Below are 72089 nucleotides of genomic sequence, written 5' to 3' on the forward strand. Positions count from 1 at the left end.
AGATGTTGAACCTGGTGCTGTTAGAGGCTTTTTTCAGCCTTAACGATGCCTTGATTTTATATGAAACCAAATTTAATTTGGGTGTCTCACGGGGTGGGGAATACCCACTTCGCGCTTTGAACCAGGAGACGGGCACTCTCTGTCCATACAGCATCGGGTGTGGTTCACACGAGATTGTTTTACAGTACACTCTACGCTTTATTGGAGCAGTAAATTCAACTTCTGGCGGTATCCGTCACTGAAGAAAAAAATAAAATAAGTAAATCCAAAACAAGTGGAGCTGCGCGAGGGGCGTGTTTCTGGACTACGGCCCTCGGACTACACCTCCCGGCCTGCACCGCGCCCTCCCAGGAACAAAGGACTCCACGATTGGCGGAGAGCCACATTCGGCCTGCGCCAATCGCGCTGCGCGGTGTTGTGCGGTGCCGGGTCAGAGCGCGCTCCGGTGGGTGGTGCGGGCGCTCTCGTCCCTGTTCTCATCCCGCGGTTCTTCCCGAGCCTCTTCCCGTGCTGCTCCCGACGCTCTCCGCAGGCCGTGCCGCCCCGCGGGACATGGGGGCGCGGGGCTGAGCTGCTGGTCCGCCCAGAGACGGCTTCCGCGACGGTATGGCCCTGCCGGGGAGGGAAACAGGCCGCGCCGGGAAGGGCCGTGAGGGGGCGGAGTGTGCGGCCGAGAGCCCCCCTGCTTCCCAAACACATCCCGGAGCTCCTGTTGCCCGGTGGCTGCGGGGCTGAGTCTCCGCCGACGGCGGGGCCTGGGAGCTGAGTCCCGGGCCCTGGTCCCAGCAGGGCTGAGGCCTCGGCCGCCGAGGGAGGGCTGGCAGCGAGGCTTTTCTCTCTAGGGCCGCTCCGGCGAGAGCACAGAGAGGGAGAGCGACAGAGAGACAGGGCTGCGGCTTTGATCTCAAAGCTACGAAGAGGAGACAGGAGCAGGCACCTAGCTCGCTGCTCTGCGAGACTCCTGAGTTCTAGATATCTTATTATAACTTTTAAGACCACCTGATGTTTTTAATTAAAAAAACTCCGGGAAGAGGGGGAGGCGCGAGTTTTGATGGAATTGATTGTTGCAGGTCATGGAGAAGGGTGAGGATTTCAGAGTTGTCTCCGGATCACTTAACGGTTTGGGTTGGAAGGGACCTTGAAGAACATCTAGTTCTAACCTCCCCTTCTCTGAGCAGGGACACCTGCTCAGGGGACACTCGACCAGGTTGCTCAGAGCTCCATCCAAGCTGTCTTTAAACACTTCTAGGGATGGGGCATCCACAGCATCTCTGGGCAACCTGTTCCAATGCATCACCATCCTTACAGCAATTTCTTCCAATATCTAATGCAAACCTGCCCCCGTTTCAGGTTAAAGACATCACGCCTTGTCACATCACTGTATGCCTTTGTAAAATGCCCCTCTCCATCTTTCACATAGCTCCCTTCAGATGAGTGTAGCCTAATGGAATGGGGGTAAAACTTGGTTTTGTGGGTGGGTTTTTTTCAGAGGATTAGAAGGGAAAAGGCAAAAGGTGATCAAGAGGGAGAAGGTTGTAGGAATGATCTGGTGGTTGGGACACAGACCTGCAAGTCGGAGACTTTGATTAGCATCAGCTCTACACCTGACTTGATTTTTAAGTCTTGAATAATAAGTTTCTTATGTGCTATGGAATACAGAGTTGCTTTGGCTTTGTTTGTTTGGTGGTTTTGTTTGCTGATTTTTTTTTTTTTTTAATTTAGAGTTTTTTCCTTTGGAAAAAACAAACTTGTAATTGGTTGAGCTGCTATATCTCCCAGTTGATACCTTTTTGATTTCTGATAGTCAAGAGAAATCATCTGGAGACTAATCATTGGCCCATACTTCTCACTCTAGCACTGTCTTTGCTGAAGTAAGAAGCATTGACTTGGAGGTTAACAGCATTTTTTCTATGTGAAAATGTCAGAAATTAGCATAATACAAATGCATGTTTGTGGTTCATTGTTTTTGATGAGTGTGATAAATTTATATTCCTGAGAGGCCAACCTTCAGTAAGGAAAAACTTAAGTAATGTTGGCAAATGATGTTAAAAGAATGCAATCACTTAAAAATTGTATTTGTTCTTTATCTGGGAGAAAATGAGTGATTTAACAAATTAACAATATGTATTCATTCCCACTTTGTACTTTAAGTTACTTGGTTGAGTTGGTATTGGCCACAGCCAGGACTAGTTCACATTTAGTAATTTCAGAAACAGAAAGAAACTGGGTTTTTTTACACCAAGATTTTAGCATTTTCTCTGAGCAAACCTATGCTTTTGTTGCCTGCTAAGCAGTTATTATTAAACAACTTTGCAATCTGATACTCTCAAGCTAACACGTGTCTCCTTTGAAATTGATCTGGTGGCTTGGACTTCGACTGGAGCAAGGCGTGACCTGCTTGCTCTCTTTTTATCGCGGGATACTTGTGAAAAGGACAAAAAGCAACTCAAACCCAGCCTCTGAAGCCCCTTCTGCCTTTGAATGTATGGCATGACACTCATTATTTGATGTATAGATGAACTAGAAAGCTTATTGTTCACTGTTCTTGATGCACTATTAATATTTTGTTGACTTTTGTGGTTAATTTTTCTGTAATTTTTTTTGATTGCCAAAGCTACTCTGAAAATACTTTGACTTTGCACCTTTACACAGAAGGATGTTTATGGACTTCTAGGGTGCCGTGTGAGAAAACTGGATTTATTCAAAACATTTGTCACTAGTGTAAGGAAAAAAAAACAACACACAGTACTCCCATAAAGATTGACTGGTCAATCAGGAAACAAATAAAAACCTTATTAGCCAAATATATCTGCTCTCTGCGTAGGAAGTTTGCATTTCCAGTTTATAAATTTCAGGACTCACATCCTTATCAATTCCATCCACATTCCATGAATTCTAGTTCTTGGTTTTTTATACTTGTCTAGAACAAATCATTGCCTTCATGCTTTTTTTCTGTCTGTTTTAATTGACGATAAATGTTGTGATAGTAGTAATAAATCTTTTTTTCAGCAGGTATTTTGTGTGAATGGTGCAGAAAAGATGAATTCTGCTATGAGTGAGGAGCCTGATGCACTATCTGTAGTTAACCAACTCCGAGATCTAGCAGCTGATCCATTGAACAGACGGGCCATTGTTCAGGATCAGGGATGCCTGCCAGGCCTTATTCTGTTTTTGGACCATCCCAACCCTCAGGTTGTTCATTCAGCTTTACTCGTAAGTATTCTGGAGATATTTCTGTGTTGGTAGGGCATTTATAAACTTTGTTAAACAAGCTGTTTAAACGAGCAGTTTACAAACAAAGCTGTTTAAACAAGTAAAAATGTGAAAAATAATGGCTGGTTATGTTGCTATTCATTACATGCGTTTTTTTTTTTTTTAAACCACGTATTTCAAAAATGACACATTGTTATGGGGGATTTTATAAAATATATTAATTTACCTTGCATTTTTTCCCTAATACAGCTATTTGACTTTTTGTGTGGAGGGAGGTTAGGACCCTTAAATCTCTTTCTTAAGATGAAGTCATAGAGGTTGCTAAATATGGACACTGATTTGATATTCAAGTTATAAAAATCAAAATCCAATCACAGGATATCTTAGGTTAGAAGCAACCTCCCGAGTGATGTAGTCCAATCCCATGCCCAAATTAGGTACACTCAGATCACAGCTCATGGTTGTGTCTGTTTGATCTTGAGCTCTTTGAAGGGTGAAGATTCCATGACCTCTGGCACACTGTTCCAGCATTTGACCAGCCTCATGGTATGAAAAACAAACAAAACCCTCTCAAAACCGAAAGACCCAACCAACCCAGAATCTATCAATGTCTAATACACTGAAGTCCCGATTTCTTATTCTGAATTGTAATATTGGCTTTAAAAATGTATTTCGTGCTTAGAAATGGGAGAAATGAAAGTCAGAATTTAGTCATTGCAAGAGTTAAGTTAAACTTCTAAGATTTTAAGTTACTGATATTTATGTGATGTTGTCTTAATTTATGTCATTAATGAATTGTAAAGAATGTAAAAGAACAAAGAGATCTGGCTTTTACATGCAAGTGTACATTATTCTTTATATCACTGAGACCTACCTGTACCACAATTCTTTGTTTTTCATTTGTGTTGCTTTCATAGTGGATATTAGTGGACTTCATAAAATTACTTAAGTGACTGATATCTTTTGAGTTTGGGGAGGGAGGTGCCACAAGCCAGGAAACCTGTGATCCTGCTAATTGTCTTTTAGGTTAGCCTTGCCATAGCATTTGGAGTTGAATTTACTCTTCTTGGGAGTGTGTTGCATTGGTTTTCTTCCCAGTGTAGTTTCCATAGGTTGAGATGTTAAAAGAAGCTCTTGTTTGGATGTCCCACTGTCTTTTTCCTTCTTTTGTTGGGCTGTGTATTCTCACTGCCTGCATGAGATTCACAAATCAGTCTCTGATAATATTATAGAAATTATGTTTACATAAAAGGACTGGCTCTGTCAAGAGTGGTGAGGACTAATCCAGTTTGCAGTGTGGATCCACAGCCCCTGATAGTACTCAGGTTGTGGTGAAAGGAAATCTCCTTGGCTGAGGACAGGAGGTACATGGCTTGTTCATGCAGTGATAACCTGCAGTTAGAGTGGATTAAGAATCAGGATTTAGAGGAGACCAGGATGTGGCTGCAATGAAAAATTGATCAGTTTACTGTGAAAACATGTTCTGGTCTGCTACTCAGGCTCCTTGTGTTCATAGGTTCTTGAACTGCTTAGGTTCTGAAGGTTTAAATGTCTTCAGTGGCAACTTTTCAGACTTCATGCTTTATATTTTTCCATCCTGAAAAGTCATTTTGTCTTTGTCTTCCTGTTGATCAAAAAGTGCTTCAATTTGAATGGGGAACATTAAATGTAATGATCTTCCATTAAATGTGTGCCTAATAAAGGGATGTGTAGCACTGACTTCAAATTTCTTCTTGTACTACTCAGCAATTCCTGTACCTGAAATTGTAATAATCTGTATAAATTGTAATACTTCCATATTTAACTTCTTGGATGTCTTACAGAACTTTTTCAGGGAGGGTGTTTTTCTCTCTATGGCAGTTTCAGCTCGTTTCTTTGTATCTCACGAAGAAGTGCTATATATTTTCTATATGTTTCTGGTTTTCTCTAGTCTTGATGTCAGAAATTCTTTATGATATACTTCAAATGTTAGAAGTTTTGAATGATTTAAATTTAAAAAATCATCAGTAACACAGACAATACTACCTTTTTTTTTTCCCTCTTAAATTTGGACTAAAATTTTATTTAATAGGAACCTGAAGTTAAAGAACTACTTTAAAAATTTTAAATAAAAACAATCTGGCAGCAGCGTATTTTATTTTCAGGTATGCAGGTAGTCCTCTTCATTGTGATGAACTTACCTATGTGAGCCTTAAAGCTAACACAAGTAAGTGTTTAGCTGAACAGAAGCTGAGCCAAAATTCATAACAATAACTTTCCCTGTGCTTTCAGTACAGTGAATTTAGTAAGTGATCTCACTTCTTTGAAGGTTCAGACCTTTGTATCTCCCATGGGAGGCAGGAGGAGTGGGAACTTTCTAGTGTTGAAAAGTTGGGTCAGTTAAGTTGGTCTCATAACTTTGGTTTTAACTGAGCAGTGACTCAAAAAATTAGCTGTGGAGAGAATAGGTTTTTCTTTGTCCAGCTGAGTTGCACCCTTACTAAATTGCCAGAATAAAAATGAGAAACTTGTTACACCAGCAAGGATACATTTCATAGAATGTAAGTTAGTTGAGAGCTATCGTTTAGTGATTTCCCTATAGTTGAAAAGTAAGATAATAGATAGATATACAACATTTATAAGCTGCAACTATTGATACTGGTCCACAGTAGGAAATAACAAAAATCACATCTCAAGTTCTTACCATGCCAGACAGCAGACAGAGTTTCTTAATAGGTAATAAAACAGTCTGTGAATTTTCCCTGATGTGTGCTGAAGATGACTTGGAAGAAACAAACCCCAGTGATTAGTTCTCTTCCTGGAGGGATTAAGGAGCATGTTATTTTTAAAGCAGTTACTGTGCAGTGTAGCTATTACATGACTATATATAAAGATTTGGTGCACTTCTAAACCTCGTGTCACAAAGCCCATTTTATAAATCATTGTATTTGTGTATTGCAGGATTTTTCAAGTGCAGTTCTTGTACCTACATCAGTAAAACACCTTTGGAGGCTCCTTCTAAGCAACCTTTCTCAGCACAAACAATAGAGAGTTGTCTTGTGAAAAGAAGGACTGACATTTTAATTGGGAGAGTGTTATGTTAGGAGGATCATATGAATATACAGCTACCAGCTGGGGTCAACAGTGTAAAATTGTGCAAAGAATCTACCTTGAAAGTCAAGTAAACAAAACTTTGGGCAACAAATAAGTGTAATTTCCCGGTTTAGGTCACAGTAAGCTAAGAAGCTTGCTGCTGCTTGTATTCTTATTCCTGCATGGAATGATGAAATTGCAATTAGTCTTCAAAAGCTTTAAACATGTGTTAGACCTTTTTTTGTGGACGGTAGGAACTTGGTAGTGGTGAGGTTTCTAGTACTGGGGGAACCCACAGGATTGATGGACATTATACTGGAAGCATCATGTATAAAAATTACTTCAGATCTCAGATCACATAACTGTTTATTGGAAGGGACTTCTGGAAGTCATTCACTTCAGTTTCCTGTTTGAATTGGGACTGTCACCAGCACTCAATCAGGTCAGTTGTAGCTTTGTCTCGTTCATTCTGCAGTTCCACTAGGTCATCTGTTCCAGTGTTGTACTACCTTCAGAGGAAAAAAGCTTTTTATAATAACTGATTTGAACTTCCCAAGCTACAATTTGTGGCTGTTCCCCCTTGTTTGCTGCTGTAGAGGAAAGCTGGGCTTGACTGTGTTTGTAAAGGCTTCTTGCATAGCTATAGGCAGCTGTTAAATTGTCCCTTAGGCTCTCAGCTGGTATAAGCAAACCAGTCTCTCAGCCTGTTCTCATAGATTAGATAGTCTGTGCTTTCTGTGTATTTATAAAAATAAAATAATTTTTTAATGTTTGTAGTAGGTGATAAATTCTTTCTCTTCCTGCTAGAACTACCTCTGTGACTGTTTTAGTTTAGTGCAGATGTGCACTAACAGAAATGACTGATGATGTACTGGATGTGTTGCTGATCTGCTGTGGTCCTTTTTCTTTTAGGCTCTCCGATATTTGGCCGAGTGCCGTGTCAACAGAGAAAAGATGAAAAGTGAATTGGGTATGATGCTCAGCTTACAGAATGTAATACAAAAGTAAGTTTACAATGGGATGTTGGATCCAAACAGTGTAAACATAGAATTGTGAGACAAAGTAAAACTTGGACTGAGTATGTATATGGAGTTTCTAATATTTCCTTGTTGGAAATCATGTGACTGCAAGCAATTAATGATTTTAATTTTACGGTATTTTGAAGTAGTCAGACCATAGCTTACAAGAAACATTAATTTGCAGGTCATTTGCCAAACCACTTTTCTTTGCCTTGTTACAAGATGAGTAATTTTGTCCCTTTCCTTCAGGTTCTCTTATAATCCTTCTCATCATTATATAAGGTTGCCTTGCAGTAGTGTATTTAAAGAAATTGCTTGGCATCTGCCACATTTATTCTTTGAACCTCACCTTTGGGTAGGGAATTTGTTTCAGTGTGTTTTTGGAAGTATCTGCAGTTCTGTGTTGAGAAAACATCTTGCAGATAGAGTAGAAATTAATGCGGTTTGTAGTGGTCTCTGATATCTTTGTACCAGGTGTCAGATGGTTTATGTCTCTTAAAATTCACAATTGTTGGGTTTTCCCAAGATTTCTAACTGCTCAATGTTGAATACTGAAAGGTCTCTGTGTACATGCACACTGGAGATGATGCACATGTGCACTTTAATCAGCAGAAATTTATGTGATGAACCAAGGTGAATCACTATTCACAAGAAACCCCAACAGCCTCCTTTAAAGATTAGTCTGTCATAGCGAAAATGAACTTGCCATCAAACTGCCTGAAGGTGATTATTTCACACACAATTTGGTGGTGTTCTGTTGGAACTCTGGACTTTGGAGATACAAGGAATATGAGGGAGGAGAAAAGTCATGTTGCTGCATTGAGATGTCTCATGTTTAAATATTTAAAACAATTATTTAGAATAGGATGAAACACAAGTGAAACTATATTAAATATTCAAGTAGAAAGGTTTTGAATATTTTAATATGTTAGTTGAACCTCTGTGACTTGTGCTGTAGATATACAAGTTTCTTTTAGAAAAAACACAAAGCTAGACTCTGCTAGTTCCTTCGTCCCACAGCCCCACCAGTCCTGGTCAGTGTGTCCTGTTGTCACAGAATGTTAAGGGGTTGGAATGGGCCTTAAGGATCATCTAGTCCCTACCTACTAGACCAGGTTGTTCCAGGTCTTGTTCTACCTGGATATGAACACTGCCAGGGTTGGGGCACCCAGAGCCTCCCAGGGCAACACGTTCCACTGCCTAACCACCCTCAACAGTAAGGAATTTCCGCCTAATATCTAACCTCTTTAAATTTGTATGTATTGCTCTGGTTCCTGATGAAGAGTCCCTCTCTGGCTTTCCAGTAGGCTTCTTCAAAAACAGAAAGGTTACAATGACGCTTCTACCCAACCTTCTCTTCTCCAAGCTGAACAGCCCCAGCTTCCTCAGCCTGTCTTTGTAAGGGCAGTGTTCCAGTGCTCTGATCAACTTTGTGGCTCTCCTCTGGGCTTGCACCAACAGTTCCGTGTCCTTATGTTGGGGGCACTGGAGCTGTGCTCAGCAGTTCAGCTGGGGTCTCACAAGAGCAGAGGGGGAGAATCACCTCCTTCAACTTGCTGGCCATGCTGCTTTTGATGCAGCCCAGGATTCAGGATTATTATTGGATATTACAGGATTCTTGTTGTATTTCCCTCTGTCTGACACTCCTTATCTATACGTGTGAACCTGAAGGAGGGGAAATTATGGTCTGGACTCAAGTTGTGTGTGATCTAGGAAATATTACTACTGTTTGCCTTTAAGTACTTCATTAATTTGCTAAAGCTAAAGACAATTATGTATTGGCACGGAATTCAGCATTGTGCCTGAATATCGTCTTGTGATTCACCAGTTATGCAAAACACCGGGATTTAAAACATATGTCTTAAAAAGAAAAATGAATGAACATACTAAAATTTAGAAGAGATGTGTCAATTTTTTAAAAATAATGTAGTAATTGTAACTGTTGAAGTGATGGGTGTTCTAATATGGTATATGGAGAGAAAAATGGATTTAAGTCTTATGATATTTACCTTTTCTAAAAACAAGCATAATTAAGTGAAATATACAGAAGTCTTTGCTACTTTTGTAGTAACAATAAGACCTGAAACATTTAGGTAATAACAGAAGCATGTGTTTCAAGAGAACTTACTTTTAATGTAGATTGTATGTCTATTTAGAGTGCAGAGACATACTGAAAAAGTTGTTGAGGGGGGAATGGTAGTTCATTATCAGTCTCTGTAGCTTGCAAATATTACTTGGGAAACCTTAAAGAATTTTATGGAAACCTCTTCAGCGACATTTTTTTCTAGGTTTCTATTTCAAGGGCCAAAAGAGCGAAGTTCAGATATGTGCAGAAAATGAGAGATAAGTCAGTGAAAACTGGAAATCTTGTAGGTGTTGGGTTTTTTTTTTGTTTGTTTTAATTCTAGAAAGCTCTTTGGCAACAGTCAGAACATACGTTTGATTTGTATGCTTGTAACATTTGGAAAGTGTGATATCATGAAAATTTAAATACATAGCATCTTCAACCACAAGACTTTGTCATGTGCTTGTCAGGATTTTAGGTTTTAATGTTGACAGGAAATACTGAAGTTAAGTTTTCTACTGCCTGCATAAATATGAGGAAAGATGGTAGAAAAGGGCCGAGAAGATAAATGTAGACTTATTTTTATCACAATTGGTTTTTGGGTTGTGGGTTTTTTTGTTAGAGAGTGTGTAGGGCAGAAAATAAGGTCTCTACTGTCTTTGATTTGCTTTACAAAATGCAGGTTATATCTTCTAATTGACTTCAGTTTACCAGAAGATATTGTAGTCAGTTGAACTGAAACTAGACATTAATGGATGCTTTGGTCTAAATGACTTCATACTCTCTTTTCCCATGTATTTTCCAGAATCTGCATAACTCATTGCTCTAAAATATTTTTTTTGATAACGTGTTACAAAAATGCAAACAAATTATACAAAAAAGATAGGAACTTCTGTCAGAATTCTGCCTTTCTATTTTTTGTTTCTTTCTTTCAAGCGAGACAGAACCAGCATCTTCTGGACCAGAAGTTGTAGTCACTGGCTTTTTACTCCTGACAGATGAAGCACGTCCTGTCACCTGAATAGTTCCTTTTCACCAAGGATTTTTCAACTCTGTCCATTTCCTCACTTAACTAAATAATATTCAGTGGCTTTCCCTGTTCAGTTCTGATTTATGACAAGCTATTCTGCCACTGATAAAGCTGTGGTACGTATTCTGAAGCAATGAAATGGAGTGCAGGCAAATCACAAACTGAGTATTTGTCATATTTCAAACTTAAGTTTATGTTCAGCAGTGCTGAACTGACACTGTGCTAGGAAGTTGAGGTTTTTTAGCATTTTAGTTCTCCTTTGCTTTCAGTTACGCAAATCCTGAAGTTTGAGGCCTTTTCTTTTCATGTGTCTTTTTATAAGCCTTGAAGGTTTCTGTGTTAAGTGACCTCAAGTTGAGATACGGAATTTCTTCTCATAACCTAAGAACAGCTAACAAGTCTAACAGATCTTTAAATGATCAATGCCATCAACTGGAAAATAGTTGGGATTGGTTTTCTACTGATGGCTTCTTATAGTAGGACATGGAGCCTCAGGCACAAGCCCCAACCCTTTCATTGCCAGTAATACACAACCAATGGAAAACGTGTATACCACCTACTTACACTCAATATCATTATGGCAAAGTACTATTTCTTCATGAAGTCTACTGAGGGTGAGAGTTGAAATTGAGTGCCACCTGTGTATCCAGTCATAGAATGGCCTGGGTTTGAAGGGACCTTAAAGATCATTGAGTTCCAGCCCCCTGCGTTGGGCAGGGACACCTTCCACTTGACTAGGTTGCTCAGAGCTCCATCCAAGCTGGCCTTGAACACTTCTAGGGATGGGGCATCCACAGCTTCTCTGGGCAGCCTGTTCCAGTGTCTCACCACCCTCACAGGAAAGAAGTTCTCCTGTGCTAGGGACCTCAGTGATAAGGAGTAAATTGCAGTGCATCATGAAAAATGGGTAGGAAATATTTGACACATCTGAGTTTGACCATTCTTTGAGGTACCTTCATGTCTCCTTCCGTGGCTTCTCAGTCCTCTGATATTATCTGATCAACTTTTTTTTGTGTTTTGCTCATTCTAAGTGTTAAAGCTCAGTTGTGAAAATCATACTGCTGCTCAAAACTGATGTCTGGCTGGCTCCTTAGTTGATGCTACACTTAAGGAACAAAGGATAGGTTTCAGGTTCACTGTGACTGATTTTCAAGGTGTATGAACACTAGATTTTGCTAATGGAAGAGTAACAAATTTCAAATGTAGATCCTGGAACTTACAGGTTCTACAAGAGAAGTATGGAATGTCAGCTCTGAGGACTACAGAATGAAAATTTGATGGCAGCTAGATATTTTTATCTTTAAGATTTGTTTTCGGACTGAACTTGATTTGGAACACATGACTTTCTAAGCTTCTTCATGTGAAAGACTTTATAGACTTCCTCATTTTCTAGGACAGATGAAGAGCTGTTTCAGCTTTCATGGAATACTTCACAACATTTTTCAAGCATAAAAATTTCTGATTCCCTGTTCTTTATTTGTTGCTTTTTTTCCTTAGCAAGGGAGATTTTTTTTTTCTTTTGTTCCCCTACTTCTGGTTATTTTTAAGTGAAACTTGATGCATTTTTCCATGTTATAAGTTAGGAGTAAGCAACTGTGTTGGAGAGATGTCAGACCTTTAAAATCTCTACTTGGAGGTTTCCAAATGTCTCTTTTTTTTTTTGTATGGCTGATATTACAAGAACGTTACATGCTTGTCACATGCATGTGTAAATGTGTTTGCATAAATAGATAAAAAAGAGAGAAGAGATTGAAGCTCTTTGAATACTGGTGTTTCATTGTATTCCAGCAGTCATCAGCAGTTATTTAATATTGAAAACTGGTTTAGTTGCTGGCTTTATGAATTGTGTAGGAGACTTAATGTGTCCATATGGACTTTCTAAAATGCTATTAGCAGCTTTTAGAATTAAAATTAATTAGGATTTATTGCCTACAAGAAAATACACTAATTTGGGTTCAGAGTGAAAGTGTCTTTTGATGGACAGTAAAGGTCAAAGTTCATAATTTTTCATAATCTTTATGAGCAGCATAATGGTACTGTTTCAGTATAGCTAGTATGTATTTAAAAAAAAAAAAAAACCACTGATGAAGAGTCAATGTACTAAATAGCTCTTATTATGGAATGGCAAATTACTGAGAGTAAAATTCCAATTACTTAGCTAAAAGAGCTTTTCAAGATAGTCTTCCTTTGCCAGGTTGTCAGATTTAACAAGCTGAACTAAATCCAGTGCATTAATCAGCTCTTCCAATTTATTACTTGCCTAAGAAGATTAGGGCAATTAATATGTGTTTAATTAGAGTCCCTTGCAGATCTGGTAAAATACATGCAGTCTATAATTGCTGACTTCTTACTCAATTTTAATTTTTGGTAGTCTTAATTACCTGCACTTTTTGAAAATTTAATTATTCATTGAAACCAGCAAAGTTTAAATTTATGATGTCTGACAAAAAAAAAAAAGGTAAAAGCCAAGTATTTCACATCATATTTGTTGAAATTAAAACAGTAGGGATGTAGCATCACAATAGTTTTATCATTTTGTTGTTGTGTGGCCTGCTATTTTTTCTTCTTTATGAGAGGATGAATGGTTGGGGAAAGACAGGGCAAAGGCCATATATTAATTAGGAAGCAGGCAAACTATCTTAAAGGGATATCTGATGATGAAAGGGAAGTTGCCAAATAGCTAGCTTCAAGATAATACTTTGTGGGAAATTATAGTTAAAAAACCGTGAACTTCTTATATTTAATGCATTTATGTTGTTAATTGGAATACTAAAATTCTGATCTGAAAAGGAGAAGGAAACAGCTTTTTATAGACTGCAGAGATTTTATTTTTTTTCTACCTGAATCACTTAGTAATGCTGTTTTTGTAATCCTTGGCATGTGAGGTTTCTTTGGCATGTCAAATTTGAGAAATAGTTGAGATTGGGTAATGGGAAACGTGATTGTGTTGCATGATTATTTTTGAACTCCACAGTGCTTGTGATTCTGGACTGAGGAGTTTTTGGAGAAAAATACGATTATCCTAAGCCTTGAATTTTGTGTGAGGAGTAGGTTCCAAAACCGTTGGTTTTTAGTCACTATTTCCAAATTGTAGTGTATCAGCTGAAGGAGGAATAATGCACACATCTCTCTCTGTTCCATGATAACTTTCCTGCCCTTTCCTTTCCTGTTATTTTTCCCAGTAAAATGACACCCTTGGTTGCTGATGCATCTCTGGGCTGTGGCACTCCAGTGTATTTATTGCTGGAGCAGTGTGTTTGTTAATAATAGAAGGTCACAGCAGGAAGACGCCTGCAGGCTGTTCTGTTCAGCATTGTTAAGCAAAGTAGCTAATATCCCCATCTCCTAGATACTCTGAGTTTTTTTAAAGAATGTTTTTATTGTATGTTTTCTAAATGTTACAAGTTTTGGAAATGGATTGTTTCTTGAAGTTATTTTTGAGAAAGCATCCTTTGTCCCCTTCCCCCCTAAAACAAAACAATTGAATATTACAAAATGTAGAAGACATTAGTATATCCTCTTTAAAAATACCACATTACTTGTTCAGAATAACTGAAAGCTCCTTTTGTCAGTCAAAGGCTTTCTGATACTTGAAGGAGGTTGTATCTAGGGGAGAGGCATGTTCTAGAGTATGGCATGTTCTCAGTACAAGTTCCTGCTCTTTTTGTTTGTGGATCATGGCAAACTAACAAAACTTCAGACTTTGGTTCAGCAGTCTTTGGTTCCTCTAGTGTATTTCAATGTTACTAACCACATAGGAAGTTATGATCTCAACACAGGGGAGCAGGCACAGGGACAAATGATAAATAAAACACAAAAAGCATTAGTTCAAATCCTACTATTATAATATTGCTATTAACCTAGACTTTAGTCATAATGTAATGGGCTTTCTGGGAGGATCTTATGGCTGCTGTGAGGTAAAGAAATAAGGCTTAAAGTCTTGGAAAGATGGATGTCATTTGTAAGCCTAGTGAAAGACTGGATCATCAGCAACTCAAATATAACTAGCAATTTATATGTTGAAATACTTGAGTTTATATTTTGCATGGGTGAAAGGTTTGTTTTGAGAAGTACAGTTTAGGATAAGCTTACTGTTTGTGTGTGTAGGGTTGATCACAAAAAATACACAAGCATGACCCAAGGGAAGGGTCTCCTATGTGCTCTTACACAATGTCCTTTTGATATTAGTGGGGTTATTTTTGGACTTTTTGTTATCTCAGGGCCTCTCTGCAGTCAGAGACAGTCATAACTTGGACTTACATGCAGCTTGCTTAGTGAGTTCTATATGATCACTACTGGTTTTGTACTCGATGGTTTAGGTGTTTATTAATCCTTAGTTTTGAATTTTATGTTTTCTATCTCTTTCATTTTGTCATGTGTGTAATTCCTATTACAATATTCTCGACTGCAGTCAGAAATCGAGTTTCATTTTGTTCTTTGTTCTCCAAGTTACTTCTTTTACCTCACAATGCTTCACATGGTGTTTGGCATTTCTGTCAGGACTGTTGGTTGTGCAGCTTTACAGTGCCTGATATCTGTCTCAGTGTGATCCAGGTACTGTGCTTCCATGGACTTTTCATAGTACCCGTTCAGTATATGGTGGTTCAATAGAGCAGCTTTTACTGTGCCACGTCAAAGCGTGTGCACGCTCCATGAAACAGCAGAACTTTTGTTACTGGTTTCTGTGCAGCACTTGCAGTTGATGCAAAACTTTCTCTAACACGACAGTGCTTGCATTTCAACAGCTTCTTTTGCCTCTTTATGATAGTAATGTTCCATTTTCTTCACATTTTGAGCATTTCGTGTTAACTAATTGACAAATAGCAAGATAAGAAAGTAAGTAGTTGATAATACAGTGTTTTTCTAAAGAGTACCTGCAAGTTCTTCAAAATCATTGCCTTTGGCTGGTCTATAGTGACTGGCTTAAGAATATGATAACAAGCAATAAAAGTAGTTACCTATCCATTGAGGTGCCTGAGTTTACAGTGGTGATTTATGTACACTTACCGAATCGTAGATTCCTAAACCTGGAAAAGAATTTTCAGTGCCTGTTACTGAGTAAATGGGCATTATCCTTGCTTTTCTGGCAGAGGCAGGGCCACAGTCATAATTGCTTTGAGTGCTTTCAGTTTAAATTGGGAAAAAAAAAAAATCAGCTGGGAGTTAAAAATGAGCTAGTTGCTTTTCACTGTAGGCAAGAAATATTGTGATGAATATTGCAGAATTAAAAAAATAGAGAACTTTGAGACTCTGAGAAGAGGTTATTAAGTATAAAATAACTTTAATAAAAACACATCTGTTTAAAAGCCTTTTGTGCTCAATGTCTTAGCAAGTTTCTTCTTTATTTAGAAATTGGCTGAAACAGGGAGTTAAATATTTTAGAAAGTCATTTAAGCTTAATATGTTTTTACTTCATTTTTTTTTGCAGACTTTATATTAAAACAAATAGGGAACTAAGAAATGTGGATTATAAAAAAATTGAAATGGTTTACAGAGTGAGACACAATATTATGATATATTAAAAAATAATAGAATCCAAATTGGTATTTTAATAACTGTTGACTGTAGAATAGGAAACAAATACTGTAATGCTGAACTTAGTGCCTCAAGATCTGGCTGACATGGTGTGCCAAAAGGCAACTTCTTTTCTTTTTGTGGTGCAGTTCTGTACCTATGTGGAAGGGTAGAGATTTAAGTGGATTGGCAGAAGAGTCAGGATTAGTAATGACAACTCAGGATGCCTTTAATGCTCGATAAACCTTGTCATCAGCTGGTGGTGAAAGCATTTCAGGAATACAGTGACCTTCTCTGGTTACTATTGAGTTTACAAGAAAAAGTGCTGAGGTTGGTTCTTCAATATGCTGACTTTTACTGATGCTTACTAAAATTAAGAGCTAAGAAGGTTTAAGATGCTTTAAAATCAAAGTTACAAATTGTGTGGTGAAGTATTTAGTCCCAGTGCAGGTGTGGATTGACGGTATTGTAGGCTCGAGTCATTATCTATGAAGAGGGGGTTGGTATGTGCTTAACACAGTGAGGTTTCTCATCTTCCCCTGCCAGTATCAAATGTCTACATTTGGTTTACAGTGACCTTGTCCACAGGTGGTATTTGTCTATGGTTTTTTGACCTTCACAGTAATCATCCCCAAAAAATTGCAGATCTTTCTTCTTTTTTTCTATGAAACCATAAGTGGATTACCCTTTTATTTTTCTTTTTTCCCGAGTGTTGCTTGATAAATAAACATAATAAGGTGCTGGTATGTGATTAGAATTTATATAGTTTCAGATGGGTATTTCAGGCAATAAATCCTACAAAGGGAAATGCCTGAGAAGATACTAATGATGATACAGCCTTCATTAGTAGTTTCTGGATGGAGTTGTTAATTTCAGAAGAAAGCGAATTTTATTCTGGAACAATTAATGTTAAAGTATGTGATTCTCCAACGCATGTGGTTCTATCCAGGAATGTGTTTTGATACTTTGTTGCTTTGCAGTACTTGCTATGATATCTTTCCCCAGGATTTCCATTGAATTTTGCAGTAGAAAGTCCTATCTAATAACTTGAAACAAATTAAAATTGTTAGCACATGCTGTATTTATACAGTACATCATCGAGTTCCCACAACCCTTTTTTTAAACTCAGTTGTATGCTTCAACCTATTTAGAATGGGGACTGCAGTCCCTTTGACTAGAAATGAAGCTGCTTAAAAAAAAAAAAAAAGGTCAGTTCCTTGCAAATAAATAAGTAGTTTAAGAGCAGGAAAACAAGATGTTTCAATAGTTACCTAATTTGAGTCTCTGCAGAATTGATATTAACTATATTTGCAAATTAATCAAGTACAAAGCTTAGACATAGATTAAACCTGCGGGTTTTTTTCCTCTGGGACAGGTTGCTGCTGTAGTTTAATTCTTATTATTCATACAGATTTTGTTTAGGGAAGCTTGTATCACCCTTTTTTTTTTTTTTTTTTCTTTTTTTTCTTTTTTAGCTTTCTCCAGTAAATTTCAGGGAAATAATCAGATGAACCTTACTTTTAAAAACTGAAATAGACCGTGGGGATTTTAAGATAAAAATGGATTTTCCAGATAATTATAGACTCTAATCAACTATTTTTATATTATATACTTAGTGCTGTTAGCACGCTGATAACACAAGAAAGTGGTGTTTGGCTTTCTTCAAGATGTTTTTAAAATACTTCTGTGCTGAGCCTGATTTTAGCACCACCAGTACTTCTATGTGGTCACCACAGCATCGTTCCCAGGAGGAACTGGCTTTTTAATGTGAACATTTTATGTCTTTCATTGTAAAGGACCAAAGACAGCTGTTGCCCTTAAGAATTTTTATTTTATTTTATTTTTCAGCCCTGATGCAATTTGTTGAAACTCTAGAATAAACATGATTTTTGCCGTCCATAAAATGATTACTGTTGATTAGCAGGCAAGATGTTGGAATTAGCTACTGTGAAATTCAACGTGGAGTGTGTTATGTGGACTCGTGGCTAGCAAATGCTGCTATGGAGCCTTTTGAGTTTAGTTGAGTTAACATGCCCTGCATTGTTTTTTGGTTTTTCGTTTTTTTTTATGTAGAGTATGTCCATATGGTAGATACCAAGCTGTGGGAGATCAAAAGTTGATTTTCCATTTAGTGTATAAATAGCAAGAGTTAAACAAAATGGGATGAATAGCTGGGTTAAGCATATGGCATATATTCAATTCCATTGTTCCATTCTTGAAAGTTCATTCTGTTCTTGAGAGGACAATAGAATGAGTCAGGAAAATGTTCAAAGTATGGGTAATTAATCCATTTGCTAAATGTTTAAATTATATCACAGTTGCTAATTTTACGGCAGTTAATGGGATTGTACTGTGATTTTACTCTTATTTACAACTCATTTAATATTTAGAAATTTTTGTTTGTTTTCAACAGTCCAGAACATCCCAGCATTTAGATGGGGTTTCTGTACATTTTCAGGGACACTAGATACATGAACTGAGCTGGAAGTGGTGTTGGGAAATCCAATCTTCGCTCCTGATTTCAGTGGGTTATGTCTTGTTAAGTAAAAAATCAACCTTAAGACATCAGATTTCCTTGTTCATTGCAAGCCTTTTAGTTTAGTGTTTCCTGGTCAAATCGTCACAGCTATCAGCACGAGTAGTGTCTGGAAGGCTTGCCAAGTGACAGGCATCTTGAAATTCTAGGAAGCATTCTAGGGAAATCTGTGTGACCTTGCCTTGTTTCCATGGTGCAACCGCCTTGGAGCATCTGGTTGATACACTGGAGTGTAGGCACATAGCACTGCTCTGCTCAGGCTGTGCAGAGGTTCATTGAGCAGTCTACCTGCTTGGTTTTGGGGTTTGAAGATCCATAGTGCTGCTGCTTATTCTGTCACTTAAAGCTTGTCCAGGCTACAGGTTCTCTTTCCTGTTGTTGACCTATTACTATGTTTACTAAAATGTTATTGACCATCATAAGGATCCTGCAGTCTGTATTTTTCAGCGTTTTGACTTCCTTCTCTTCAGAAAGCAGGTGGTAATCATTTTGTCAGCTGCTCTGTAATATTATCTGGCCTTTGTTGTGTTTTGGGGCTGTGGTGTAGCATGGTAGTAGCACCATACTGGGACTCTGAGAAGGTGTGTGCTGAAGTAATGCTGCTCTTCAAGTTGTTTTCAAATAACATGCCTGCTGCCTCAAACAAGTCAGGAGAGCAGTCGCGTGCTTATGAGTGAGCCCACTGTAACACCGGATGCACTAAAAGCTTACAAGAAAGAGCAGCATTCTTGGAGATAAGAAAGAATCCTGACCTGGCACTGGAGCAGAACAAGCAGAAAAGCAGCTAGATCAGATAACTGTCTTGAAACAGATTGCTTTTTCTCTAATACCATGCTCTTTCTTTAGACTTGTCATTCATGCTCAAAGTTTTCATCTAAACCATGCCAATCACTGTGTCTCACTTCTAAAATCAAGGATTAGTGATTTCCCACCCCCCTTCCGCCTTACAGAATGTAGCAGCTCTTTGGAGCTTACTGCTCCCTTTAGTTGCTGGAAACAATTTCTGTCTTTAAGTATAGGAAGAATGTATTCCAAAAGAAATGGTTCAGCTGGAAACAAATACATCAGTGTTCTTAATGCATAGTGATATGCATTAAGGATATGTTGATTAGCCATTTGTTCCTCATAACTAAATGATAAATCCCTACTTTGTATATACTTTAAACTTTGATATGCATGCACCCCACAATGATAAAACAGAATGATGGAATTCATGTCAATCCATGAAATTCTTACTTGTGCTTTTTGTGTCATATGGGCTACTATATGCATTGCAATGAGTGAAGTTTGTTATGAAAATAAAATGATGGTTGAAAATATCACAACTTAGGATCCTAGAGAAAAATATAGGGACAGTACTTGCATGTATGTAGAAGATTAGGATCAAATGAAAATATCTGCTCCTGTGTGATGATAGGTTTTCCCTAACTTTTTGTTAGGTGCTTGTGTCACTCTGTAAATGAGGTCTCCCAAACTAGTGTTTAGATTACGCATTTGGTCCTTTGTTACGTTCAGTGATTCTTTTCTAAGTTAAGTCAGAGAGTTGTTTTTACTTTTAATTACATGTATGCCATTTAGGATGTTATTTGCTGAGGTCTTGCCGAATACTGGAGCCTTGACTTGGATAATGAAGATATTTTTCTTCTTCAAACTCTTCATATTTGTTAGACTTGAATTGTGTAGTGGATTCTTTTTACAGATCTGTGCTTTAAGGTACTACTTCCCATTACTATGTAAAGTCCTTCAGATGGCAATACAGGGAATTTTACTTGAGCTAACTTTAAAATGTCAAGATCTGTTTCCTTAGTTTTGTGTTTAGAGTTTCTTTCCTTCAGCACTGTTAACTACTTTTCTTTTTGCCTTTACAGAGTTGTTCTTTTCTTTGTTTTCCCAAGTATTAGTGAGCAAGAGCATAGTGATGAACCATACAGTGCACATCCACCTTTTCTGTTTGGCTCTACCACAGCCTTTGTCTGTGATTGTGCTCCCATGCTTATGGGGCCATGCCAACGGAAAATGTATATAGCGCAGACACTGTCTATGTGAAGTGTTGTTGTGTAAGTGGTATATCTTTCTCCTGTATCATTTTCCTTGCTTGGACCTTTAACAGAGTTCTAGGGCATGAGTTCTATGATAGAGTCTACCTCTAGTTGCCCTCTTCTCACAGAAATTTCTCAGTTTAGACAAATGAGCTGTAGCTCTTCTCCATGAGGAGGGGAATGAGCTGTAGCTCTTCTCCATGTATCCTGAGAATTGTAAAATATCCTGAGTTGGAGGGCATCCACAAGGCCCATCAAGTTCAGCTCCTGGCTCTGCACAGGATAGTCCCACACGTCAGCCTTGAGATGCAAGTGATGCCCAATTCTAAATCTAGAAGCTGACAGTGGTCTCTGTCTGTCTTTGGTTCTCTTGCTCATGAGCAGCCCTGGGGAAAAAAGGCTCATCAGTGCAAGGCTGAGATTGGTCTGTAGATTACAAATTGCGTACTCTTGAACTACATCAGATTCAGATAAGAGAGTAACAGTGTGAACTACTGAGTGAGCTTATATACACTGACTCTTTGGTCTATGTTGTGAAGTTACTTGAGATCAACATATTTCTTTAGTTTGCCTGTGTGATCTTATCTTTGGCTTTATACTCTTTATACTCTATTTACTGAATGCAGTTATTGTGCTAAGTAGAATTACAAAGAAAGTATATCTTTTGAGTAAGAAACCTGGGAGCAATGTTCTTGTAAAATCAGTGTCATGTTTGAACCAGTGAACTATTGGATTTTTAAGTTTTGTATTAAAAAGTTTCTAAATTGTTATTATAAAGTGTAATAATCTCAATAGTTTTTCCCAGATGACTGTGTGTAATAACACCTTGTTATGAGCTAAGGTGGAACAGATTGCCTAGGGAAGCTGTGGATGTACCATACCTGAAGGTGTTCAGGGCCAGGTTGGATGCAACACTGAGCAACCTGGTCTAGTTGAAGATGTTGCTGCCTATGGCAGGAGGGTTGGAACTAGATGATCTTCAGGGTCCTCTTCCGACCTTAACCATTCAAGGATGATTCTGTGAAGGTGAAAACATCAGCAGTACCAACTGACAAGTTCTAATGACTTTGAGAATGATGCCTTTCTTTTTACATCTAGTCTTGCCTTTAGTTCATGATGCCTTAAGACAAAATAATTTAGGACTGAGCAGTGAAGTGTAAGTCTAAATATAAGAGCAGGAAGTTTCTAAAATCAGTCTATCTAATTATCAGATGCATTAGAATTATGTAAGCTGTCATGCAGAACTCTTTGGAAGAAAATGTGTAAGGAAAATAGTTGGCAGGAAAATGAAATAAAATTTTGCTTTACTTACATAAAAGCCTGTTTTCTGGAGTATTCTTAACCTGAAAGATTAGAGATCCACAAGCAGGGAAAAATGGATGTACTCCATGTATATTGCTGTTTGAATTTACTTAATGACTTTTCGATATGTGTTCACAGAGTCACAGGGTGATTGAGGATTCAAAGGACCTCTGCAGATCGTGGGTCCAGCTCCTGTATGCTCAGGCATAGACACCTAAACCACATTGCTCAGAACCATGTCCAGGCAGCTTTTGAGTATCTCTGAGGATGGAGACTGCAACCTGTCCGGACAGCTTCTGCCAGTGCTCAGTCACCTTTGCAGTGGAAAAGAGTTTTCTGATTTAGCAGTTTATGTCTATTGCCTCCGGTCCTGGCACTGGGCACCACTGAAAAGAGCCTGGCTTTGTCCCCTTTGCACCCCCTTCAAATATTTATGTACATTGATAAGCTTCCCCTGAGCCTTCTCTAGACTTAGCCATCCCAGATATCTCACCCTTCAGCCCTGTAATCATCTTCCTGACCCTTTTCTGGACTCTGCAGCATGTTCATACATCTTGTGCACTGGGGAGCCCAGACCTGGACACAGCACTCCAGGTGAGGCTTCCCCGCTGCTGATGAAAGGGGCAGGATCACCTCCCTGTACCTGCTGGCAGCACTCCTTCTGATGCAGCCCAGGAAAACCTGTAACCTTTGCTGCAAGGGCACACTGCTGGCTGATGGTGATTTTCATATCCAGCAGGTTCTTTGCAAAGCTGCTTTCCAGCTGCTCATTCTGGGGTTGTGCCTGGCCTGAGTGGTGACTGGGGCTGTTCTTCCCCTGATGCAGGTGTTTGTATCTTTGACTTGATGGGGTGCCTCTCAGCCCATTTCTCCAGCCTGCAGTCTCTCTGGCACAGCTGTCTGATTTATCTGTCTCTCCTTCCAGTTTTGTGTCATCTGCAGGCTTGTTAAGGGTCCATTGTGTCCCAGACTGTTAATGAAGATACTGAAGAGAATGGGTCCTGGTGTTGATCCCTGATGTACACTGCTGGATACTGACCTCCAGCTGGGTTTCATGGCCTCAATCACCACCTTCTGGGCCTGGCCATCTAGTCAGTTTTCAGTCCACATCGCAATCTTTTCACCCAGTCCATTCTCCATCAGCTTCTCTGTGGGGATTGTGTTAAGGGGCCAATGTCAACAGACAGTACCCATTTGCTCTCCCATCCCAGTGAAGCCAGTAGTTTCATTGTAGAAGCCTGGGGTGCTTTTCTGGCATGACTTTCTCTTAGTAATCTTGGCTCACCTTTCCTGGGCATCTTCAGATTTGTTCCATCACCTTCCCAGGGGTTCAGAGATTATCAGAGACTTGAAATGTCATGAATGGGTGATTAATTTTGTCATATTATTGTGGGTAGTGGACAAACAGAGTGAGTACATCCAAAAGCAGAATTACTACAGAAGTGAAACTTTCTTTTGGAATTAAATGACATAAATCGCCTTTTGATAGAATCTGGGATGTAAAGAAAAAATCCCCTCTTTTGTTTGGAAGCCTCCTGGGTCAAGGTTATAAACTCTGTAGAAACATGGTAATGAAATACTGTTGTAGTTTGTTTGTTACAAGTTTGGCTAATGAGTCGTTGGAGCAGAATGGGTTCTACTAAGGAAAGGCAAGTAATAGTTCCTGTGCTTGTGCGCAGGGTGTTCTCTACTTTGAGCAGGGTTACAGTTTCATGTTTCCTCTGATGCAGGAGTTTGTATGTAATTTATAGGTATGTACACATGTTTATTTTTAAAAACATGCATAAAATATAGCTTTAAAAAGGATGCGATTATCTTTTACACACTCACGCCCCCATGTATCTATTTATAAACTTATTTATGTCTCGCTCCTTCTCTAAAAGGGGAAAATCACTATATTAGTGATTTGTCAGTCTTTCTGATTCTTCTCAAGGAAGAAAGTAAGTCTCTTGTTACCTGTGCATCAGATGAAGCTATGCTAGAAGGTTGTCATGCCCTTCTGTTATCATTTCTGATGCTGTGTGTGTACTTCAGTCACATGCTAGTTGTACAGCTTTAATGCTGTACACTGCTTGCACATTCTTCCCAAGCATCCATACTCCGCCCACATCACATACACCTTTGGAGTTGTAGCCATTAGTTTTCATGTCCTTCAAGGTTAGCTAAAACTTTAAAAAATGTCTTGCTCTGCTAATAAAACATCTGCATCACTTGGATCATTTTTAAAAAAGTTATTTTTAATAATGTTAGAAATGAGAACTATTTCTTGTATCCTCTTCTGACAGATACAGCATGTGTAACTTGGATTCTGTGTTCATATTTCTTATGCAGCCAGCCTTGGGTGAGCATGATGGAAGGACAGGCAGCAATCTAGGATGACAGGAATTCAGGAAGACAGTGAAAACTAAAGGGTTGAGTTTCTGACAGGCATCTTCTGAATCTTGCTGAAGTAATGTAAGATGTTACTGCCTCTGAAAGAGATGGTAACCAACTTCTGCCAACTGTTACTCTGCACTAAGTAGGTGCTACCATTTCCTTAGCAGGGTAGCAGAGCACTTGTCATAGAATCAGCACAGCCCAGCTTGGAAGGGAGCTCAGAAGATGATCTGGTCCAACCTTTCCTGGGAAAGGGGACCTAGATGAGACCATCTTGTGCCCTGTCCAACTGTATTTGAAAATCTCCAGCAGTGGGGGCTGTGCCGTGTCCCTTGGTGAGGTTGTTCCAATGATCAGTTGTTCTCAAACAAGCTCTAGCTGCAGTGACTTTATAGTATGCACCTGCACCTTCAGTGGTGACTAAACTGCTGTACTGGAGTGGGAGAGGGAGACAGAGCACAGAGCAAGAGTTCCCTTGTGCTGCTGTGGTGGTGGCAGGAGTCTAAGTCAGACAGCTGTGGGCAGTGTTATCTGAAGCTACTGACACACACACACAGGTGCTGGGAGGGCTGGTGTCAGTGCCCTCAGAACTCTTCTCCTAAAGGCTTCTCATTTTAGGCAGCAAAACTACAGCCCATGAGTTACAGTAGTTTTTTTTAAAAAAAAAACAAAAAACTTACACTCTTCTGTTGTTTAATTTCATGTGCATTATATTTTTTATTAGCAATATAGTACATAAGGAAACAGACTCAGCATTGAATATCACCTTGGTTTTGTCACCAAGAGGGCTTATTATACTTGTTTCCAGATAGTTTTTTGGTTTTTTTTTCTTTAAAGATGATAGAAATGTAGAATTGGAAGGGACCTTTAAAGGTCCTCTAGTCCAAAGCCCCTGCAATGAACAGGGATATCTGTAACTGAATTGTCCAGTTTGACATTGAAAGGTTCCAGGGGTAGAACATCTACTGTTTCTGTGGGTAATCTGTGCCAGTGTTTCACCACGTTCATCATAAAAAATTTCCTTTAATCTGATATTAAGATAAAAAGGTTTCTATAATTTTTACAACTGTTGCAGAAATTGCTTTAATGAAAGAATAACAGGTTGCTGAAAACTTGTATTCACTCATTTTGCCAACATATTTAAAATTGTAGGTGGTTTTATCAGGAATTTTGGGCATCTTTGTTTAAATGAGTTGCTGGAAGTGTAGTATTGTTTCTGCAGAATAAAACTGGTATATACTTTCACTAGGGATTGTTTTGCAATCTGATATTTCTAGGTGGCAGCCATTGTCCTTGCCTCTGTAGTGTCGTGTCTGAATTTCTTGCTGCTTTTTATTACACAGTCAGTTGCTTATTAGTGGTTCTCTTTAAATAAGATTAAAATCTTGCATTTGTTGGGTTTTCTTTTTGTTTCATTTTTTAAAGGTAATAGGGGTAACTTAGTGGTAGGTAGTGGTAATCCTCTGTTTGGAAAAATAAAGGAATTGTTTGAGTATCTTGTTTGAGTGTGTGTGTTTATGTGTGTTCTGAATATCTTGTTTCAGTGTGTATGTGTATATGCATAAAATTTATCAGTATAGATTTGGTTTAGGGAGGCCTTGGAATAACTGTGTCAAATAAGACCCAATTTATTTTTGTGTTTTAAAGTCAACAGGTTTTAGTTGTGCAGTTTATAGCAGGTCATTAGTTTTCAAGAACTGTGCCAACTGTAATGTTGGGCAAATAAAGCATATGTGAAAATCACTGTTGATTTTTTGCTTTTAGGCACTTGAATATTTTATATTTGCTGATATAGTGACAGCTTTAAATTCTTTCTTTTGTGTAGTTATGTATATATACACACATATATTAAGGCAAATATTAAGGATGCTTTATTTCTCATTTGTCTTTCTGACTTTTTTTAACTCTGTTCTCCAATAGTACAATTGTTTTGAAGCAAAACCCCTTACCAACTGGATAGTGGGTGCTGTAGGTGGAATAGTGACATTTTCAGTAGTTTGCTTAGTGAGCTGTATTTAAACTTACCAAAAATTAAAACTCCTCTCTTGTAAATCACTCAACATGGACAGCATTGTTGTTGAAAGAAATCGGCAAAACGAATACATGAGTTAATTCCTTAATCTCTTGATAAGCTATCACTTAAGCAAAAGCTGATTTATTACTACCTCAAGACATCCTGTTGCATGGCTTTATCATCAGTTCTATTACTTTATCTAGTAAATTATGGAAGGATGAAGTTGAAATCTGTCTGAGTTCCCAGCACTTGTTTCTTTGACTGAACATAAGTGATTTTTCAGTATAGGAAAGCAGAACATAAGCATGTATTTAAAACAGAACATATGTTGCATATGTTGGTATGCTTTCCCTTTCTAGGTCTTGGTTATTTACTTATTACAATTTTTTTTTTTTTTTTCCCCTTTGAATGTTGTTAATCTACTGAATTATCACAGGAACTGACATTTTCTTTTCCAAATGGGTGCTGTTCAAAGCAAGGTGCAGAAAAGTTAAAAAAAAAAGAAAAAAAAGGCTATCTGGGGCCCCCACAAGCCAAGAACTCCTAGTGTGCCTTAGTGTTCTGTCTTGTCCATATGGTAGGATGGAAAATGTGTTTAATGTCTGTTAACTAAGGAAGTCAAATGGGAAAAAAAAAGATCTAAAGGTACTTGTTACTTACTTAGTGTTTGTTAAACAAAGCTGTCATTCACCATTTTAAGATTAATTGCAAGTTGATGAAGTAATAATTTTGTTTCTACACACAGCTTTAAATCACTGGTATAATTAAAACAAGGCTGAATTTGGACAACAGATTTATATCAGTACCTTATTAAAATGAATTTAAATTAATCATAAGAATTCAATATATATTGAGTCTATCTACTTTTTTATCTAAAAAAATGCTATCTTATAATTTATACCATAAATTTTAGTCTAATCCGGAATAAACTTTGGATTCTTCAAGAAAAGTTGTGTTTCTTCTGTGCTGCTGATGCTCAGTAACTTTGGGGAGGAAAACATAGGGAAAGATGCCACTTCTGCAGAGAAATTCCTTTTATTATGTAGCAGGGAAAGTGGGAAACAAAACATGTCACAAGGCAATTGGAGAAGTTTTGTTATAAAAAAAATAAAGCTCAACACAGAGTAACTCTGGAGCACTGACCATGTTACTACCATGTTTGGCTTGTAGTTGTCAAACTGATGTAAACTGTGTTCATGTTCTTTGAGAACAGACCTATTTATAATGAGCATGAAATCAACATAAAAATTGGAATTGGGAAGAAAATTCTGCTGTCCCCACGTAACATTTTTGCCATGTCTTGACTATACCCCATGGAATATTCAAGTTGCAAGGATGTAATCAATAGCTTTTTGCAGTGCTAATGTGAAAACAAATGCTTGGAAAATCTTAGTCCTTTTTTTTCTTTAAGGACCACTACACCAGGAGAGACTAAACTTCTGGCTTCTGAAGTCTATGATATCCTTCAGTCTTCCAACATGTCAGACATGGACAATGTGAATGAGATGAATTATCGTCGGCGGAAAGCACAGTTTTTCCTCGGCAGCACAAATAAGCGTGCCAAGACAGTGGTTTTGCACATAGATGGCCTCGATGATTCGGTAAGGAAACCTTCAGAGCTTGTGTAAATAAGGCATGCTGTACTGAGCTTTATTTTAACCCCAGAAACCCAGTCAGGCTCTTTGTGTGACATCATCAATTGTCAGCAGTTTCTGTGAATTGTATTTGGAACCATGAGGTATGTAGGAAATCTTGCATAAGTTGAGCTTACTCAGAACACCTAAAAAGATGTTTTAAGGCAGTTTTCTTGATGGTTTTTCAAGAAAGAATAGAGTAAACAAGGTGCCCTTCAGCATTTTTCACTTAAGGGTCTCTTGTGGTTGGATAAGTGTGTTTATCTAAAAAAAGTTTCCTTTTAGTTATGAGAGATTTCAGACACTACGGTGTTTTTTGTTGGGTTTCTTTTTTTTTTCTTAATTAAAAACGCTGTATTTTCTTTGAGTTGGTTTTGTCGCATCTTTTTACTGTCTGTGAGATCTTTTCTACTGTAGTGACCAGAATGGCGTTTGAATTAATGAGGTCTCACTGAGTCTTTATGTAATGTCAGAATAACTTCTACAGATTTATCTACCGTACCCCTGTAGATAACACCCCAGGGCCATGTTTGCCTTTTTACGGCTGCCAAACAGCATGTAGGCTGTTTAAGCACGTTATCCACAAGTGCCCTCCGGACCCTGTATCTTTCAGTTTTGTACCCATTTTAAATGATCAAACCTGATCCTTTGCTTTGTTGCTTTACATTCTGCCAAGTAAGCATGTCCACGGGCCCAGTTTACCAACAGCCTACCCGCTGTTCTGTTTTCATAAGACCATAGTTAATTCCTTTAGAAATAACATGCTGCTCTAGCTCACTTTATACAAATATTTTTTACAGTTTTGGCCTTCCAGCACTTGCTCTAACTAGAAAGGCAGTGCTTTGTCAACATCATTGGCATTTCTACTCTGTGGAATTTTTTTAAATTCAGTCCCATAGGTTGTTGTTTTTAAGCTTGTAGTTGATTTGTTTGTTCACAGGTATCTCCAAGCAAGAAATTTCATCCACTTCTACTTCGTGAGTTTAGGTATTTTGCCTGTAGTCCAATTCTATCTTAAAAGCATGTCTTTGTTTTCTTCAACAAACGGAACCTAGCAATATTTTTGGAGTTTTCTCTCTGCAATGCTGAGGTAAAGGTATAGTGAAAAAGCATAGAGTATTTAGATACTCATCTCTGGAGAGCAAAACTGCAGGTAGATCATACCAGCATATTTTCCTAGCTTGTTGTTAAAAGAAAATCTGGCTGTGCAGGGGCCAAGATGACTGGTGTATGTAGCTCTGTAGTTCATCAGATGATGAAAGTAATGTTAAGAGGTGTTCACCAGAAGTGAAACATCCCCGTAATGCTGTTTGAAATGTTATGCTAAGTTGGGACTGGGAGGGTGATAAAGCTTGTGAGCAACAAAAACCATTTAATTTCATTGAATAGTTTATTCCTGACTTAAGTAGCAGAGAATATTAGGTTGCAGGTATGAGTTCGAAAAGGCATAGTGAGTAAACACACAGCTTTAGACGTGGTGTTCTCAGTCACTGACATTTGTAAATGGAAGCTGCTGTTAGGAATGGTTGCAGATCCTACAAATGCTTGTGGATTTCGAAACCTCAAATAGTAGATATTGATTGTTTTAGGAAGAGAGGGGAAAGGTCATTTGTTGTTTAATGTGGTGTCAGGTGTTTTAATTTTAAGATCTAATAATCAAATTTGGTGATAAAGGTAAAAAAAAAGGCAGTAACTGAGAAGTTTGTGGCCTGCCTCTCAGTCAGTTTTCTAGTCTGTACATTTTAGTAGTATTTGTGAGGGATGTGGTAATCAGGGTTTGGTGTATAAGGAAATAACCTAAATTTTGCCTGTGCTTCAGGAGTACCATTCAGAAGGATGTTTAGTTGTGTATTGCTGGGGTTTGTGGTTACCTGCCAGTCAAATGTCTTTTGCAAAGTATGTCTGTGCAGCAAAGCTGGGCTGCCAGCTTTTTAAGGAGTTTGTGTGTACCTTAATAAGTTTTGTCTTTTAAGAAATGATTCACCAGTTGTCTGATCACTGAAAGCCTCATTTTGAATTAAACTGAGGTGCCTGTGATTTACCTGGGGTCTTAAGAGTAAAAAGCTGAATTCTGTCACAGAATTGCTACGCACCCATGTATGAATATATTTTTTTAGGCTAAAAAGCTATGGAAGTGTTGCTTCCTGTGTCCCGAAGTAGGTTTCAACTTTCACTTGTGTAAGGCAGCCTATCATCTTTGCATCAAAAATTTCCTTTATAGAGTAAAGGTAGCCTATCTGACAAAGTTATTTTTTGGAAAATGCAAAAATGTTACTATTTCAATACATAAACTTACACAAATGAATTGTTTCAATATATATGCTAAATTGCCAAAAAAAACCAACCCAAAACCCAAACTGCTTCAGTTCATTCTTCCAGAGATTAAAAGAATTTAATTTGCTTGTTATGCATACAGTGAATACTGACTAGTGATTATTTGGTAACTAATGCAAATATGCTTTGAAATAACTGATTACTTAAAAAGGTTTTAAAAAGAAAAAAAAAAGTTGAGTATAGTGTTATTTTAAGCCTGTGTTAAGGCTGTCATTTTATTTCTGATATAGTCCATTGTTTTTTTAATCCCCTTTGTGCTAGCAGTTGCTCCAAGTAGACTTTAATTAATTTGGTGCAACCATCTTGTGTAAGTATTAAAAGGGGGGGAAAAAAATAGAACATTCTAAGGTAATGTAGTACATGCAACTAGTACGGGTCAATGTAATGTTACAGCACAGTAGGTGATGTCACTTGCTTTAAACATAACACTGTGGGTTATCAACCAAATATTTTCCCTTTAAAATAAGATTTAAACCTATGCTGTGCTGTGATGTCTGTGAGCTGCCACAGATGAAGCAGCAGAAAGATAGAACAGCTGCTTTGTTGCATTCTGTCAGTATGGAGCCAAGGTGTCTGATAAATAGCAACTTAAACAGTAACTGCTCATCAGTGAGCACTTCAGTCAATCAGAACTTAACCAGAGGGGACTGTTTAGCTGATCACACGGAGAAAAATATTCCTTGCTTTTCAGCACTTTTCTCTAATTATTTACAGTTGATTCCATCCTTCTTTGACTTCTAAAGTGTAAGCAATTTTTTTTTTCGTGGCAAGAGTCTAATATTTGTGCACTAAAGTGTAAGTCTTAGTTTTTCTGTTACTCAACCACACTTTTGTAACCATGTGCTTTGATACATACAGGAACACCTTAACAATTAATTGTGAGCATTTTCACACCGTATTGTGTTTTAGTCGTTGGACTTCTGTTTGTTTTTCAGTCTCGAAGGAATCTTTGTGAAGAAGCCTTGTTGAAAATTAAAGGTGTTATTAGTTTTACCTTTCAAATGGCTGTTCAAAGGTGCGTGGTCCGAATTCGCTCAGATTTAAAAGCAGAGGTAAGTGCTTTGTAACCCTCTAGATCCTCACATTATTGCATTCTGTTGCACTGAGCTCTTGCATTTTTTTTCTGTGTATTGGTAGGCGCTGGCAACGGCAATAGCATCAACCAAAGTGATGAAGGCACAGCAAGTTGTGAAAAGTGAAAGTGGTGAGGAGGTAGGATCTGTATCTTTCTAAATACCAATTGTTACAGCTCAGCTGTTACCTTAAATACCAGTACCTCTGTGCCCATAACATCTTATAGTAGGCAAATTTTTTTAAACGTGTGTGCTACGCATCCAGTACAAGGAGACTTAAGGATATCCTATGTCAGGATGTGAATTCGCAGAACAGTTATATAGAAATTATTGGTCAGAAGAAGGACAAAAGTACTGTGATTAATTATCTCCATAATGATATGAAAAGGGTCACAAGGAACGTGGTGGGTTTCCTTGGTTGGAGTTCCCGATGTGCTTTTGTTTCACAGCTGCTCTAAAAGGTCACCCTGAACATGTATATATTATAACTTTGATTTGTTCTTTTAAGTTACAACATTTGACATAATTTTAATCTGTTGTGTTTTACCAGATGCTAGTTCCGTTCCAAGATACTCCAGTGGAAGTGGAGCAGAACACAGATCTACCTGAGTATTTGCCAGAAGATGAGAGCCCTACCAAGGAGCAGGACAAAGCAGTGTCTCGTGTTGGGTCTCACCCAGAAGGTGCAGCAAGCTGGCTCAGCACAGCAGCAAACTTTCTATCAAGATCTTTCTACTGGTGACTTGTATTTGGTGTTGAAAGACTGTGTGAATGAACCAACAAGGGGGCCAGTTTTCCATTGGTGTGGTGAACTGCCAAGTGCAATTTGCAATAAATCATCACAGAAATTTTAGATTAAGCAAATGTATGCTGCATTTTACATTTTATTGGACATTTAGCCTGACAGGACAGGGGTCAAAGGACAGAGGCCTCCAATCAAATTGTTCCTTCATTAGTTTTCCATGTAGGTTTTATTGCTTCACTTTTTAAAAATGGGTCCACTGTTATATACCAAATGTTTATGCTATACCTGTAGAGCTTTAAGTTCAACTTCACGTGAAACACATGATAGAGAGAATCCATTCAACTCGTCTCAGGGCCTCTGTGAAAGAAAATTCTTGATAGCCCCAGTTGTACATTGAATGAAATGCCCTTTTCGTTTCTATATCCCTCTGGACTAACATTGTTTTGTTCAATTTTCTAGATTTTGACTCCAGAGAAAAATACAGTCTGCCTCTTTTTTTTTTTTTTGCCTTTGTTTTTGCCAGCTGTGTCCACAGCATGAGCACGAGGATCCCCTTTTGCTGTTAAACTAGAATCACTACAGACTTGAAACATGTAACCCTTTTATATATATTGATTTTTTTCCCAGCCTGCCCTTAACCATTGGAGTGCTTAAGAAAAGAAAAAAGGGACTGAAAAAACCACAAATATGTATACATACATTGTACAGTAAATAAACTAGAACATATTTGTAATGATGGGTGTGACTGACTGATATAAATATATATATACATATATATAACTAATAAATACCACTGACTGCTGTTTAGGCTAGCTGGGAAGACTAGCAGAAAAAGCTGTGGTCTAATGTAGTGATGACCCATTGCAGCTCTGCCTGCAGAGAATAGAGGAATGTAGACTATATTTGATTAAGAAATGTTGTTTACTGTTAGGAAATACTTAATGGTAACTAAAACTTTAAACTTGAACTATGAAGCAGGACAGAATGCCTCTTTTGCCACAGTGCCACACTCGTAAATTTTGACTCTTTATTTTGTTTGTTTTCCCCTAACAATCCTGATATGCAATTACTGTTTCCTCCCAATGTCTTTCATGAGACTCCCATGAAAATACATCAGCTTGGCTTAAAAACATATGCAAACAATTGGCTTTGCCCTGTAACTTACAGACAGTATAAGTTTAAAGATGTCTTAGTAATTCCTATGAGCAGAAGTAATAATAGAAGCAAAACTTCTGTAGGTAGAGAATAACATATGTCTGAGCTGTTAGTAAACACTGTGTATGAGAGGATTCAGTACACAGTGCTTGAAAGCTGCAGTGCTCCTGCTTTGTAGCATTGGAGAAATACAGCTGAGAACTTTGAAACATATTATAAACATCATTATACAGTGCTTTTTTGTGGTAATGTATTTGCTATAATATGAATCATATTTACCACTTGGAGACTCAGAAAAGAAATTTAATGCATCAGAGTTATTCTCCTGTGCCTGTGCACAAGGAATAAATAAAAAAACCCCACAGGCTGTCATAGTAATTCAGAAATGCTGAGGATATGATAATGTAAAATAATAATAATAATAATGCAGGTCAGAGTTCACCCACCCAGTTTAATTTTCATTCTAAGAAAAAAAAAAACAAACAAAACAACAAAATCTTGTTGGCAGACTAGATGTCTCATGTTTTTTAATATATCTAGTTTATTTTTGATTCAGGTTTACACGCACAGATTGAAAATACAGGCTTTTCAGGGCATGTATTGCTTTAAATATGTAATGCTATTCATATTGCTGTCTAGAATGTTACAGTACCAAATGTGTTTGAAAAGTCCTCTGTTCTATAGCCATGAATGCAGAGTTTTGTTTTTCTGCATTAACATCTGTTTGCATTTGCATTACTGCACATCTATTTACTAAGAGACTACACCCTTTGGATATTAATGGTTCAATACCAGTAGGTATTACAGTTTGTTTGTGAATTCGGTCTGTAGGTGTGCTTTTATGACAGTATTGCAGCTCTTGTAGAACAGTTTAAGGCATCTGTAAAAGTTTTTGAAATACATTGTAAAATAATAAAGGATAATATAACTAAACAAAGCATGACTGGTGCCTTTTTACATGTCTAAAGGACATCTGGTGCCTTCTTAAATATTCTGGCATTCTTTTAAGCTACTTACAGTTTTAGAAGTGTATTCATCTTTAATTTGGCAGAGAGGAATGCAGATGTCCAGTCATAGTGAGTCCTTTACTTGTATGTCACAGCAGGGCTCTTGTATATGTATAGAACATGCTTACATTTCAAACAAAGTTTTTTGTAAAAAGTGGGTAAGCAGATGATTCTTGAAGATATCTCAAATTCATCCTTTGGGTGGGGTTTGGAGGGCCTTTTTTTTTTTTAAATTACTGGTCCTATGTAGGTCATATTTCATTAGGGAAATTAAGAAAAATCAACTCTTCTGGAGAAATTTCTTTGATAAAACTGAGGTGGGGGGAGTCATAGCACAGACTCGTTAATTTTACGCTTGTACTTTTTCAGAGGTCGGATGAAGAATAAGAAAACTGTTTTGCTCTAACCTAAGGATATGACAAAAAGGAAAATACTGCAAAATTAGAGGCCTCTCCAAAGAAGCTGAACTGGGAGACATGGTGCTTGGTATTGCCTTGCAGAGTTGTAAAGTACTCAGTTGCCAAGGAAGTCACTGTTTACATCAGGATGGAAGCTCCTGAATTGTCCTAGGGTTATCACCATAACAGCATAATGGAATAATCACTACCGTGTTTCCTCATAATAAGAGTAAATGCTGATGGGATAGGTAGAGGCAAAATTGAGGCTCATAGCTGTGCCTCTCTGAGCAGCTGTCAAAGCACTGTAAGCATTCTGCAGTACAGTGAAATGCATTACACTCTGGCTTTCCCACTCCAAATCACCTATGGCTTATTCTGTACAAAAATAGCTGATGTGGCTGAGTTTTGCCATGGGCTGTGTAAGCTGGTGAGGGGGGTACTGTGTGCGGCTAATTTGGAAGAAAACACTGACTACCTAGGCAGATGCAAACTGGCAGGTGTGAAGTACTCCTGTAACTGCCTGCAATGTAAAATAAAATGTGGCTGCGCCTTTTTTGCCTCTGCCAGTGTTCAAGCTGTCAACTAGCAGAGTTTAAAAACACACCTAATAAAAATTAGCAGCACCACTCCTTCCCATATTCCTTTGGCGGAAGGCTGGATCATGTAGTCTTTCCTGTTTCTTTGTCTGTACCTAATTATCCTGAGTTCCTAAAATGCTAACAACCCCTGTCTGTTAAAATTAAGGGTTGAAAACAGATAAGAGATGAGAATAACGTCTCAACCCATCTCTGATGCTGATTGTAATTCTTCAGGAAAAGTTGAAAGCACATGATTTGGCAAAAGGGAATGAGTGGAGGGGTCACTGGAGACTTCTTCAGTGAGGTACAGCATCTAATTAGCCCTAGGGGTGACTGCCTGTTGAGATTCCTGCTCTAAAGTTTAGTATAAAGCTATTAGAAAAGGAAATTGTCCTATTTGTAGTTCACAGAGGGCAGGCAGTGGTCTTGGTTTAGCCTGCATTGCAGGTTTTGAGTAGGGTTGAAAAAAGCTGATTTAAATTTGCAGTACTTTGTATGTATATAGATAACACCTGGAGAGCAAGGTAAGGTGTCACATCAGAATTGCATTATTTTAAACTTTCTTCAAGTTACTGTTCGTTTATGTGCATGTTGCGCTACGCAAGAGACTAGAAGAGTTAGAGCTTCCTCTGAGGAATAAATTAAGATCCCTTAAAGCAGTTAAAGTCTCAAGATACAAACTCATCTCAGAGGAGATGCACACTGTTAACAGATTTTTGTGCCAGGTGTCATGGTAGAAGTTGTTTATTATGTTAGGATCTGAAGGCTGCTATCTGGATAGATAGTTCCCAGCAGCCCTCTCTCTTCATGGCTACCAAGATACAGAACTTGGTAGCTAAATAATTTCTGCAGTGTTTAAGACTTGCCCAGTGGCTGCAGTTCAGGTTGATCAGCCGGTGCTGCTTGTGCTACTCTGACTATTGTTTCTAAGGAGCTGAATAAAATCACGAGCGAAACCAAACTTCTTATGTCAAAAGCACTTCGGTGCCAGCAGTTCATGGCAATATGTCTGACTGGCATAACAAGGGTCTTTTATGTAGCAGTCACAGGGATCTGCATACTGCTAACCCACCATATGACAGGAGTGGTGTTTTCATTTCCTATCAAGCACCAAGTTAAGCTGGGGGGTACTGTTTGAGGTTTCAAACCTCTTCTCTTTGAGGTCCTTTAGCATCATGGCTAAGCCACTGGTGCAGGGAATTGCTGTGCCAGCTTCTCTATGGGAACTGCCCCTCTGGATGTTTGCTGGTGAAAAGGAAGGGTGAGATCCCTTGTGAGCCCAGGGCGAGCTAGCAGGGAGCAGCTGGCACACTGTTCACACCTAAGATCCCACAGACACGTGAGCATACACATAAGACAAGGTCTTTAAAAAAGGGCTTTTCTACCGGCCTGATTTTACAGACTGCACAACAGAATCTGTTTACCCAAATTGCTCAGGAATCCTGGGAAGTTCAAACTTTTGTGAGCTGTCTCTGATTCTTAGTTCATGCTTCACTTCAAAAATAAACTGAAATGCTTTCCATTTTAAGAGGGACCTTTGCACTGTCAACTTCTCTGGGCTGCACTAGGAAAGTCAAACCTGTCACAATCAACTTTCCTTATTGAGTTATACGTTTGTTGCATCAGGATGTTGAAAGGCATGGTCAAAAGCCAATTTTCATCTCAAAACAGTTCTTACTGATTTGTTGAAGTTCTCAGTAGTAAAGAACTTTTGGTAACAAATACCCTTTTGAATTAAAAAAAAAAAAAAAATCAACTATCTTTGCATATTGTATATTTCAAAAGCTTTGCACAACATGATCTATTTCAGCAGTGCTGCCTGCATAAGGTGCCCAAAGCATCTGCTGCTTTCACCAGAGTTAAACACCACCCTGACTGTGGTATTTGTGCCCTTTCCAGCAATTAATGTTATTAGTAGGTTTTAATCATTAGCATTTCTCCAAGGAGGTGGTGTCTCTTTTCTAGTCTCCCCATATAGACAGTATTATATATCTTATATAAATGTGTTTCTTTTTAATTCTCAAGAGCATGTTTTGGTTAAACTCCCTTCTTGCCCCTGTGTATAGCGCAGGTGGAAAGTGATAGCACACCAGTGTCCCTTTCGTGGTGTGACCTTTTGGCCATGCTTTCTTCGCTGGGCAAGTATCCATGGTGTATTGTTTTGTATTTAATTTTAAGGTAGATGATCCAGCACAGACAATCCTGGTTTTGGGAAGGCTGGGAGGGAGTGGAAGAAAGCTTGAAGGCAATTGACAGGCAAAGAGACTTTTCATCTGCAAAAGACTGCTCCTCCTGGCCAGAGGAACACCACTAATTTAGCTTTACATGAGACTGTCTAAAGATGAGGGTTTAATTTGCATTACTGCAAGATAATTTTTTTTTTCTGAATACAAACTTGAAACTGACATAATGGATTTTTGATTGTAAATCCCTGTATTATTCATATGGAAGTCCCACGTTCAATATTGACAATGCCATTCAGGTTCACAACCTTGGTATAAAACTAGAAGCTTATACCTTGTCCTTGGGTTTCACGGCTTTACCTGCTTTGCTACAACAAATATATGCTGTAATGTTTTAGCAAATAACCATTACTGTTTATACACTGTAATTCAGTGGGAATGGCAGTAAATGGCATATTTTAAGGAGTCTATTTCTTTGCATATAAAATACCTGTAAAGCTTACTGAAGGTGAAGAGTGGCTACTACTTAACTCTCAATTGTTGGCTACATTACTGAAACAATGAAGATATATCACCCACTATAATAGGGAAATAGCAGCCATTTAACATAGATGAACATTAACTCTGTCATTTAGGCTGCTGAAGCAATCTTATTGTTATAGTCAATGTAGCTGCTTTTGTTTCTCCATATGTGTAGATGGTCTGGTGTATAAAATGCAGTGCTGTTTGTAACAGTAAATTAAGAATGCTCGAAGGATGCTCCTGCTGTTTTATTGAAGTTTTATCTGAACCTTTCAGCAGGCTAAGCAAATATAAAATAAAGGAATGGGTTTTGAAACTTTTTTCACTGTTATAGCTTCAACAATGAAAATTCTCTGCCATTCTGTAAAATTTTGTGCTAATGAAAAAAAGTAAATAGTTCTTTTGTATATAAGCCTTTGCTGTGAAAACAGATTATTGAAACATAATTTCACAGTGATTATTATCAAATAGGTGTGTGTCACCCTCTTCAAAGCTAGGAACCTGTAGATGAAAGCTGGCAATGGCTAGTTCTTCACCTGGGATGTCTTAGAAGTCGTGATCTCTCTAATATTAATGTTTGTAGTTCATATTTGTGTGACTGGCTAAAGTTAAGAATGTTATATTGTGCTGTTTTCCTATTTTTTCAGCCTTTCACACACACCACCCCCAGTATAATGAACTTCATGCAGGTAAAACTAAACAGTCAGTTGCAATTCAATGAATAAAGGGTCTATGATTTTATTACAAATTTATGAAAAGGAAATGGTAGTTATTATGGTAAAGCACCAAAAATAGCTTTAGAAATTTTAAAAATTGTAATGTGTCTAAATTTAAAAAAAATGCTTTTTTGAGACAGTGTTCATAATATACGTAGGGAAGCATGATGCAGACCTATCTGTAGAATGGATGGATATCTGGTTAACTACAGTGAGAGCGACACCTGACTATTATTTGTGAAGACCTTGAATGTATAAGAGTTTCCTGCATAATTTAAATTAATTGTGTAGGAAGAAGAGAAGGAAAAAACCTAATGCCACAAAATGAAGAGAAACCTTGAATGTAGCCCAGCCCTTCCTGGTCCATTTCCGTTCCTCATCCCAACACCACTAGACTGCAGTGGGGTCTGTAAACAGACGTGGGGAGGAACAGACCCTTTGTTCATGTGAGACTGGCACTAAATGGAAAAAGTCATTCCCATTAGCTCTGAGGGACTTCAAATTCCAGTAATGGTAGCTCATAAAGACCCAAATTCTCAAAATGAGCTTTTATCTTTAGAAACCCCTTTTAGAGCAGCCAAACTCTTGGCACTCTAGGACCAGTGTTTCTTCTGCGAGGACAATGTCATGTTATTTTGGCTAAACAACAGTACAGTTGTCTGTGTGTCTGGCTTGTTGGACAGTCTGCCACCACTGGGGAAGAGAGAGAGGGTGGTCTTTAAATAAGTTTTCCTTTTGGGGATCTGTAAGGATACTTAAGTTTAGCCTTCATCTATGTGCTGTGTGCCTGCCTCTTAAGAGATGTGTACTTAAATGCTATTACTTCCTTCAGGATAAGAATACCCAAATCTAAAATGCCTTGCTGAATCCTGAGCCCTGAGCCAGCTCTTAGCTGCTGGGTGATGGGTTTAGGATCATCAAAATGGATGATAGGAGGTACCCAGCAAACTTCCAATATCTGGTCCCAGTGACTACAGCCCATCTCGAGCCCACCTACTCCTAGACTGAAACGGCAGCTGGCATCAGCTACTCAACCAATCCAATTTACTTTCAATCACACCATTACTACAACCTCCCTCCTCCATCTGTGTAAACATATGTCTTTGTTAAACACCACCATTTGTACAGGATAAAAATTGTCAATGCTGACAAAAATGCCCCCACATAGTGCTGTTGTGATTGCAATGTTGTCCTTAAGCTGATTTTAAAGAAGTCTGTGAGCTGATCAGCATCCTCCACTGCTATTATTGGGAAACTTTCTTTGATAGGAATAAATAATGTAAAAATGTTTTTATTCCATCCATGAGAGATGTGATCTCACTTTCCTAAGACAAAGCTCTTATAAGCCACTTATTAATTATTGGTAGCAGTTTGCAGTGCCACAGTACTACCCTAAAGCAATGGCTATTCCATGAATAGTTTCTTCTAATAATAGTGTCTTGGTGGGAACATATTTCCTTCATTTTTTTCTGAGGCTGGCCCTTAAATCTGGCAGACAAAAGTTACAAATCTAAAGAAGGTTACTGGTGATGGCTCCTTGCACCAGCTTTTAAGAAATGACAGTACTGGCCTCCATAAAGGAATTTTTCTTTATTTTTCTATAGCAGAGTGCAGTACTACTAGGACTGTCCTACAAGGTAACTGAATTGCAGCATAATCAAGAGCCTCCACTCTCTTATCCCAAGATTTATTAAATAATATGAAGTGGATTGAGGGTATCCGTTTACACAAAGTTGCTATGTGAGACATCAAAAGGCAAATTTGCCCCCTGCCAAGGGGAGAGATGTTCAACAAACTGGACACCCACCAAAGTTGTGCAGTGCTTTTTGCTGGACCATCCTGCAAAATGCTGGCTTGATCAGCATGAAACAGGGAAATTTGGTTCGGTTCTGTGACCTGAGCTCCTTGACTCTTCAGGACTTTACTCCAGACACTAACTTCGGACACTTAAAATTAACAGTTCCCTCCACAGAAAAAAAAAAAAAAAAAAAAATCCAAGGATGTTGGGAATTCCAGTCTTGGTGCAGTGTCTATCAGCACAGAATATGAGATCCTTAAGCAAGTAAGTGGCTTTTTTTGTTGTTTTTGTTGTTGTTTTTGTTGTTGTTTTGTTGGGGTTTTTTGTTTGTTTGGGTTTTTTTGTTTTTGTTTTTGTACAAACCCACTTCTTTTAGTGCACACTTTGTTCCTTGTTTTTGTTCTTATTACAATACTCTTGTTGTCATCATCACTGTAGTCTTTCATCCATTCAGTCCTTATAATACTAAATATGGAAATGCAGTTCTCACAAGAAACTGGACTTAAATTCCCTGAGGATTCAAACCAAATAATTTTGTTTCTTGCTTGTTTTATCCTTCTCTTTGGGTATGCTAGAGTGCAGTTCCATGCTTTTTTCCCCATCGTTTCTGCAGCTGTGAGGATTACGGATGCTTGTTTTTCAATGAAAATTGAGACTTTGTAGAATTGCTTTCCTAACAAATTAGGGCTTTACATCAGAAACACAAAACAAACCAAAAAGTTGAGTTTTCCACCCTTCTTACTTTGCTAATTCTTCACTGGCCTCAGCTTTATTCTGCTGTTTCATGCAACCTGTTCCTGTTTTCCTGGCTTGGTGGTTTTGAAGCACTCAGAGTCTTCTGGACTGTTTATGTCTTACTTTGTTCTCTTTTGCCTGCTTTGCTTGCCATAACTCTGCGTCTCCCTTTTCAATCAGGCAGAGCAGGATAACAAGGCAGAACGTTTCTGCTCCTTTGGGATGTGGTAAAGTGAATTGTTTGAATCAAGTTGGAGAGACTTGACTGAGCAGCACTGGGCCAAGTTACGAAGGGGCTGTTAGTAAATCTCACCCCACACATATTATGAAATCACAGAAATTGTCTCTGGGATGTGAAGGTTATGAGAAGAAGCTGTATCACCTCCCCTCCTGGATGATTCTGGTATAAATGAAAATGTGGGATATCGGGAAGCTCCTTTATTCTCGGTTTGAAAGTTATCTCCTCCTGCCAGGGGCCTGGGTGGCTGCTTGAGCAATCCACTAGTGCTGGCAGGAAGGATTCCTGGACTTCTACTATCACCGGTTTGGGTATTCTTGATAGGTAGTGGTCTGGCCTTATTCCCCAAGCTGCTACTTAGTGATTGATGACTGTGTAAATGTTATGAAAGTTCTAAAGAGATGCTTTTTAAAGGGCACTTCTGATGCAAAGGGAAAACTCTCCCACCTCCTCCTCTTCCAGCCTCTGTACCTGCATCTCCATCTCCATCGCACTGACCATGTGTGAAGGGGCAATGGGAAGGAGGGACTGGCTGACTCCCCACATAAACAGGTGCTTGCAGCAACACCTAAAGTCAACTGAGCCTTTAGAGTCCTAAAGTCCTAAAAGGACTGCATGGCCACGCTGGTCTCCTGCTGTGTGGGAAGAGACTTTAGGAAGAAACTCCACTTGCATTGCCTCCCAGGTGTTTGCCCATCTTTCGGCTGCTGCTGCCTGTGCCCATTCCCATTACTTGTGGAACCGTGTCAAAGACCTGAGATGTGTCCTGGGCCTCAGCAATGCCACTGAAGGCTGTTCTTGGCAGGCAGTTGACACTGCCAGCTCTGAGATGTCCTGTCATCCTGTTGAAACTGCTCCTGCACATTAAGCAAGATGGAAAGCTAGTAAGTCACAGAGCCACAGGTTGGAATAGACCTCTGAGATCGTTGACTCCAACCTGTGACCAAACACCACCTTGTCAACTAGACCACGGCAAAATGCGCTGTCCAGTCTTTTCCTTAAACACCTCCAGGGATGGAGACTCCACCACCTCACTGGGCAGTGCATTCCAATATCTAATCACTTTTTCTCTAGAATTTCTTCCAAATGTCTTACCAGAAGTTCCCCCCGTGCAGCTTAAGACTGTGACGTCTCGTGCTCTCTACCTGTCTGTGAGAAGAAGCTGAACTCCCCCGGGTTACAACTTTTTTTTCGGAGACTTGTAGAAAGCAGTAAGGTCACCCTTGAGCCTCCTTTTTTCCAGGCTGGATACTCCCAGCTTCTTTAGCCTCTCCTCGCTGGACTCGTGCTCCAGACCCTCGGCCCGCTCCATTTCTCTCCTCTGGACGCAGTGTCCTTGCCGAGGTGCGGTGCCGCGGTGCCGGGCGGTGCCGGGCGGCGCCGGGCGCGGCGGGTGCGCGGCGGGGCGGCAGCACTAGATGGCAGCATGGACGTGCCGATGGCCGGGAGGCGGCGGGAACGGGGAGCGGGAGAGCGCGGGAGCGAGGGAAGAGAGGGAGGGAACGAGACGGGGAGCGAGAGAGCGGGCAGCCCGCCGGGGGATGCTGGCACCGCAGCCCCCGGCGCCTTCCCGGCTGGGCTGCGAGGCTGTAGATGTCTTCCCGTCATCTTTTCACTCCTTTGGAATTTTCGTTTGTTTATTTTTTTTTTTATTTGTTTTAAATGCATTCCCTCACTTTTCTGCCTAAGTTTGTGAGGTTTTCATAGATGGAGCATTACACTTTCTTTGTTCTCATATGGATCTCACGCTTACATTTCTTCAATTTTTTTTTTAAATTTTGTTTTGTTTTAGAAAAACTCCTGGAAGTGAGTTTTGTCTCTAAATAAAGACCTCTGCTTATTTTTTACAATTAATTTATTCATAACTGCATATAAAGTGCTACAGACGATCTCAATGACCCATGAAATGGAATGGATAGCGGGTTTTTTGTATGTCTGTGTGTAAATATCTGCAGATTTATGCTCTGTGTGCAACCTGCTTGAGTGACAGAAGTCCTGAGCTGATCTACCTGACAGCAGTGCAAGCACAGGATAACTTAATCCTAGTTTTATCCCAAATGTAACACAAATCAGAATTCAGCCCAGGTTCTTTGCAAATAAATGCCCCCTTCTAGGTCATGCCTTGGTTCCAGAGCAAGGGACGTTCCTTTTGGTTCAACCTCCAGACCCACGTTTGAGCCAGGCACCAGGTACTGCCCGGGAGTTTGTAGGTTTGTAGGTTTAGTTTGCATGAACAGAGGCTGATGGCTGCCTCTCAGACCTGCCCAGCACATGGCTAAGGCTGCTGTAACAAGGTTTTCACCCAATGCCCCATCACTGCCGTTGCTTCTGGCTGACTTTAAAAGACAGGAATGAGAGCACTGCCTCTCTTCATCTAGTCTGGTGTTTCCCATGGTGATACATGTTGGAAGAATGTCCATCTAAATGAGGAATTAGTGAGACGCACAAAAAAGTGGAAGTGGCTAAGGTTTTGTCTGTGTGTGTTTATTTTTCTTTTGGACTGTGTTTCAGCACTGGGAGCAGGGATGGCAGCCTGGCCCCTCCCTTCTAGAGAGAGCTGATTCCCCTGCAAGGATGGTGCTGGCACCTCGAGTGCCTCCTGGCTGCCGTGGCTGTGGGGTTTGTCCATGTGTGTGTGGAAGGTGGAGTGAAGCAAAGGAGAGATCTGCACCCTTTAGCTATGCTGGTACACGTAAGGTTAGGCCCAGGTTAATGCAGCCAAAATTTGAGCTCCAAGTTTCTTCTTTAGAAAGCAATGCCCTTCTACTCTGTCTAGCTTAGCTTCTAAAAAATAGAGGAATCGACTGTGAAATTAGAGGAAATTAATGCCACTGTTGTGGACACAATCAATACAGAAGGGGCACAAAAATGCATTTTAGCTTAGAACCTAGAAGATCTTTTTCTCAATGCCCTGTATGCTCCTTATTCCAAAGGACAGAAAGCAGAGACAAGTACTTTTCCCTGCTGCAGGCCTTATTTAAAATCTGTTACTGGAAGGTCTGTTGACTTGGTGGGTATGGATGCCTGTATGTGTAGGAGAGGGAAATGTTGTGCGCATTCATTCAAAAGGCTCTTCTTGTTACCTGAATTTTTCTGAATAGACAACAGTCTGTTTATAGACTTCCTCCTGCCACCCACAGTGCATATTCATTACCATAATCCATGTTATATATAAGCAAAATTTCATGAAATTGTTGCAGGTCTAAAGGCTTTGATAGTCAAGCAGTGTGGAATACACAGGACACGTGGTCATGGTTATATCCCTCACGGAACCTTTCCAACAGAAGTCAGCTTGGTCTGTGGCCACAGCTGCTGACCAAGAAGGCCTGACCACAGAAATTTCAGGAACAGCTTTGTGTTATGGTCCTATCTGACTTTGTGTCAGGCTCTGGTTTTAAGTGCAGCAGAAGATGTTGGTGTAAAGTCTACTGATGTTTGTGTCATGGTTAAATTCCCATCTCTCATCTCTAGGGTACTTCCTTGAAAAGAGTCTGACATATTAGTAGAATGGACTGCTTAAAACTGGGAGTCCCATCAGTGAAATAAAAAAAATAGGGGTTGAATAATGCCATTTAAAAGTGTATGAGGATACCAGTGTCCCACAGAGAGAGAAACCATAAAGGAAATTTGTGGGTGTTACTGACTATGCTACCAAATATTTTCATACCAGTTAAATTGTAGTGCCACTAGAGATGTTTTCTTCACAATATGAGACAGAAGTACATATACTGACTCAGAGAATGACAGTAGGGAAATGAGCTTGTGCCACAACAGATGTATAACAGGAGAGAGGCACGTATAGCAGCGTGATTCAGAAAAAAGAAAAAAAAGCCACAGGATTGCTTGTTATGGAAATGACAGAATTTGAGGTTTCTGTTGTGGGGACAGAAAAGAGAACTTCTCCTGACAGTCAGTCAGAAATGAGAATTCACTCTAGGCCTTTAGAAATGCTCCAAATGACAGGGCCTCATGGCAAGCCTAGATGGTTGTGATCCTGTGACTAAGGCTGAGCGCAAAACCTGAGTTTTTTTATCTTTTCAAACTAAGTCCAACACAGTCGTTATATGAAAACCTCCCAATTTACTATGGGGTATTTTGTCCAAAATGAGGTTTGTAGTTCGAAGCTCAAGACTTGGAAAATCTCCTGTGACTTTTATTCATACGGTACGGACATAATCAAAAGGAAATTTGGGGGGCCTGAATTCCATTTGCCTTCAATTAGACATGTTTCCAAGGTGCACTCATAGAGGAAAAAATATGCTAATGACAGCCTCTGTGTTGTCCTCTTTGCAGCGTACATTCAACAGTTCAGTGCACAAAGACTATTAGTTCTTTGTTTTTGTCTCTTGCTGTCCTACTAGTAAGATGAAGAAGCAACAGTGGGAACTGGAAACAGGAACAAGCTATTGAAGAGAGGCATTTTATGAATCCAGAAGCAAAATGAGCGCACTTCCATTAATATTTTAGCAAAACTGGATTCTTTCTCCAATTAAAATAATGCTATAAAATATCATAGATTCAGCATCTGCTGGATCTTCATTAGTTTAATTGTTACAGTTAGATTTCATGGAATTTTAGTGACAACGCTTAAAACTGAAGTACACAGGGTGCTTTTTCTACAAATACCTTTGTGCAAGAGAAACTTGTGCCAATTTCCTGATGGTCTTTGTGGTACTACTTTAGGATTAACTCTCATTGCTTCTTCTGTCTCCAGGCAGGAAAGTTCTTTGTTACGGACACTAATTTTTGGTTGGTGATCCCAGGGCTATGTTCCCTGCTGCGCCTGTGTGACATAGGGAAGTCATCCGATGTTTCACCCTTTAGCTCTAAGCTGGGCGAAAGGAGGCATCAGGTTTTCCTCCTGTGCGGTTAATGACTGTGTTCCACACTGGATGTAGCTGCAGAGGGAGTCGGATGCTCTGTGCCATCTCAGCTGAGGTACACACCAGACAAGGAAACACCAGTTGGAGGGCAAAGCCCCTTGCAGCAGTGATCCCATTAACACCACACTTACCAAAATGAACACATACTTGTACAGCTATGCAGAACCTGTGTCAACTCCTCAGACTTGTGCCTAAGGATTTCTTAAAGGTTAATCTAAAACTTGTTTGTTTGTTTGTTTCTTCCTCAAATCCCTGCTAATTGGAGCAGACCAGTCTTAATTTTTTTTTTACAATTGACTCTTGAGATGATTAGGCACACTAGGTCCTTCTAGAGACAAATCTTTTTTTGAGAGTCTGCAACACTAGCGACCTTCATAGAACACATCCCTCCCTTTACTATTCTAAATGGCTACTTAGTGTCTAACAGGGACAAGCAAATGATGGCCTTGGCACTAAGGAACATCAATTCCATTGGTGTGCCTGTGTACCCTTCATGTTATGAGCAGAGGAAAAGGAGGGTGATCACACAGTTCTCAGCCTCTCCCTCCTTTTTTATCACTCATGTCTTCCTTGAACCAAAAGTTCCAGAAATAGTGTTTTTAAGGTATTCTTGTGAGTTGAGGTGAAACAGATGGGCTGAGATCTGGAGATCCAGACCAAATCAAGGTGTCATGAAAAGTCAGGGGAAAAGAGGGACAAATAGCTACTGCTGGGTTGCTGAAGGAGGCAAAGTCAGTGGGTCAGGATACCTCAAATAGTGTTAAAGATGACAGGATGTTGTGAAGTATCTGTCAAATGCCAGCTTTACTAAGTTCAGGAATGATTGGTTAACTTAATGTACAGTCAACTGCAACTTGGAGAGGAGGGGTCATTAGCTGCTGTCAATTGTCTCTAGACATGCTTAATTTCACCATCAGGATCAACTATTTTGTCACAGTTTCCTCTTACTTAGAATAGCCTGTGAGGTTCAAGGGTGCTACTTATGGAGTATCCTATTAAATACATGGAAAAGAACATCAAACTTTGCCAAAAATAGGGACAGGAAATTCAGCCTTATGGAGCTGTGAAGTAGTGGTATACAAAGAAATGTCAGAAAGGACAAAGATGGTGCTTTAATGCATTTCGGTTCAGTGCACCATAATCTGACCACATATCTGCAATCATTAAAAATATACAAACACCTTAAAATAATGTGGAATCAAAAGAAACATAAGCTGACCTTTGCACTTGGGAGACGAGAAGATGCCTGAAATGGAGGATGGGATATTAACATACAATTATTACTCCTTTTGCTAACTTCGTGCCTGGATGAATGAGATTCTCAGAATACCAGAGTCTCATTAACTGCTTGCTGATAAGCTGTCTGACTGCTTGCTTCTCACAGTTCCCTTCCCACTGCTTGGCTTGAAATGTTAAACAGTTGAGCTTATTAATTTTTATCAATATACCACCAGTGGCCTGAAGACCCTTTCTCTCAATACCTCCTCTTTTTAGAGTCTTGACAAATGCTGCTGCTCTGGCTTGCACAGCCATACATCACAGAGTCAGGGGTCTCGGGCTCACATAGGGACAGGATTTTAATAAACATGGAAAGCAACGCTAGGCTGTCAGCAGGTGGTGTGCCAGCATGGAGTTGAGTAAGGCATAACACAAGTGAAACCCTTCAGGTTTGGGCTCTTCTTTACCCTTTGCAAAAGCAGAAATAGAACCAATATCTTGGTTGACAAGCTAGACTGTGGAAATAAGTTGCATGCACACGCACGTGTGGTTCCTGGTGTGGTAATCCAGACCTGATCTGCACAGTAAAGGCTTTCATGCAGCACACACAGACCTCGTAGCCATGCCTCTAATAGGAGGAGTGTTGGACCACTTGGTTGAAGAGTCCTGTGTATGTGTCATAATCACATAAGTTAAATTCAGCTAGCTGCTTGTAGAGCTGTCAGCCTGAATGCTCTTGAAATTAAGCTTTCACAGTTTGCCATCTGGGTCCTGTATGAAGGCAAAAATGTTTCCCATCTCTAGTACCATGTATTAAGAGACAAAAATTGAAGTTTTCTATACACCTGCCAAGCCCACATCTTGGTACCAATTATGGTTGAGAGTTTTCTTGGAAAAACATCCATATTACAAAAATGAATCTTTTTGATAGTGTACTGGATGCATTTACTTTAGAAGTTTGTGTTATACATGACTGGATTTGCACACTTGCTTTCATAACCGTAATCAAGTCTTGATCTCTTTACTCAGTCCTCATTCAGGCGAGAATCCCATTCACCTAGGTGGTCTGAACTGGCTGGTAACTGTCCTACTCAGCCCTGGTGAGGTACACCTAGGGTACTGTGTCCAGTTCTGGCCTCCTCAGGACAAGAGAAACACAGAGCTTCTGGAGCAGGTCCAGTGAAGGGCTACAAAGATGATCAAGGGTCTGGAGCATCTCTCTTATGAGGAAAGGCTGAGGGGGCTGTGCCTGTTCAGCCCTGGGAAGAGACAACAGAAAGAGGTCCTCATCAGTGTATGCAAGTGTCTGAATGGGGAATGTCGAGAGGATGGATGCAGGATCTTGGTGATGCCAAGCAATAGGACAAGAGGAAATGGGCAGAAACTGATGCGCAGAAAGTTCCACTGGAATATTTGGAACCTCTTTACTATGTGGGTGACTGTGCACTGGAGCAGATTGCCCAGAAAAGTTGTGGAGTTTCTCTCTCTGCAGATATTTAAGAACCATCTGGATGCAATCACGGGCTATGTGCTCTGAGATGACCCTGCTCCAGCAGGGAGGTTGGACCAGATGATGCACTGTGATCTCTTCCAATCTGACCCATTCTGTGTTTCTGTGATTCAGTATTTAACCCTCCAGTCATTAGGATACATTTGTTGTTGAGATTTAATTCAGGCTCATAGTGGTGATTTTAAATGACCTTAAGAATAATGTAAGGTGACTTTAATGAGTTTTTGATAGGAATGTTTTGCATTGGGTAAAACAATATCATTTTTAAAGACATGAGATAATGGGCAAATGTTTTGTTCAAATTGTAACTGTTCTTCTGCATAAGTCTCCATTTGCATCTACCGGCGGACTAATGAATAGCCCTGTGTTTGTTTTGGTTGTGTCACAAACTCCAACTTGCAGGGAGGTAAGGTCTCTTTGCAGCCCTAAGGCGAAGAGCAGGAGGTGGCTGCAGTGGGGCATGGCATTACACCAAGCAATCTTGTTGACAACTGTGTGCCCAGATGAAAGAAATTCTCAGAATATAAAGTGTCATTAACACAACCACAAAAGGTAGCTAGATAGGAGGGTGAATGGAGAGCACTGGAGTAATAAATTTCTGTTCCTAAGTTATAAACATAGATTTAGCTCTGAAGGGTGAGGTGAAGAGTGTGTCTTGCTTCACTCCAAGCTATCCTAGTCCCTCTTTGCAGACCTTGCAAGCTGGAAGTCCTATAGCTTTGGTATAGATAGATGAAAACCAGATAAATGAACGGATGGTTAAATAAACACTGAATTCCTGATTTTGGTTGTCTTAAGGCTGTGATGTTTGTGTAGAAATTACTTTTCTGGGTGCCAGTACACAGCACTGACACTTCTCTCTTTCTCTAACAGTGTTGCCACATCCTCTGCGTGGCATCAGGACCCTTTCTAAAGGCTCATATCCCTCTGTTTCCAGCAAGTGTCTAAAGATACTTAAACCATGGCAGTTGCTGGGGTATTGTGCGCTTTATGATGGCGTATTGGAGATATTTTGATAATTCTGCAAGGGACCTCTCATTTTTAGTTAGGGAGTTTGTTTGTTTTATTGTAGGGTTTTTGCTTGTTTGTTTAGTTTTTTTAAATGAAAGTTTGATATTGTATACCTGAACCATAGCCCTAATAAAATAATTGATAATACAAGCAATTGTAGTTTCATGAGAAGAACTACAGCTCTAGAGGTCTCTAACACATCAGGGATGGTTCTTGCAGATAGATTTACATCTGGGGGAGATGCACAAGTATTTAGTTGCACATTTGTGTCTTTGCTGGTTACAGCATATTAATAAGCACTTGTCTGTTTATTAACAGAATCCTGTTTTAAATCTAAAAGGGGAAAAAAGCAACCAAGGCTTATGTGCACAAACTTTCTGTACTTAGCAGCGAAGAAACATATAATCAGAAAAAAGGAATCAGCCTGTGAATGAGTCTTTAATTTAAAAATAAGGCAACATCATTACATAATTATATTTTTAATTATTTAACTAATTATTGACTAATTGACTATAATATATGAAGACAGTGCTAACAAATCGTGGCTTTGGAAAATGTTTACTTTCAGGATCAGTATAACATGTATTTGCACAAACAGTAATGCCAACTTGAAACATCTAGACTACCTCAAATCTGGATGTGGTTGGTAAAAATAGGAAGTGAATCTCAGTTGGTTTCTTTATTTTTTCTTCTGCAGCAAATTCTTAAAATCAAAGCTTAAAACTAGGAAAAATAACAGTTTTGATTTTTCAAATGAGTATATTTTTTCAGAAATTATTAAGGCATTTTTTTCCACATACATTTCTGTATTTTTCTCTAGAATCCTTTGTGTAGATAATACAAAACACTGTAACACTATTCTCCACCTCTTTTCTCTAGTGGAATATTTCACTGGGGATATTGTCACAACTATTTTGCTGCGTTCAATGAAATTAACATTGATTCCATTTGTTGAATTCATATGGAGACTGCAACTGCACTCTGCCTTATTACCAAATGAGTACAGTTTGCCCTTCAATAATTCTCTAAACTCTCAGATGCCTGGGAAATAGTATGCTGGAGTGTTACCCAACTGTGACTGAAGCACCATTTGTGCGAAGTGTGACAGTGCACGAATGATATTCCACAATAAAAGTTCAAATGACATTAATCTTCCACAGAGGTTCACTGACTGGGAAGATGCCTCAAATACAAAATAAAGACACTGTGGCTCCACTTCACATTATTTCTGAGCAGTTTCCCTGTATCTGTCCTTTGCAAATGTGTGCATCAATTATTTTGTTACATACCTAAACATAACCAATGAGAAATTTTAAAAATATAATAAATTATATAGTTTCTGCAACAGCATTAATGAAATACTTACATTTGCATTTGCCGTAGAGAAATCCTCTTGGCAGTATAATTCCCCCAATTTCAGTGCTTGAAGATGATCGTGTATAACTCATTTTGTGGTTTGGTTTCCTTCTGCCATTTTGTATTACAGCCATTGGCTCTGACCACCGTTGTTTTCTCTCTTTGTAAGATCCCAGTACAGGAAAGAGAAAACAGTGCTATCTAAATAGAGATTTAAATTTACATGGGAATTTAAGTTGTATGAGTCTTGGAAATGAAGGAATGATCTTTGAGGGATTGTGAAATTTGGTGGTAGAAATACGGGTCTGGGAGTTTGCTTATTCCACTTTCAACCAGTTCTCTTTACTTTTTGTTTGTTTGTTTGTTTGTTTGTTTGTTTTTTGTTTTGTTTTACTTCCCTCCCTGGAGAACTGGAGGTAAGAAGAGCATTGCCCCTGGCATCACACAAGTAATGGAGAATCAGTTACCTAATACCTGCTTAATTTTGTAGTAAAATTCCTTGAAAACTGTCTTTCAGTGTCCAGTCTTGACCTGAAGATCTGAATTAGTGGGGAAAACGTAGACCAGTGAGGTTGTGATCCTGCAGCATAGATATCAGCTCATTTTTTCCTTCCCTGACTTCCATAATTTCTTTAGCTGCTTATCATTGAGCATTCTGTACTCCTTTGGAAGCCAAGACCCCATCTAAGCTCATCAGTGTCCTCAGAAGCCAGAATTCACCTTTTGTGGCCGTGATTTTGCTGGAAACAGGGAGAATAAATCCAGGCCCTGGCAAGAGCACATGCTGTTTGGTCCAGCAGTCTCTTGCTCAGTTGTTCAGGGCCTGAACAGGGAAACAGCCCCTAGGGACCAGTGGAATCCCATCCTCATCTAGGACTAAAAATTGATTTACTTTTTCATTTATCAGCAAGGAAATTGCTTTTTTTTTGGGCTATGTTGAACCAACCTTCTGACATCATGTCATAGATTAATTGCAAAAGACCAGAAGGGACTGCTATGACCGTCTAATCTGCCTTCTTGCATAACATAGACCTTTGGACTTTTGCTAAATAACTCACACTTGAAGGGCAGTGTATCCCCAAGGAAAACAGCTAGTCATGATTTTATTGCCAGGGCCCACTGCTGCTCTTAGCACATTTTCCAATGAAGCTATCTGTTAGATATTTTGTGGTCTTTTCCATGTGTGATGTGTTAATTTTTTTTATTTATTTATTTACTTTTATCAAGAGCTAATCAAGCAACTTCCTCTATGCCTCCATGCCATCCATGAGGAGGGGAGTCTCTCAAGGTCATCTGCTTCCTATTCCAGCAGGCTTGGTATTTTTCCTTTGAATTGAAGAGGCACATTGAGTGACAGCAACCATGAGTCAGACCTTTCTCACTTCTTTTGGGTGGTGCAGGCAGGTTCCCTATCTGGTCTCTGGTGCTGTGAGTCCTGCACAGAAGTGTGCAGGGGAACAAAAAAGGTACAGTTTTAAGAGAGGGAACATTCTTTCCTAGTGTGCAACCTGTACAGCTAGGTACTCCCAGGGAAATGGGATTTAGATGGAGTTGGTGCCCTCTGTCTGAAGCAGAGTTCAGATTTTAAGTCTCCTCCTCCTGGGTTTGGGGATCTACCGCCACATTGTCGTGCAAAGGCAGGGAAGTGGTGTCAGGCAGTGGTGTCAGACTGCACCAAGCTCCAGAGCAGACCTGCTAGCAATCAGTGTTTCCTACCAGGTGGAGGTAGAAAGTTCCATGTCCAGGAAACCTAGAGGATGAAGGGGAGAGAAAAGACATTTGACGACCTGAATCAGATTCCCCACACACCAGCAGAGGAGCCTTTGCTCCCAGGTCACCAGGCTGGGACAAGGCATTTGATTTTCAGCTGTTGCAACCCTCAATATTAAGTGCCTAAAGCAGGTCATCAGAAGATAGTCCACATCTTCATGGACTCCAGCGATTCTGGAGTGGTGCTTCAGTAATAGCTGTGAGATGTCTGCTAGAGCAGGACAGCTCTGGGGGCCAGATGAAGGAAATCACAGAGCAAGAACACAAGCAAGAGGATGTAAGAGTAATGGCCAGATTTGCCTGTGCATCTGCTATTCATGCAGCTGAGTCACTGCCCCGTTAGGGCTTTTGCTTACCTAGGAGCCCCAGGCTGTGGTGGTGCATCTTCCGCTTATTTATTGGTAAGGACCATCTCTGCCCACACTCTATAGTCAGCTGTATTTGCTGCAACAAAGATTAATAAGCTACCGGGTGATGAGTAAATATTTAACAACATTTTTCTTTGCTTTGCTTTACATGTAAAATAAATATATTTGCAGAATATTCATTTTCCCTAGGTCTGGCAGCTTCCTAGAGTCTTTCACTTTTGACTTTCAGCAGATATGTTCATATGCTGTATCTAAAAGCATGGTGATGCAATCTTTATGTTTTGCACATAGCAAACATTATGTTTCATCCTCCTTTGAGAAAATCCCTTTCTGAGGTTTAAACTAAATGTGTCTCATCTTCGTATTCAGTATGGCTCCACTTATGCTGCATCTTCCAAATTATGCTAACCCTTGTGTGCCTTTTTTAGTAGGATTTTTCAAGGATTTTTCAAGTTCCATTTTGTTCCTAGAAAAAATTGTTAATTAAACAAAAGGCATTCCTTTTAGGGACTGAAATATTGATTTTATCTTAATCTTTATGTTTTAGTCTACTCCTGAATTCTTTGTTCTCTAGGTTCTTCCTCTATACCTGATTATCTTCTTCAGGAAGAAGCACATCAAAGAAACTATTCTGAATGTGGCTTGAAAAAGACCTTGTAAGAGGTATCTGTTTCAACTTCTGAGGAAGTTATTGCCCAGGACAATATTTGGCCTTGCCTCTGCTAACTAGACTTTAATCTTCAGCTGTTATATTTGCTGCTTTTCTTCTTCTGAGTCTTCTTCAGCTGAATTCCTCAGTGAGCTGGTGGCAGTTTACTGACTCCCCATTGCAGACTGGTATTTGCTGTGATTGCAGGTATCTATTTTCTTAACTGGGTCACAAGTTTAAAATTACGTCCATTGTATCTTTGTTAACTACCTCACTTTTTTAACAAGCAATTTGAAAGTGTAACATCCATCTAATAATAATAAATAAGATGCCAATAAATCACATTCTGTGCTTGACCTGCACTAGTAACTTGACCATTGCAGAGGAGAAACTTCTCATTTTTCAGAAAGAAAACAGTAGTTTTGAGCTTGATGATTCACACTTGAATACCATTTTTCACCTGATAATCATAACTCTGTCATTAACAGATGAAAGCAACCTCTGTCGCCTGGATTTAATAGTATGGTGTAACTAGTTCGTGAGTGCTATTCAACCACACTGTAATTTTTATTACATGGCAGAGTAATTCCTGTAAAGTTCTGCTATTCTTATCAGTTACTTCCAGCTCTTTGTTTTCTATATCCTTCAATTACCCTATGTAATCTTCTCAGGGCATTCCTTGGTAAGGAAGGGGTGGATGTGTGTCCCTTTTTACCCTTTGCATCTTCTCACACTGTACTCAGTAAATATGATATTTTTATTTTATTTTACTTTATTTTCCAGTGGAAACAAAGCAAAATAATTGGTGCTTCCAGTCTCTTGGACAGCAAGGAAAACATCACAGAAAACTTCTTTGCACTAATGCAGAAGGAGAACAAAGCTTTTGAACAAAAGACTTATTCCATCTGTCATTTCCACCCACTACAAAATCTACCAAAGACTGAACTTTTATCTAACTAAGCTAAATGCAATGATATCTTACTGTGGTGCCACTGATCACTGCAGAGCATAGACCTGACTTTCTACCTTTTTGAAAGTGTTAACATAGATTTAAGTGCAACAGAGGAGGCATGAAGCCATGAATGTTTTATTGGAGAGCTCCAGGTCATCTCTCAGTAGGTGAGTCCAGTGCCATCACTTAAAAGATTAACCTCCTATCTCTACAACAGCAATTACGACAGGAACTGCCTTATTAGGTAAAACATATTAGACAAATTGAAACTCTAACTCTATTGATAAATTCATTCAGTAAAGCTGACCTCATGGCTCCCAGACTACATGGAAAAATCTGTAGTCTTTGTCCTTTCACGCAGAGGGATTATCAGCCTAATGAAGAATTAGTGAGTGTCCGTGTGACTTAAAGAGCATATCAAGAACGTGTGTTTTGCAAACGTCTAACCTTGCCATGTACCATACACAATCTTTGGGGTCTCACTTCAACAGTCAAGCTCAATAAGACATAACATGTGTCCCTTCCCCTTCCTAGGAAGAATTTGCTAAGCAATCATTCCTCTGAGGCAGCTCCCCCCAAGAGTCTTATATTATTTCCAATCTTGATTTCAGCTTCATTATGCCCTGATGTATTGAGCAGGTACAACATTTCTGCACTAGGGGAGAAAATTGAGAGGAAGGGGTTTTAATACCCAAGTTTTCAAAAGCAGTGGTGCATACAAAATGCCTTTTATAGCTTTCTATGAGTTCTTTGATCTACTTGATTCTCCTCACAACCAGTGCTCATGGAAGCACAATTTGGCTGTACCTCCCAATAAAATAGTATGATTACAGTGGTAATGCTGGGTTGATGGCTGGACTTGCTGAGCTTAAAGGTCTCTTCCAACTTAAATAATTCTACAATTCTATGATTCTATGAATCTGGAAGTGCTCAGTGAGTCAAAGCCTATGGTTTCTCCTAATGTAAAAAAAAGATATCACTGTGGAAAACACAGGCTGGCATGACTAGGCTTGGGAAAGATGAAAAGTCTTTGCCAAAGTGGAGAACCTAAATGCTTTCTACCTGTTCTACCGGTAGACCTATAAGATTACATTTTCCTTTGTCTTCAGACAAAAACAACATATCTAATTTTTCTCTTTTTTCTGTTTAGCAGGATAGGCCATATTATTCATCAGCAGTTGCCTCTATAGAGTATTAAAAGTTAACACCATGATTTAGAAGCAGCTTGACAATGTGACTGTTTTCCGGGTTTCCTAGTTTAAGGAGAAGGTGCCTGTGGGAACAGGGGCAAGAGGACCTGGAGTGACAGTGTACATAGTGCAATGAGACTTTTACAATCATAGAAATGATTCCCCTCCCTTAAGAGAAAAGACCCAGCATGACAGCAGGAAACTGGCATACAAGCAGGTTTAAACGAACTTTCAGAAGCTCCTTCTGGGTCTGACAGTGTCTTGCTCTGCCTGTAGGGTCGGTAAACCCTACCTGGCAACTGTTTCTAACCGTGGATTTTTTGTCTTGTGGTTGACGCAACACAGAAAATGTTATTATGGCTCTAGTGCTGTGTGTTATTACAAGAACTTTTCACTGGCTTAATTTTATTGTTACCAAGTGCTAACATCCCAGCTTAATGGGGAGGGGTTTGAATTACACAATCTTTAAATGACTTGCTGAAGACTAGGCATAAAACCTGCGTTCATGGAGGCATTTAGGCATCTAAGATTCATTGAAATTAGTGGCCTGAACAGGACACCTGAACATGGATGTGGGTACGGCCCATGAGTTTTGATAGAAGAGAAAACCACACCCAATGCCACCTGACTGGAGTTTCTGCTGTGACTATCCTGCTGTGACTGCAGTAATCTCGTCCACCTGTTTAGCACCTTGGATTTCTGGTGTCCCAAGATGGCTGCACATAACCCCAGAAGGGTTTGGAGTACCATCACAAATGTTGTCCTTTCTTTCAGGAAACACTCCGCATGTCTCCCGTTTATGGGTCAAAGTTATACTCCTAGTGTCTTGCTGGATTTGTGCTAGCATAAATGCCTTTTATAGGCAGTGAACTGAAAAACTAGAGACATAACAAGTTATAGACCAGTCAAGCACCAGGCTTCTCCCTATAATTAATTCGTGAGGTGTGAGAATTACTGTTGGTGTAGGAAGATGTGTGACAGCCTCCATGTACCATGAATCTAGTCAAGCCTGTCCGTGGTTGGTTTGTCTGGCTATCAGAACATCTGAAAGTTTTTCTTGGTACTCAGTCCCATTGCATGAATATGTCTCTCTGCCTCATCGACTATCTCTTTTCAAACCCGATCTTGAAACATATCTTTCCTCTTTTGCCTATGTCTCTTAATTTTTCTTTCCTTCGGTCATTGACCTTACGACTGAATGGTTTAATTTATTCACCGTGCAATATCTTTACGATGCTGTTTTCTGTAATTTATATCAGATACAAGAGAGTGGACAGTGTTATTTAATTCCATAAGGAGCTTTAGGATGCCATTTCTACAAACGGTACTTAAGAAATAAAGTCATGAGTCTGCAAAATACTTACTCATGCAAATAGATTAATGTTGATGATGTTTCCAGGTTGGGTCCTCTTGTTTTGTACCTGGATACCTAAGTATCCAAAATGGAATGTCTTCTAAAGGTCCTCTTGGGAAGATAATTTTTCTATCAGCTGCTTGATTTACAGCATGGTCTGACTCCAGGAAGGTCCTATTTTATGGTCACATGGGGCAATATTTGCCCCAGATGACTTCAGGTGTTCTGGGAAGGTGTGTGATGTGGAGGCTGATCACTGCACAGACAGCTGCCATCAGGAGGAAAACCATGCACATTCAAAGCTTGCTTCTCCCCATGTATTTTAAAGGAAGACTCCTCTGGAACCTGATCTCCTTGATGGCCAGAAAGAAAGACTTTCTGGAGGCTTGCTGAGTCTTGGGAGGTCTGCCTTATCTTGGGAGAATTGTTCTGTTATGTCTTTATAAAAAAACCCACATGAGCCAATGCTTTTACAACCAATGCTTTCGAAATTTTTTGTTCTTTTGTTTAACATTCCTTTTATTATTATGATTTTTTATATATATATATATATATATATTTTTTTTTTTTTTTGAGTGGCTATTAGGTGCTCAGTGTATATGTAGTAGAGTAGAATTACAGGGAAAAAAAATTACTTAGAATTAAACAGGAATAGAAAACTATGTCTTTTTTCTGAGTGTCCTTTCCATGTTAGACCAATCTCAGCTGTGTTAAAATATTCTGTACTGGCATGCTTCTTCCCCCAGAATATCTCCAGTTCACTAGGCTCGAATTATGACATGTATCCCTGAATATGAAAGCTTTTGGCTGAGCCTGAATAAGCTTTCTGGTAAGACAGATGTTCACTCTTTGGATATGTAATAGAAAACCCATCCAATGTCTCATCAGTACAAAACTGATGATGTGATCCAACTTCAGGTGCTTTATCTCCTACAGAAACTTTTACATCTATTACCTGGAAAATGGTATGATGATTTCAAATTGGATTCTAGACATCAATGGAGACTGGACCCTGATTCATTGACAACAACAAGTCTTTCAATTTATTATCTCTCTGTTGGTGGTGAAGGGAGGCAGGAAAGCAAAAGGAAGATGGAAACCAGTCAGCTGTATTTTTTCCTTTTTTATAGCTTTCTTTTTTCTTAAAGTTTCCCTTGTCCTGAAGCAGACACCTGTTCTCTCACTCTGCTGCACGGCTGAGCGGCAGCTCCATCCAAGCCCCAAAGCAGCTCCTTTTCCTGACCCTTGTTTTTATGTATCTGTTGTCTCACAGGTGACTTGCACTGTCTTAGAGCATCTTCTTAATCACACTGAATGTGATAGCTACAATGCATCAGGGGTGGAGAGGTAAGAAGAAAAATTCAGCAGCTCAGAATAATAGATCAGGTACTGCACAGACTTCCCATTTCCCTGGCCAATGAGCCAGATATTTTGTGAACCAGGTTTTGGGGATGGCATCAAGTAATCCGTTCAGTTCCTGGGCTGTCGTCTGAAATGATTTTTTTCCCCCTGTAGCTCCCTATTTTAAGATAACTTTGAAAAATATGAAGTAATTATTTACGTTTTGAAGTAAAATTATTGAGAAAGTATGTTTTTTTGTGGTTTAAGGGATCTTACAATATCTCTTAAAAAATGAGACCTCTCCTTTTGCAACCAACCATGACATTGTGGCACTCAAAAGGATGCCTCAGATGGGTGGACATTTTTGTAGTCTATGTTAGTCCTCACACAAGGATTATATCCTGCCATGACACATAGGTGTTCTTTAGATAACTTTTAATGAATTCTGCTTTCGTAATGACTTGGCTATGAAAGCTAGTGGAAAGGCCAAATTTTAACAATCTAGATTCACGTCAGGTAAACTTATTTTGGAACTAGTATATTTTGCTCTCTGAAAAAAAAAATTAATCTGTTTTGAGCAATACTCTGTGTATTCTGACACAATCTCATTCAGCTATTCCTTAAAAAAGCTCACTGAGGAAAGGAAAATAAGAAACATTTCAATTAGGAGCTAAAAATTACAGTCGTGGAACAGAGTAATATTTATGGTGAATACTGTATTATCTGTTACATTCAAACTTGGTTTCAAGAGATAAAGAGTTTGGTCAGAATTGTAATTTCATTTAAACAATGAGGCATTTGAGTGCACAAAGTGGGCAGAAAGCAGCTCTCCTTTGCTGGGGCAGACAAGGAGACAGCCCATGAGAGAAGAAGGTGTGCAGGCAAGTGTGTGCCTTGGCAGTAGGGATGCTGAGCAGTGTGGGTTTGGGAGGGGTGCAGTTACATGGCTCAGTGTACAGGAGTGCTAATAAGACCAATATACCACATTGTACCACTCTCTGCTGTTCTGAGGAGAAAAGCGAAGTGAAAGAGAACAAAAGGGTGGGAGTGACAGGGAGAAAAAAAGAGGGCTGCTGCTGTAATCAGCATTTCACTCAACTGTGTAATTTCAACAGTTTCTCTGTAGTTCAGATTGTTATTTTGTCCACTAGGTACCTGTACAAGATAATGATGATGGTGGATAGAATATTGCAGTACATTCGAATTCTCATGAACTTCACAAACAGGTCTCTTGTCCAATATGCTTCAACCTATACGATTACAGCTTAGTCATATTGCCACATTGGTTTTGATGCTACATTTAATTTTATGAATAAACTGGTTTCTAAATTGCTAACCAGTTGTCTGATTAGCTGCTACGGATACAATTTATTCTAAGTGCTCAAGTAAAGTGTAACTGCTGCTTTTATGAGGCTTTCAGTACCCTTGTCATGTCTGTCTAACTGGCATTTGTGAAACCTATGGTCATATAAGAAAATTCTTTTAGAAATCACTAAAGAAAAGTAGGAGCATTTGTGAGTAAAACCAACTGTTATATTTAGTTTGTTGTAAATAGTACATGTTCTCCTGTGACTTAATGGTTGGTTTGATTTCAGTACAGAATGTGGCAAACTACAAAGTATAGGAATAGATCACTTCAATTCTTTCTCTTCAAATATCTACTCTTGATTCTCTGAGAAATCAAGGGTATATTTTTTCAAGGTTTATTTTCCAGCCCTCAGGAAGTGCTTATTTTAGTATTTGTGGGGTATAATCCGAAAACATAGGACTTAACTTGCATTCAAAATGAGTTTCTGCAACAAATTTAGATGCTGATTTTCTGGAGATCTGCAATTTGTTCCAAGAAAGCAAACATTATGACCACAAGTCATACCTTTAAAGGCAAAGCTGATTACCTGATAACATGCTGGAATACTTGCAGGTGGTGAAGTAGGTCTTGTCACCCCGTTCTGTAAGTAGAGACACAGGAAAATGAAGTTGCGTCACACACGGGAACGTGAACAAAGCCCTGTAACACAATGATGATGAGCAGGTCCTCACACTGCCCAGTTCAGGTGCCTGTGAGGTGAATTAAATGGAGAGAAAGAAGGTCCTCAGAGGACCATTCAGACAGCCCTGTGAAGCCTGGTAGAATAAAAACTTCCTGATCTCATACTCTGTTGGCAGTTTTTTAATAGTTTAGAGTTAAGGTACATTAGAACAAGACACAAGAACCAAACAGAAGCCATACAGTTTAATAAATACTACTGGCTGGTCAGGGAGGGTGCAGCCTTGATGGATGTTGGACAGCACTGCAGCGGGGCAGCTGCTCCCCATCACAGGATGTGGAGAGCTTTGTGAACCAGCAAGAGCTAATGTGAAGGACATCTCCTCCCCTGTCCTGTGTTAAATCTGTGCCTACCAGCTATCTCATTTCTCAGTTTATCCTTTGGTCTTGCATTCTCAAGGTTAAAATATTGTCAACAGTGGTAGTGAACAATGCGTGTTAGCTTGTACTGTTTTTTTCTTGCAGGGGTGTTTCCTTTTTTCACAGTGTGAAAGGGTTAAATGTGGTATTTTGCCCACTTACCACTAAAGCTCTTTTACTTCCTTTCTATGGTTACCTGAGTTTTTTTCCATCTGTTTCCTCACATCACTTTCAACTGGCTTAAACCTGATTGTGGCACCTTCCAAGATGCAGTGTAATTAACCACAGGCAACTATTCAACATATTAGACATGAAAGCAACATAGTGTGTTTTTTTCTGGCTTCATGACATGTGAAAGCCAAAAGAACAGCTTTACTCTCTCCAAAGCTTCTCTACCTTTCTTTGGTGTGTGATCAGGATATTTTTAGATGGCCTTGCAAGTATACAGATGTACCTAGGACACCTTGTAATAGTATCGCTTTGGCCTCATAAATACCCCCTCCACACCAAAAAGAGGGAAATGTTGGCAACCGGTTAACATGTAGCAGAAGAAATTAACTGCCTCTGACAGTAATTGCCTGAAGAAAATTCAGAAGATGAGATAGCAACAACACAGCAGACACAAAATAACTACATTAAGAGCACAATAGCCATATGTCAACATTATATTAAGAAAACAGTGCTTAAAATGGTCAGGTCAGATCCCTTGCCAAGAACCTGACATGTGGTTGCCAAAATTGTTTTGTCGGAGAAAATAGTATATGGAAAAGATGCAAGAGCCAGCTACCCTTCGAGACTCTACAATTTGAAATCTCAGTGGGTCAAACTGAAACTGATTACTGCAATTGACTAAGAGTATTAATGCAGGGAGGAAATGTTAAAAATGAAAACCAATTCTTTTTTCATTGCTCGGTCTTCTTCGAAATAATGATTCTAATAAAACAAGATGTAGTTGGAAAACAAATTAATTTTTCCCCACGTAAATCTTGACTCTTAAAACATTTGTATTACAATATGATCTCTTTTTATCTACAACTAACGTGAGGGGGAAAAAAAACAACAACAATCAACCAACCAACCAACCAACCAAACAAAACAAAAACCCCCCCCCAACAACAACAAAAAGAACCCCAAAAAACAAAACCAACAAAAACCGAAATGAAACAAAACAAAACAAAACAACAAACCACAAGGCAACCTGGTAATGCACATTAAAAATTAAGCTTATTTTTGATTATGTCTTTCTGAAAAGTCTCAGTTTGCTGATATCCAAGGAGATTTAATTTCAAACCTCTTTACCTTTCAATTAAATATGGTGAATTTCTCTATTCAGTATAAACACTGATTTCTAGAAAGTGTGAATAATGAGGCCATTGCACTGGTACCACTTTTAGAACAAAGAAATAGACTAATTTCTGGTAACACTGGGTGTTACATATATTAGTTAACCTCTCTAAAATTCTAGTATATTTGGTAGGGGTTTTTTTAATATCTGTACCCAGTGAGTTTATTCTTCTTGTAAAGATTCAGTCTGAATATTGTGAACACTTTTTCATTGTGAGGATGACTGAGCACTGGCTGCCCAGGATTTTCCATCTTTGAGGACATTCAAAAGCTGTTTGGACATGGTCCTGTACAACCAGTTTTGGGCAGTCCTGCTTGAGCAAGGCCATTGGTCCGGATGATTTCTGGAGATCCCTTCCAGCCTTAGCTGTTCTGTGGTTCTGTAAAGAGATGACTGGTGCAAGGGGCCTAATAATGATCCTCCCTTTTTTGGAGGGGGGTTCTGGTACCTGTCTGGACTTACGTGTCATCTGTATTATTTTGATAAGAATGGATGAATATGCAGTCTGCTGTAAGGTGTCATAGTTGTACAGTTTAGCCTGTTTATTCTAGCTGAAAACCAGGAGAAAATACCAACCCAACAAAGAACCTCAGTGAGTATAAGGTAACTCGGCACAGATTTCACCACATCTACTTTAGGTCTTTTAAAGGTAAAACTGTTAGCAAAATATCACACCCCAAACTGACACAGTTTTACCAGTGTGAATTTTTATATGTAGGCCAACTTTTGCTCTACTATATGTAAAATGAATCCCAGGCTGCAGTCCAATTCCCTTAACAAAAAATAATTGGCAGAAACCTCTGCTGCCAGATTTGGCACTGCAGAAGCTGTGCAGGCATGCAGGCTGATTTAGTCTTGTTTTCAGAGGCACTTCTTCAGGACAAAGTTACCCTATGTGAGTGAGGCATCATTAGAATCTTGCCCTGTTGTTGTCCATTTATTTAGGCTATTTAACTCTGTGTACACTTGACCACTCTCATATATACCCTGATGCTGGATATTATCCTGGATATTAGTCCATGAAGAGCTCAGTAGCACAAATGATATTCCCAGTCTGCCTCATCTTTTTTGCAGGTGCTGCAGCAATGCTACCACCTGGACTCCCAGCATCTACATCCTGCTATGGATACTTTGAATATATGTATAATCATGAGCTCTGCCTGCCATACAACACAAAACCTGCATAATTTTGAACATTGTGTTCTTTTTTTTCCTTTACTGCCTGTTTTTTAAGGTGTTTCCTTCTTATCAACTTTTTTTTTTGTTAAATACAGTCCCTAGAATTGCACTTTTTTGCACACTCCCCCAAGCAAAAAATGAAATTACAGCCTAATTAACTGACTAAAAGAGCTGAGGTTTTATGAGAAAAACAGGGGATTCATTAGAATTCAAAGCTTGACATTATTGCAATGTATGCAAAATCATTTCTGTCATTGGTTAAATTATCACTTACTCAATTTCATCTATCTTATTAAAAGCTACATTGGAACAGCCTGTTGCTTAAATGAACATACCTCCCCATGAATATGTTGTTTTGATTCCATGATTCTTTTTTTATTAAATCTGTTTATGAGCTGAAGGAAGTGAAAGACAAGTGGAAATAATTAGCAGCTGATATCCCTGGTTCTGACTAGATACTGCTATGTGTTTAATATTTAGTTGGTTTTAGATTTACAAATAATCTTGATATGTATGCAGCATTGAAATGGTAAATATTCCTTCACTGGGTATTTCTCAATAAAAATAACAGTGAATATAACGTTTAGTAGTTGCTGGTTTTTTAAAAGCTTTTCTTGTCTTTGAAATACATAGATGACCACTTGGTTTAATAAAGTCTCACTGTAATTAGTGACACACACTTAGAAGAAGTCAAAGTGTTCAAATTCAAGCCATGTTAAGTCTTTCTTATGCTCAAAATCCATCCATTAGATTAGGTGTAAGGGTCATAAAGCATTCTGTGAAATCCGGCGCTGATGTATCAGTCTTGAAGGGTGTTAATTTGGTTCTCCAGTTCTGATTTGTTTGGAAGAACATATTAATTGCTTGTTAGACAGAATTAAACCATTTTCTGCTAAAAAAGAAAAATGGAATTACTGAGAATAAAAAGCTGTGTCTTTGCAGAGCATTTTCATTCTGAGTACAGCAGCTTGTTTTGCAAAAGGCAGAACAGGAGGGTTCTGCCTTTTTGGATCTTTGAACAGCTCTGAGAAACAAAGGCTGATAGAGCTGAGAGATGCAGAAGAGGGAGCACTTTAACCCTGCCACGAAAAGAAAATAAAAATCCTTAAGGTCATAATATTATGTGGTCTGCCTCAGCATCTTTCCTGCCAGGAGAATGATTGCAGAGAGGCTCTTTCACTCGAAAGCAAAAGTGCTTGGTACAACTGCAGTCACAGATTGTGCCCGGGGCCTGATCACGTCTCTCCCGAGCCAGGGCAGAGTCCCAATAAAGTTAATGGAGAATAACTTGGGCATTGGGATGTACATGAATTAAGTCAAGACCAAAGTCATGACTGCCAGAAATCCAGGCAGAGGGGTCTCTTAAAAATTATATTCTGACGTGACAGTGTCCCGTTTAGAATACCAGCCACTTCAAGCAGGTGCATCGGTCCATGTTCTCAGTGTGACATGACTGTAGAGGAGACACTGCTGGGACAGGCAACAAAGTGAAAGCTAAATGTCCTCATGCTCTCATAAAGGTATCTCTTTTAGAAAAATCATGGTACCAAATGAATTTTCTAGATATGGAATTCACACAAACCCACATAGAACATAAGAAACCCGTATTCTCATGGTAGGATTCCAAGTATTCATTTAAAAATCACAGGGCAAGGCTGTCCCTCTGCTACATTGCTTGATGAGAATTCATGAGGACTACCCTTTCCATCACGTTTCAAGTTGATTTTTGCATAAGAGCTGTATGGAGGAAGGACCTACCCATTCACATGATCCCGTGCTCATCCCTTGCTGTGTGTGAACAAAAGTTCCCAGTGTGATCAGTGCAGAAGGACAAAAAACTTGACAGGAATCCTTAGTGAGTAGAATGCTTCTCTGAGGAGGACCACAAGAACATGGGAAGCGGCCTTGATTATTTCCTATGATAGCAGCTGATTTCTAGTGCGTTATGTCAATAATATATTGATCTCTTAACAGTAGGCAGATGAAAAAGAAGCAATTTTCTATACCTAGCTGCAAATGTACCAAATACCTAGCTGCCCCTGGGGCTTGATTGCTGAATGAACTGTCATTCCCAAACTTTGCTCTTTCATATTTTGGAAGGTTTTCTATTTGCTTTTGCATAAGGTGATTCTCCTGTATAGGTTTTAATTTTTCTTTTGTTTAGTTTGAATCTCTTAGATTCTTAGAACGCATTGTATTTAAAGCTGAAAGGAACACTGATCAGCTTTTCATGACAATTTCAGTTTACGCTTGTGCTCTCAAATGTGTGTGAAAAATACATGTGGGAATATTTTTAATTCAGTATTTGTATTCAATAGATTTTACAGAGTTTAAATACCCCTTCCAAATCTGTAATATATATGGGTGTAGTTACAAAACTTACTTGTTGGAGTGGCCTTGCCTTATCATTGCTCTCTTCCTGGATTGCTTGAATTCTTATGGTTTCAGCGAAGAGCACTATTGGATATTTCAGAAACATCGACGGAAGGTTTCCTTTGTGTAATTTCCTTTTGCATGCCTTAAAACCGGTGATCTGAACCTTGTGCTTTGTTGCTAATAAGGATGTGTTTTCTCTTTCCTCCTTAACTCTTTAGCAGCCTTCCAGACCTCTTGTTTTGTCTGCCTGGTGTATCTCTGACTTATCCTCACCCCCAAGCTGCCAGAGTCAGGATCTCTCACCTAAGCTTGACATTGTCACTGTGAGTCACTTGATCTTGGCTGTGAGTCAATGCTACCGAGTACAAAAAAACAACCAAAAAACCAAATCCATATATCTCCTTCATTAGATTTGATCTTACCCTAAGCTAAGACAATGATAAGTAGTTTGGGGAATGGAGTGGGGCCTTTTTAAAAGCATTTGAGATATCTGTGCTTTAGGAATGATGTTGTATCGGCCATAAGGGCTACATACTAACTTACATCATCAGATTTAAATTAAGGTGGTTGGCTCTAGGACGAATACCGGAATTTCTCCATTGAAGGCAATAAAAGAGTGTTTGACTTTTTCTGAATTTCTGTAACTTTGTTTGTGAAATAAAGGTCATCCAATTTTTCAGATTCAGTTGTCTAAACTTGTTTTGTCCATCTGTTTTTGTCCTGGCATGCAAACCAGTAAATCCTTCATGTAAGTGCTGTTTCATTGTTCTTCCAGAACAGTGAGGATGAACCATCAAGAATATTATTGTTCTCTAAATAAAACAGAATTGTTCTAATTTTTACTAAATATCTATTAGCAAGACAGATAGTGTTGTGAATTCCATAGTAAAATATTGATAATATATTTGTTAGTAACCAAGATAAAATATTACTTTATTTTTAAAATGACATCTAAAATACAATGAATCAACAGAGATGTGGTGGGGGTTTTTTTGTTTTTTTTTAAAAAAAATCTGAGGGACTCATTCATAGCCATCTTCAGATTTGGCCACAATTTAGTGGGCATGTATTTCAGCACTTTGCAGTGAAGTAATTTGCCTAACCTTTTATGTATTTATTAAATAGATATGAATTATAAATGTTGCATAGTTTTAACACTATAAAAGACTAATAGTCTTTGCTTTTGTCATTGCAATGAGTAGATGAACACAGTGTAAAATTTATAAAGCATCTGTTGATTCAATTTTTTTTGAGTCAGATTCTGATCTATATTTAGATTTGCTAAATTACAGGAAAGTATCAGTGAGATATGACTGTCAGAGGCTTACATGCTGCTTCAGAGAAAGCTGAAAACAGGAATGCCTTAAATTGTTAGAAACTAATGACAGTCAGTGTGGGTGAGCACTGAACAAAGACAGAGATAAAGCAAGACTAAACGCTTCAGAAATGTTGCTGTTTTCTGGCAATAATGCTTTTTGTACCTTTGGGTGGGAAGGATGGCAAGCCCGTTGTCACACGAAGTCGTCACCACGGGAGCAGTGAAAATGACTTTCAAGCAGCATGGGCTAGGTCGGGGTTTTACCTGAGGTGGTGCATGAGGATGATGATGACAGGCAAAAATAGTTCAGCAGGGCACGGCAGAGCCGCCACGAAGGACTTAACCTTCACCTGGCAGCAGCCCTGCTGCACTGCGGAGCTTCAGCTCGTGCCATGGCACAAGGCACAGCAGAGCCTGACTGCAGTCAGTACTGTCAATCCTTCAGAGAGATGCTAGTTGGCTTGATAAAGTACTGCTCCTTTTGAAGGAAATAATTGTATTGTTGTATAACTGGTGTTCCATATCAGCTTTCGAAGTGATGCGAAGGAAGCTGCTCTCTAGGATGCCTTCGTGAGTTCTCCAGAAACCAGTCAACAAAGAGCTAAAAAGGGTACGTAAAAAACCCATAGTATTCGGGTGAGATTTAGGTAAAGACAAGCAAAAGACAAGTTAATGTATCAAAATTATTTGTGCAATGCAGCAGCAACAATTTAACATCATTTCCACAGGAGAAAACATGGCCTGCAAATTTTCCCTTTCCATGTCAATTAGCTTTCCTCATGCTTCGCCAAATGCCTTTAGCAGCACCTAGAATTATTGTGATAATGGAAGTTTAACTTGGCAAGAGGCAGAGAAACTCAGTCAAAGCCAGAATAATAAAACAAACCCTTCACACTGACAAGGGAGTAAACTGCCCTCTCTCTCTGACTCACGTCTGGGGCACATAAGTGTTCACGTCCCCCCTCATGCAGCACAGTGGTGATTTGAAGTGGTCAGTGGGCTGTTTACAGGCTACACTGGCATGAACAAACTGTCCTGCTGTCAGACTTACTTAAACTAGTCAGGATTCTTTATTATGTGGACATCACTACCATATATCCCGTTTTCCTCAAAAATAATTTATTTTTTCCTTTGTTTGGCAAGAAAAGAACACTTTGCCATTTGCTCGGTGTTTCAGGCTGTTTGATGCCTGCTCAGGCTACTGTGTCTGACCAGGCTCTGTGTGCACTGGAGGGCAGCTGGGCATGACAGATGAGCTCTAAAGGTACAGTAAGCCTCAAGTTCCAGGATATATTGTTCTGCCTATATTTGCATCACAGACTTGTTAAGATCCGTATGCATAATTTGCATTGCAGAAGAATCATGGCAGAAGTTTGCAGCCCTAGACACAGACGCTAGTTTGCATGCAGTTAATATTCCATTGCTACTCTAAGTGGAAAAACACCAACATGTGCTGCTCCTAGGATTACCTTCAGACAGTAGCCACACCAAAAAATTGCCTAGGCAAATCTTGTTGCTTTGCCATATTCAGGTCTTCTTATGGCCATGGGTGGTTGCACACCAGGAAGAATTTTTAGGATATTCCACTGGCAAGAATTCCCCTCCAAGAATGAAACAATAGTGATACTGCCTCTCATTTTGCTTGCAATGGAACACAGCCCTCCAACCTCATCTTGTAAGTACTTTGAATTGAATCCTCAGGTGCTGCAAATTCTCTGCACTCCACAGAGGAGCAGTGTTTCTGGGGATGTCAGTGGGAACTCTTCATACTGAGCATTCACAAATGCAAACCTGTGGCAAATGAGCCTGTCTTGAATGTGTTTGTGAGCATAGATTGATCTTTCAATGAAGCAGAGAACAAATTTTATTTGAACTCTGTCACCCTTGTAACTTTTTCTTTGCAATCCTCAATATGTTTTTGCATTTAGGGACTGTAGAGACCTTCTGTAGCTGTGCTAACACATGCCAGTTCCTCTGGGTTAGACTAAAAAGCTGTTTAGCCTGGTAAAACTCCTCACAGCTGTTAACCAAAGATTGTGTTGGATGAGGGGCATGCCCCATATGTCAGAGGGTGCAGAGTTCACATGTTGATAGGGTTTCACATTTTAATTTTGCTTTCCAATCCCACAAATAATGAAGACTGAACTGCAAGGCAGAATGATTGCAAATAAAGCTAACTATGGCTGATCTGAAGTTGACAGTGAAATACTGTTTTGTCTACCTAACCCAGGAGCAGATAACTATTCACCAGAGAAATGAGTGACCCGCCTCATCTTTTGCATTGTAAAGTCATTTTGGCCACAGTTCTGTAAAGACAAGCACATGCTCAGCTTTTAATATGAAGGCTGTAATTAGAAAGAGCTTTGTTCCTGAATAAGACTGGTTACATACACTTGGACATGAACACACATTTGAACACACCATCGAGTTTCAACTGCAAGAATTGGCCCCTCCTCTGCATATTGTAATAGATAGTGTGTGAGATCTCTATTTGCCCACTGCTTACAAAGTAAAATGCATTTTTAAAATGCAGTTTTAATAACTGTTTTTATATGAATTGAGTTGCATTATCCTTTCCCCCAGCCTTAATAGCATGGTTTTACAAAAACTTATACATTTTTTTGTCCCAGGAGGACAATATATGTTATAAAATGTTTATGATTTAATTGAAGAGGTTTTCTCCCCTTTTTATGAGACCATTCCTTTTCCAAGTAATTCAGAAGGTTAATTGTAGTATGACAACAGCAAATCTGAACTACTGATTTAAAGGAACCAAACTGGTTTTTAATTATTAAAAATAAACATTGTTCAGGGTAAAACAAAATTATAAATATGTCTGTGTGGCAGTAATGAATTAATTCATAATGATTTGGAAATGAAAGCTTCCTTGTGTGAACGAGAAAGGCAAAAGAAAGCCTAAAATAAAGTTTCTATAAAGTAGACAGCAGCTGTACTGCACAAGCCCCCTTTCAAAAGCTAGTGACTTCTCTCTCCGGTGTGGTGGCTTAACAACGCACTGACAACTGTAGGTGTACTATTGCCTTAGGTTTACAAGAAAAGTGTGAACACACCAGTATATTGGAAGCAAATATTCTGAAAATTTCACACAGGCTTTGTTGGAACACGTCAGGTTCTCTGCAGCATGTAGACACCAGCAGAGGGGTTGATTCTAAACTTGCCAAACCTCCAGCCAAGAGTGGGTTTTCTGAGGAAAGTCAAATATGTCAGTACCCTACACTGACTTACAGCTTGGGGGCCTTCTCCCAGTTCCACTGAAAAATGAGGCTGGTGGAGTCACTCCACTGGTCAGGATTCCTAACAAGTGTTCAAGATTCATCTTTTAGATTTACTATTGTAAAACCTTACATGCAATATTTAAAATTAAGTAAGTGGTTGTAGATGCAGCAGAGTGCTACACACTGTTTTTCTTAACTCCCTTAAACTTCACCATGAATGGTAGTGGTGGCTGCACAAGGAAGAATGGTTAAAAATGAAGCTGACATAAAGGGAAAAAAATTGGTCATTTATTCTTCCCTAACTTTTTTTTCAAGCTTAAGAAGACTTATTTGTGTAGTTTAATTTAATTTATGTATCTAACTGTGATCTCATGGAGTTCTCTAAATGAATCTTATGAGTAAAAATAAGAGCTTTTATTTCCATTTTTCTTTTTCCTAAAACCAAAATTAGGTTTAATAAAAAGCAAACAAGACTTTAAATATTTAGGAGTTTGGTTTACACTGGCTATATAGACAAGGTTTATAGGCCAAAGTTTTCAAATATTTTGCCTAATTTTATATTCCAGATTTGTCTCTTTCATAAAAAAAGCCACAGTAGCTTTTGGCATTAGCAGGATATACAGGCACTTAGTGGCTTTAAGTCAAACCAAATGTGAGTCTGGTCACTTAATTATTTCTGAAGTTTGCTTTAAATGTCCCACATTATACCACTAAAGGTTTCTGCTGAGGACGTTATTCCAGAGCACCTAGCTTTTGAGATTTACTGACTCCCTTAAGCCTGCAGCTCTTCCCTGGGTGCTGAGAGTGATCCCATTCCTGGCACAGCCAGCAGAGCTGCTCCATTCCCAGCCCATACCTTGGCAAAGCACAAATCCAGCAAGACTTGTTTGTGGCAGTGCTTGGCTTCCTCTCTGTGAAAGCAGCAGGTGCCTCTGAAATGCTGTAAGGCTCCTTCATGCAGGGCTTAACCCCCTTTTTTGGATGGAAACTGTAAGATTAATGTGGGCTTGGAAGCCTAACACGGGCTTGGAAGCCTGCCACCAGGAGCTGCATTTGGAAACTTTGGTCCAGCCTTTATCAGGTCATTATTGATTGCAGATTTCTGTTTCTGCTTTTAAAATGAGTATTCGTGCCTGCGTGATACATAAACCATGAAAGCTTTCTCTAAATTGCTTTTTTACTTGCAAGTATGGCATAAACTGCAGGAGATTTACAAGTTAAATTCACCAAAGGTAGAAGCGGTTGAAATTTAAGCAAGTTGTGTTACATTCCCTACTTGGACATGAGGTTATCAATGCAAAAGTAACAAGTGCTCTTCCTGCTGTACACT

The 72089-nt window shown here is 39.2% G+C and overlaps 1 protein-coding gene across 2 annotated transcripts; it reads left to right on the top strand.

Annotated features, from left to right (window-relative positions):
• The first annotated feature begins 303 nt into the window (after nucleotides 1–303).
• On the top strand, nucleotides 304–34054 carry ARMC1 (armadillo repeat containing 1). 2 transcript variants are annotated; one of them, XM_040073475.2, is made up of 7 exons: nucleotides 304–604; nucleotides 3010–3213; nucleotides 7198–7289; nucleotides 27592–27781; nucleotides 31084–31200; nucleotides 31286–31360; nucleotides 31772–34054. In XM_040073475.2, exons 2-7 carry the CDS (start codon nucleotides 3040–3042, stop codon nucleotides 31961–31963), a joined length of 840 nt encoding a protein of 279 aa, XP_039929409.1. In that variant the 5' UTR covers nucleotides 304–604; nucleotides 3010–3039; the 3' UTR covers nucleotides 31964–34054. The 2 variants fall into 2 exon arrangements, with proteins under 2 accessions (XP_039929409.1, XP_039929400.1); XM_040073466.2 differs by having other exon boundaries at nucleotides 389–604; nucleotides 3013–3213.
• The last annotated feature ends 38035 nt before the right edge of the window (nucleotides 34055–72089 follow it).

This window comes from Hirundo rustica, chromosome 1, assembly GCF_015227805.2.
Source record: "Hirundo rustica isolate bHirRus1 chromosome 1, bHirRus1.pri.v3, whole genome shotgun sequence".
Lineage (NCBI taxonomy): Eukaryota > Metazoa > Chordata > Aves > Passeriformes > Hirundinidae > Hirundo > Hirundo rustica.

Coding starts and splice junctions, on each gene's coding strand:
- ARMC1 (XM_040073475.2), top strand. CDS start 3,040: ATGAATTCTGCTATGAGTGAGGAGCCTGATGCACTATCTGTAGTTAAC. Junction 7,290..27,591: donor TTACAGAATGTAATACAAAA/GTAAGTTTACAA, acceptor TTTTTCTTTAAG/GACCACTACACCAGGAGAGA. Junction 27,782..31,083: donor TAGATGGCCTCGATGATTCG/GTAAGGAAACCT, acceptor TTTGTTTTTCAG/TCTCGAAGGAATCTTTGTGA.